This window comes from Pinus tabuliformis, chromosome 6 (assembly GCF_031772625.1).
Source record: "Pinus tabuliformis cultivar Carrire ecotype Pingquan chromosome 6, CPIR1, whole genome shotgun sequence".
Classification (NCBI taxonomy): domain Eukaryota; kingdom Viridiplantae; phylum Streptophyta; class Pinopsida; order Pinales; family Pinaceae; genus Pinus; species Pinus tabuliformis.
This window is the reverse complement of record NC_142292.1, coordinates 1261961565-1262033653: the sequence shown is the minus strand read 5'-3', so window position 1 is coordinate 1262033653 and position 72089 is coordinate 1261961565.

Below are 72089 nucleotides of genomic sequence, written 5' to 3'. Positions count from 1 at the left end.
GGAAGATACGGGAGAACCACCCAAGGGGATTTTGTGATGGGCCAGTCTTTGGCTTAGTACTCACCTTCCAATCTTATCCTAAAAGATTGTTTTTTTACTATTCATAGTAGTTGTTATTAGATATAGTAATTCATAAGGAAGAACCACTCAAGGAATTTTTGTAAATTTTTCTATGGTTTAGTATTTATACTAATATCAAACTAGAATGCATTACTCTTGATGGAATTGTACTGAGTCAAACTCTTCTCATTCAGATGCATATAGGGAATATACCTTCTTTCTTGATTGAATCTTTGTGATAGCCCCACCCACGGTGCTCTCATAAACTACATTGTAAATATTTTTCAATATGTGAAATAAAAAAAAGGCGGCTGAGTCAAAGGGACAGATTCCAAAGTTGGGGAGGAGGAATTTCTTGCTTGGGAGGTTGTGGTTTCTTATGCAGGAAACCTGAATTGTTTAGACAACCATTAAAGGTTGGATGTTACATGAATTTAATGACCTGGTTCTTGAAATTAAATGGGCTACAAGAGAAAATACTCAGGGCCATGTTTCTTGAGAAACAATAACAAGAAAATAGGATAATAAGTCCAACAAAGAGGGATTGTGAATTGCAAGGCAACAAGGATGCAACAATAAATGTTGGTTGCGAAAGAGGCCAAGGAAGCAAGCACAAGGAGGAAAAGTCCCTGCAAAACAAGGAAAAAAGACAACAACATGAATTATTCATTAGAAGGTAAGGATAGAACCAAGGGAACTCATGCTAGATGCAAGCAGAGAGGCAGACAAAGAAGGCATGAGTTCGGGCATCCAACAAGAGAACCCAACATGTAGAACTGAAGAGAAGAGAAGAGAAGAGAAGGGTATTAGTTCTATGGTTCCCTAAGGGTTGTGGTTTGAGATAGTAGACTCTGGAGCCTTGTAACAACTTGGAAAGAGTCCATCCTGAAGTAGAATCAAAGGGAGACTTGATTGAAGACTTGTGGTTACTTCATTACGATTACAATGGATTCTGGACTCCCTAGAAGGAGGCGAATCACTGTGTGTGCACTTGGGGGTGAGGTAGAGTACCTTTGGACTCGCTATGTAACAAAAGAAGTAGTATTCAGCTAGTGTGATTGAGGAAGGAGGTCCTCTGTAGTCCCTATTTCAGTTGGAAGCTAGTGCTTTAATTTCTTAAGCAAGCTCCCCCCACAGAATCTGGAATCTGGCTCGGGGATGAAAGTTGCAAGTAAGTGTGGTTGTAGTTGTCTATGGTTGGGTGTAGAGTCCTTGTCCCAGACTTAGTTTCTCTGCAAGTTCAAAGATAAGTATGTGACCACCCCTCCCATATCTACCCACATTCAATGGCTTTCTCGGGGTAAACATGAGAAGAGGGACACTATTACACTACTGAACCTCCAAGATCACCTAAAGGAAATGGAGTTGACAAACCAAGACTTTACTAACTTCCCTCAGGTGCTACAGGACCCTCAAGATCTAAACCACCCTTCCAGGTGCCCAAACCCTGAGTTAACCTCCTTTTTCAATGCTCTGGACTCCAAGACACTCGCATAAAAATCCCTGAATTCGACGGTAACCCTCCATTCGCATGCATGAGTGTGCAAGGGAGTGGCTGTAGTCTTTTTTACTTAGTTTTCTTCCAGTGATTGTGAGATCTAAGCCACCTTTTAAGAGCTAGTCTCCAGACCATTTCCCAAAGCTTGATGAAACTTTCCAGAACAGTAGATGACACACAGACAAAGCCTCTAACACAAACTTAATCAAGGACTTAACCTGACCCATCCTAACCATGACATTCATTCCATCAAACACATGGTGAACATGAAATCTACAAGTCATGAATGCATATATGAACATAGAAGTCTCAGACTTACCTGAGAATCATTAAGAGGGTTTGATGCCCTCTCGCAATAGCTACAATATTATTTATTAGGTCATACATTCATTAACCATTCATTTACTAATCAAAACATGATGAGAGCCATAACTCAAGTCTGTCATAAAACCATGCTTATAGCCAACATATAAACATAATAATAACAATGATAGAACAACCATCAAAGCCACATAATAGAAAGTCTAAATACTCATGAAATACAAGAGGAAAATATCTCTTATTAACATATGAAAAATCCAACCAAGTCAGAGACTTCCATGTACCACCCGACCATAGATTGGGCTAAACAAAATCTTTCTTTCAAGCAATCACCCCTGTACCATATTCCAAGCATGAATGTGGGATCTCATGGAATAACCAGAACAAAAAAAAACCAAGGCTTCAAGAGGCAAAACCACCTCAACCCTCAACCAGTGATTCCAACTCATGGTTGGACATCACTAACCTTCACCAGATCGGTCTCTACCTAAGTTGTCTAGCGCTCCATATCATTTGATCCAACCTGGCTCCAGGACTAGTAACTCAACCCACAGCTCCCATAGGGCTCTAGAGTGTTTTTCCAACCAAGGGTCTCGGACTAGTAACTCAATCCACCAAGGGCTGTAGAGAATTTTTCCAACCAATGCTCCCATGATTAGTAACTCAACCCAAGTTGTTCTAGGGATTCTATAGTGTTTTTCCAACCAAAGCTCTAGGAACTAATAACTCAATGCAAATCCATAAGGAACATGAGCACTAATCAGAAAATAAAAGGGAAAACCCACAACACCATGGCTATCTAGGAAATGGAAATGCTAGGAAAAAGCATTGTCAATCGAGGTAGATCTCCATGCCAATGAAAACTCATAACCAAATAACCACATGCATGTATCATGCATGCCAAAAATAACAAGGAAACCATGCATGCAACATGATACCTGCAAAACAATCTAGGTGTAGTTGTTGATCCTGTTGTCCCGTTGTGCTATGCTACTTTCCTTTGCATTCTTTCTCCAAATTCAATGTATGCCAAAGTGCTCCAAGAATGCGATGAGATTTCTCTAAGTGTGCAAGAGCGTGAGAGAGAGAATGGAGAGAGAGATATATAAAACACCTCATTACTATATTTACAATAACAACCACATATACTCTCATGCACATTTGATTCAACCAAAAAATAACCATATTGTTCATGGATATTTATAAATCCATCTTGATACAATATTTATAAAAATAACCATGTATACACATATGCACAATTTCTCAACCAAAAAATAAAAGGATATGGCACCTATATCAACAACAAGAGAATCTAGAGGCTCACACCTCCACCCTCAAAATTAGTACTAGGATTCGCCTCCTTCCTAGGAATTCCAGAATCCACTTCCAAAGTCAAACCTACATCCAACGTCTAATGTTATGATACTTGTGCTACTTGTTCCCTCAATGAACAATTACCGACTCGTTGTTCCAGGGCACACTCCCAATGTGCTTATGATTCCATCTAGCAATGATAATGAACAAAAGAAAATGTATTCCCCAACCTTCCCTTCTCTCGAACACATTACCTTGGGAAATCCTGTCATCCCCTTCTATGTGGTCACACATGTTCCAAGTTCTGCGGGAATCCCCTTCTCTGCTACACAGTCTCTCAGGTGACCCCTCCCTCGGTAAGGTTTCCTTGAATTGGAAGGTCCAAAAGCCAAGGCATATCTCTACCTCAAAACTATCATACCAGTCATGGCATGCTCATGGAAATCAATGGACATTATTGGTACCAATGTCCCATAATGGCCGTGCTCTTGAAGTGCTTTACCAAATATTGCTACCTACTCCAATTCCTTTTGTTGTTGTTTTTAATCCTCACAGTCAGTTTCAACCTCCCAAACTGGGAATTTTCCATGTTTTCCTGTGCCAAGCACATAATTTCCATTAGATTAAAAAAAAATTGAAAAAAATTGAAATCATACTTCATTAGAGGTCTGTCAATAAGGTACACTTGCAATTCTGTTTACTTCCTATCACAACAAGTCAAACTAGTTGTTTGATCAAATCACCATGTATAAACATATCATATCCGATTAGCTCAAAACACAACCATCATAATCAAAATGACAGATCACATGTAACCATCATAAACCAAAATCATAGATCACATGTAATAATAATGAATTAGAATCACATATCACATGCATAATAAAAATTGAAATAAATGTTGATACTTATCCTTTAATCAGTCCTTTTATTCTACCTTTATCCTTTGTCCATTCTGTACACACATTGAATCGGTTTCCACACCAAAAAACACCCAATGCCTTTCCTTTTCTTCAATCATGTAAACATACATAATGTAGATCACAACACATACATCCAGACACAACGTACAACACCACACAATACATACACCTACAGTTGGTGTACAACACAATATATACACCTACACCCGTTGTACAACAAAATAAATATACATACACAAAGTACAACACAATGAATACACATCACGATACAATGACTACACAATACACATAAAATAGTACCACATGTATACGACACAATGTGTATGATATGTACACAATACCACATGTACACAAAACTTCTTGCACAAGGTGTATACAACACCACTTGTACACAACACCATTTGCACAACGTGTACAAAACAACACATGTACACAACACCATGTGCACAATGTGTACACAACACCACATGTACACAACACACCTACACAATGAGCACATAAAAACACATGTATACAACACCACCTGCACGACATGTACACAACACCACATGTACAACGTATACACAACACCACATGCACGCAACAACACATGTATTACATGTACATAAAACCATAGGCACACAACACCACATGTACAACATGCACACCACACCATATGTACACAACATCTCATATACAACATGCACACAACATTATATGTACATGGTACCGCATATGCAACATTGTTAGGTCCCTATACTATTAGTGTAACCCCTTATTGTTATTAGTACAACCCCCTTATTATATTTTTGTGCCCATGTAGTCCCCATATTGTTATTATTATGCCCCATAGAAGACCACTATTGTTATTATTGTGCCCTTACATTATTATTGGTATATTGTCTTTGATTATATTATGACCCCTTAGACTCCTATATATAGAAAGGAGGTCTTTTCATTTGTATCATCCAAGAATTTTTCATTTGTGTAATGTAAAGGAGGTTGCCCCCTCGAAAAGACTGAATTATAAGGCATTTATCTCTCTTTTCTATCTTTTTGTAAGCTGGTTTCATAACATTTGGTATCAGAGCTTTGGATTCTAGGGTTTCGCTGCTCCAAACAAGTCATCGTGGAATTTTAGCTATAATATTTTTGCTACAAAGTTTCAAAAGCTAAAAAAAAAACCCATTTGAGAATAAATCGGTCTGAACCTAGGGTCTAAATTTTCAATCTTGTCTCGCTATATTTTCAGAGATATGATCTGAGGAATTTAGGGTTTTTGCAAGCTCCAGAATTCCATCTCAAACATGTGATTGTGGAAGTTTCTCTATAATTTGTTTTCTATGAAGTTTTAGATTCTGAAATTAAAACCCATTTGATCTGAAATCATGGTGAAGCTCGGGCCAGAATTTCAGATTTTTCTTAGCTACATTTTTTGAGATATGGTCCAAGACATTTAAGGTTTTTGCAATATCCCGAATTACATCCCAAACAGGTGACCTTGGTAAAATTGTCATAATGTTCCTTCTGAGCATCAGATTTAAGTTTCATAAGAAGTTACAGAAAGAGGACAGACTGTAGATTTCTGTGTATCAGTTTCAGGTCTAAAGGTTGAAACAGTGACATGTGGCACTTTGTACAAGTTCGCTCTACTGAACCAGTCTAATCAAGTCATCGTGGGGGATTTGGAATAACTCTTCCTTGGAGAATTCGATCTTGATCAGACTTGCGGGGTTGGAAAGAGGATGCAGAGTGCTACCGCAGTTCACAATTCTAGACCTTGTAGGGCCGAACTTTTAGAAATACAACAAATTCAATATTGAGATCCTAAAAGAAAGAAGAAGAATGACTCGAATCAAGAAAACAGAAACACCTAGTAATCAAAATGGGATTGATGATTTGAAGAATGCAATTGAAGCTAAGATAAATAGTTTTATCTATGACATGGAAGCTGATATTAATGGTATGAAAGCATATTGGAAGAAAGGAATGGAAGATTTGAAGAAAGACATGGAAGGTTTGAAGTAAGGTGGGACAAAGTTGCTACAAGAAAGGCCTCCTAATGACGAAAAGGTAATAGAGGAAAATCATGATGAGAAAACAATAAATGTTAATCATGATTTCATAGAATCTAACATTGGATTAAAGACCCACCATATTCCAAAGATCGATATGAGGAAGTTTGATGGAAAGGATCAAGAAACATCTAAAGAAGAGGATATACACCAAGAACCAACCTCAGAGAAAGAAGAAATGAATCCGGCCGTATCTTGTAAAGCATTGGCAAGAATTACCACTCAAACTCTCAAGATAGAAGGACATATCAAGGAGAAAAAGGTTCAAGAAATGAAAATTCACATCGAGAAAGAAGAAATGAATTTGACCATATCTTGTAATTCATTGGCCAGAATTACCACTCCTCAAACTCTCAAGATAGAAGGACATATCAAGAAGAAAAATGTTCAAAAAGTGAAAGATCAGATCGAGCATCAACAACAAGTTCTCAAACTTTTAAAGGATAATGCCATTTTGGTGTAGAATTGAATGAAACAACATGCAGATCAACATCACAGTGAAATAAGTTTTGATGTATGCGATTGGGTATTTTTATGGCTACATCTCAAGCAAGCTATTTATGAGAAGGAAATGTTGGCAATACTACATGCACTTAAGAAATGGCAACCTTACCTAACGGGAAGACACTTCAAGGTCAAAATGGATCGTGATAGTCTTAAACACTTTTTAGAACAAATATTACAGTTAGAAGAACAAAAAAATTGGGTCAAAAATATGTTGGGTTATGACTTTGAAATCATCTATAAAAAGGGAAGCAAAATATTATTGTAGATGCACTCTCAAGAAAGGATGAGGATGTGGAAGCATTGTTTTATGCTATTTATATTATCCAACTAGATAGGATAAATGAACCAAGGGATGAATGAAAGAAGGACGAAGAAGTGTGGCCACTCATTCAAAAGTTGCAGAAGATCCCAGTTCAAACAATATTGCCAGAACTTGATGAGGAAGGAAAAATCGTATTGGAACCTTGAACAGTCACAGAAACAAGAACCTGAGAACTACGAAATCGATCAATTTCAGAGTATCTCATCAAGTGGAAGAACTTACCCACTGAAGATTCCACATGGGAGGACAAGAATTTTATACATAAGCATCAAGAACTACTCAAGCATTGAGGACACCACTTTTTGAAGGAGAGGGGAATGTTAGGTCCCTACACTACTAGTGTAACCCCTTATTGTTATTAGTACAACCCCCTTATTATATTTTTGTGCCCATGTAGTCCCCATATTGTTATTATTGTTCCCTTACATTATTATTGTTATGTCGGCTTTAATTATATTATAACCCCTTAGACTCCTATATATAGAAATGAGGTATTGTCATTTGTATCATCCAAGAATTGTTCATTTGTGTAATGTAAAGGAGGTTTCCCCCTTGAAGAGGTTGAATCCTAATGCGTTTATCTCTCTTTTCAATCTTTTTGTGAGCTGGTTTCATAGCAAACATGCACACAACACCATATGTAAACAGTACCACATATACGACATGTACATCATAAATACAATAATAGTACTTCACATCCAGAGACCACACTGACTCTACCAAGAAACCTTGCCTCTAGTGTCTTTCCACTATCCATGTTTTTCACAGCATGCCATAGATCACATTTCTTTCATTCTGTTGATGTATCCCTTAGAATTACCTACCATAGCATAAACATAGACATAGTATAGTCACACAATATCAATTCATATTCACATTATATTGACCTCATTGATCTGTCAAGCTACTTTTCCCACTTGATTCCTCATAATTAGGAACATCTTCATGCCATTCACCTACATAAGAAATCATTCCTCCACAAGCATGATCCTTAATGACCCTATTAGACAACGGCATACATACATATCTATATATGTAAACACTAGCATAAAATCATCATGATCCCTGATGACCCTATCATATAAAAAGATACATACACACATACATATATACATACAAACATTAGTATAAACAAATCATGATATCTAACTACTATGTCATACAATGACATACATACATACATGTATACATATATAAACATCAACATAATCATGATCGTAACCTAATTACCATATATCACACTACAAGAAAAAAGGTCATTGGTGAGGGTCATGCCTGTGACGAACCTTTAAGGTCCGTCACCAATGTCGCATATGGTGACGGTCTTTAAAAAAGCGTTGTTGTAAGTGTATATAGTGATGGTCCTTTAAGGTTTGTCACCAAAGCCATTTTCAATGACACTTTTGGTGAGGGTCGTTAAAGGCCCGTCACTAATTCTCTCTTTGGTGACACTTTTGGTGAGGGTCGTTAAAGGCCCATCACTAATTATCTCTTTGGTGACACTTTTAGTGACGATTTTTTATTGACCCTTACCAATGCTTTGTTTGGTTACTTTTGGTGATGGTCAAAGAATGTTCATCATCATTGATCATTCCAATGAGTTTCTGATGATGCTTCATGCCTGTGACAGACCTTTAAGTTCTGTCACCAATGTTGCATATGGTGACGGTCTTTAAAAAAACATTGTTGTAAGTGTATATAGTGATGGTCCTTTAAGGTTTGTCACCAAAGCCATTTTCAATGACACTTTTGATGAGGGTTGTTAAAGGCCTGTCACTAATTCTCTCTTTGGTGACACTTTTGGTGAGGGTGGTTAAAGGCCCATCGTTAATTCTCTCTTTAGTGACACTTCTAGTGAAAATCTTTTATTGACCCTCATGAATGCTCTTTTTGGTTACTTTTGGTGACAGTCAAAAAATGTTCATCATCATTGATCATTCTAATGAGTTTTTGATGACGATATGTACCTGTTACTATATTTTTTGTCAAAAGATAACGATTTAAGACCATTGTTGTGGAGTCTTTTTCATTATGTGTCCAATGTCATAGTGGTTATAGTTAGTGTCGTGGCGGAAAAAGTCGTTTGTGCGGACACAACTGACCTCCCTAGGAGTCTAAACTCTCTAGCGACAAACAAGACAAAATGGAGTGATCTTTCTCTAAATATACCTTTTAAAACATGAAAACTACAAGTGTTTAGGCTTACCTTATTCCAAAACGCTGTTGTTGTAGTCCGTCCTTGCCGATCCGGATGAGCTCCTCCTTCAAGTCAATTCCTGCAACCACAAACAATCAAACAATTACCAAGCACTTGCATTTCATATAATAAAACATATATTCAACATGCAGACCAAGGAACACATGAAATAACTCATTAACACAAGCTATTGAGAAAAATAAACCAGTTTGTATTAATAACGAAACAAAGAAACTCTTACAACCTGGCCTTGGTGTTGTGCAAGTTCCTCCCAGGGTCCATCAAGGGTTTTCCTCTACTTTGACAAAGCTCACCCACTTCCAAGTAGAATCAAGCAAAGACAATCTCTCCTCACAAGGTTCTAAATGGGAGTCCTAATTCCTGCAGCATTTACCCAAAGAAAATGTATAGCTCCAACCTCTCCTCCCTCTGGCTCAATGTCTTTATTTATAGTGCTGTAAAGAGGTTATTCAGGTCCACCATCAATGGGATAATCCCCCTCTTTGGGTGGGATAGCTCCCTTATTGATGGGATAAGTTCCTCCTTAATAGGGATACATGAACCAACTGGAGGCGCATCCATTTCATCAAACCGACCTCTAGAAAGTTCTAGAAGTAACCACAAGTAACTTTTTTAAGATGAAACTCGCGCATTTTGCCTTTTACAGAAGGATGCACCTGTCCCTTAACATACAGAGCGTCCAAGGACGCAACTTTTGTGAACATTGTGAGCGTCCCCGCAGGTAAGGCTAGAGAGAACCTGCACCCCAGAGATAAACACATTTTTTACAAGACTTTCTCTCTTCTTTGAGTTTGAGATGGATAGCAGAGGCATAAGACTTGCCTAAGAGGGTAGCATGACTGTTGATTTGAGCCATACTAACTGTAAGTAGTCATGGTGACATTTTTTAGTGTAACAGATTGCCCCCTAAAGTGCGAAGCCTGGAATAGATTAGGGTTTTGTAATTCTAGGAAGGGTGAAGCGCTTTATCATTTCAAGGATTGTCTTGTGGATGACCTGGTTGGAACCTGCAATTTTCAACACAAAATACATGTATAAGATTATATCATCACTGAGGTAGGCATTCCCATACTCAGATTCAAAACTTTAACTAATGGACTAACTATTCTGATACAGGAATGATCTTGCAGTACATCATTTTTTATAGACTTTTGTAGACACAGTATGGACGCAGCCATCTGTTTATGATTAGTCTACATAGATAATGAATACAAAACTCCTCGCAGCCTGGATGGTAGAAACTAGATCCAGGGTCTTCACTTCTACTTCCCGAATTGGTACGATTCTAGCCATGTGATTAAATGATTTGATGTCGAACATGTTAGAAACCACTTGATTACCAGTCGATGATGTAAACTGTTAACAAGCGTGAGAGAGACCACCAGTAATGTCAATGGTTCTCAAAGTACCAAGCACAACCCGTGAAATGTGAATAGATGTTTTGATGTCGAACACTTCACGGAATCCTTTGATCGAAAGTCAATGATGTAAACTGACGTCAAAGGCGAGAAACCTGCCATTGATGCATGCAGACTTCAAGGTACTGTCGATTCCTAAGTCATCTTTCTAGATAATGTGTCGATGTCGATAGAAAGCGACCCGTTGCAGGCAAGCCCACAACACGAAATCATTGTTCAAGTTGAAGAAATGTTGCTGTAAAGACTGACTCAGGGATGGTCAAATGGATGACAAGTATTTTGCAGATGAAAGTTTTGCTTGCAGACCTCTTGAACACATAACGACACGACAGATGGCTTGGTGACGAATAACTCAAAGTTAATCCCCGGAACCCGGTTAAAGACTTTCAAAGTGGTTTGGTCAACTGTGAGGTAAAAGATTTCCCAACCCAGGTGAATGAAAAGTGTCGTGTTCAAGAGTGGTAATAAAGTTTCTTTTGAGACAAAAGGTAACAAACAGGTTCATTCTTCTCTCTTTTCCCCCACCATTTCTGGCAAGTACCTCTTTATTTTTAACAAGCTTGAGGAGGATAACATATGCTTGATTATAAGCTCATCCTTCGGACGAGTCCAACCTAGTTTAAATTCGAACCCTAGGAAGGAGTGGTTCGTTCCTGTTTGTAATTGAACAGGTCCTTTACTGTAAAAGTTTAACGAGCCCAGTATAGGAGAAACTCGGCGTTTTTCATTTTTAGAGAGTCTGAAAAAACAAAAGGAGACTCCACGTTGAACTTTTTCGTATATTTGTGTCCCTCAAGCCCGAAAAAGTATAAAATAATACCTGGGGGAACCGCTTGATCTTGCGACCAAGGAGTACTTTCATAATAGTGTCGTTGACCTGAAAAGTAAAAAGCGATCAAGGACACGTCGTTTTATTTCCTTATCGAGTTTGAAACGACAAAAACCCGGCAATCTTTTCCTGATTTTGCGGTCAGAAAAGAGCTAAAAGGGGACCGTCTTTTAATTCCGTTTTAACGAGTGTAAAAGAAACGCTCGGCGATCTTTTCATGTTTTAGGAGTCAGAAAAGGGCTTAAAAGATGACTCTGATATTTTTGTTTGTGAAAAATTACAATTTCCCTCGAAATCCCTTTGTCCTGCACAAAAGCAACACATTACTCATACCTGTTTAAAATAGGCAAAAATACATCGAAAAACATCTTTTCATGGTAAAAAATGAACTAATTCATCCAAAAAACCTATAAAAAGACCTTTTACCATGTCATTTTTACCGTTTGACTGTTGAGGTTGAAAAAGGAGCTTTTGACAAGAAACTTCCCGTGGTCGCTGCGGAAAATCTGACCGTCGGAATCGAACGCCGTCTTATCCAGGTATTTTACACATCCTACTCTGCATTTCTATCCGTTTAGAATCAATTTTTAGGTCTTAGTTTCATTTTTTGGGGGGGTTTTGGTTTTGGAATGCGCTTCTCGGCGGACGCGGGTGCCCTTCGGGTGACCCGCGTCCCCCGACTTTTTCTCATACGGGAAAATGGTCGGAAGACGCGGCCCGCCTTCAGGCCAGCCGCGTCCGGGCGCCCTGTGCTACAAAGCCGGGGTGCGTCTTCCGAGAAGTGCGCATTTCAAAACCCCAACTCCCTCAAAAAACTACCAAAAATTCCCAAATCAATTTCTAATTGCTATTTCTGATGTGCAGGGTATTAACCATGTTAGATTGGAGAGAAAGAGAGCATGTAGAGGATGATGAAGCTGCAATAAATCATCAACCTTCCCTGGATGCCCTAAGAGCATGCGGATTATACAAATATTGGACCATACCGGGCATGAGGGGCCAGGTAAGATTCTTGGAATGGCTGGTTGAGCGATGGAACGTTCAAGAACAATGCTTTTACATAGGAGGGCACCAGCTCGAGATAGAGCCCTCGGATGTATACTTTCTCACTGGCTTGCCGAACAGAGGTGAGCAACTCAGTCTTGCGGGGACTAGGCCGGGTGGCCAATCCCTTGATAGTCTCCGCGACGAGTGGTGCACACCTGGGGCTCACCATTCAAAAGGCATAGAGATAAAACACATCACTCTGCCTGAACTCAAAGTCATAGCGTTCACGGTTACCAGAATTTGCGGCGCGGCCGCTTTACACATTGCTTCCGGATCCCAAATGCGGATGGCAATTGACTGTTACCAAGGCACCATTTTCAACTGGTGTGAAGCTGTGTCGGCTCATATGAAGAGCCAACTGACCAAGGCAAAGAACGGACGACTAAAGACTTTTGGATATGGGCCTCTAGTCGTGAGCTTTGCCTTGGAGAGAGTTCCAATGCTGATCCCTCAGCAACTCACTGTTGATATCTTGGGTCCTCGGGAGCCAAAGCTGATACGATGGGTTGCGGTGATGGCCCGGCATCCTGACGAGGGTGCGACAGTGGTTCGATTCTCAGATAGTTACTTTCACTGGTTAGAGGACCAGGTTTTTTCGATACAGGACTTTCCGTATGCCGGAGTGGATTTTAGAGGTGATCCGGACATGGTTCTTCCACCGGGAGAACAATGGGATGACAGAGGTACTTTTATTTTCACAAGTTCTCTAATTATGTATTTTTTTTTATTTTTCATATATATCGTCTCAAAACTAACAGTAAAATTTTCAAAATGCAGATGTTGGTCCACAGCGTCCAGCCAACCTCCGGCCTTTTGATAGACTACATCCAGCTGCACCGGTACCGGCCCCACAGGACGCGGCTGCAGAAGTACTAGCTGAGTTGGAGCATGATCTAGAGCGTCTCACGGCAGATATACCTGAGACTACTATGGATGACATTCCTACCCGGCTTCAGCGCTTTGTAGTCGCGGTCCCTGGACCGTTTAGGAGATTTTTGCGTAAGGTAGCCCGCGCAGTGGTGTCATACAGAGAGCACCACCAGTGATTGACTAGTCACTTTTGTAGTCACATGTGACATTTTGACTTTTTGTACTATCATTTTGCCGATCATAAGGTGTTTTCAACCTATGATCGAAGACGATGTATATATTTTTTGACACACTTCTATCTATATATATCACTATTACCGGCTTATCTTGTTTAACATATGTGATGAAATGTTTTTTAAATTTACTTGCATGATTATCGTAAATGTCTGTCCAACATTCGAGAAGCAATTGCATCTGCTAATGTATTCAAAGACCTTGGAATATGTTGATATTCAATGTAATCAAATTCACGTTCCAAGAGACGCACTCTCAAAAACAACCTTAATAACACAGGATTCCTAATGGCATAAACTCTATTAAGCTGTAATACAACAAGTTCAGAATCTAACCTCACTATCAAACGTCGAATTCCAAATGAAATAGATTCGGATAATAATTCAATCACTGCACTGTATTCTGCAATGTTGTTCGTTGTTTGACCGAGGCTTACCCCATGCATAGAAACTAACTCGTCAGAGGGCGAATAGATAACCCAAGCTGCGGAAGAGATGTTCCGTGTACTACGACAAGCACCATCAGCAAATCCAATGTATGTTTGGAGAGGCGTCGACATCTGCAATATCAAGAGTAAAACCAAGATAAGCCAGAATAATGACGAAAAACCACACTCTCTAAGCTAAGCACACTGACTAAACTAACACACTTGCTAGCTAGAAAGAAAATCTAACCTATCTAAAAATTTCTCCATACCCATCATTTAAGCATAATACCTCTTTAGGTAAAGTCCATTTCTGGGTTTACCCAAAGAGTCCCCATCAAAGTCAACTAGCTCATAAGCCCCTTTTGCTAGCTTTCGCTTTACAATGTAGGGCCCATGCCACATGGGAACGAATTTTCCGGCACCTAGCTTATCGTTAGCTTGATCATATAATAGTACTAGGTCTCCTTCCGAAAAACTTCGAGGGGTTACATTTCTATCATACTGAGCTTTCATTCGTTTCGCGTGAGTCTCGATTGCCAATGTAGCGTCACGTCGAGTCTCATCTAATTTAGCCAAGTACAATAAACGTTTCTCCTCTTCGGAAGTAGCTGGAAGTAATTCGACAGCCATTTGAAGTGATGGGATTTCGCATTCAATGGGTAACACAGCTTCTAAGCCATAAACTAGCTGGAAAGGAGTGAACCCTGTTGAATTTTTCACTGAGGTTCGGTATGCCCATAGCGCTGAAAATAACATGTTGTGCCAATTCGACCGATGAACACCAATGGTTCGTCGGATCATGATAACTAGAACTTTGTTGATAGACTCAACCAAACCGTTGGCTTGCGGATAATAAGGAGTAGAGCTATCGTGGCGCAAACCAAGCTGGCTTGTAAGCTCAGTCATCATGACGTTTCGAAAATGGCTCCCATGGTCAGTAATGATTGCTTGTGGGACACCAAACCTAGTTATGATATGATTGAATACGAAAACTGCAGCTGTTTTGCCGCTTGCGTCGAATGTAGGCATCGCCTCGGCCCACTTAGTAAAATAATCAACCGCAAGGATGATATACGCATGCCCCCCGGCCGAGTGAGGGTTACAAGTAATAAAGTCGATACCCCATTTGGCGAATGGACCAACGGCAATTATAGGGTGGAGAGGAGCAGGTGGAGCGCGCATCTTGCGATCAAACACTTGACAGTTGTGGCACTTCCTGACTGCAATGATACAATCTTTAAACATAGACGGCCAGAAATAGCCAGCGCGCAACACCTTCTGAGCTGTGGCATACCCAGACATATGACCGCCACATGCTCCAGAGTGACAATCATTCAAAACCCTCTCAGCCTCTTCGTGAGTTAAACAACGTCGAAAAACTAAGTCTGCCCCCCGGCGATAAAGTGTATCTCCAATAATTTTGTATGGCTGGGATTGAAACCGAATTTTTCGACGTTCCGCTTTGGAAGCTTCAGGCCGAAAGGTTTGGGTTTGGAGATAAATGATTATATCCCCGTACCACGGATCTACAGTACTGATAAGAAACAAAGATTCGTCCGCAATGGACTCCTCTGCCACAGTCTCTGTGTCAGCACTCGGGAAATCACACATCAATTCCGCAAAAACTAAGGATTTCTTAGACTTGGACTTCTCGAACTCCAAGTCGAACTCTTGCAGGATGACAATCCATTTAGAGTACTTGCCCCCTAGCAGTTGTTTTGTCAAAATATAAATCATAGGGTTGCAATCCGAAATAACTGTAGTTTTGCGGAGAAGAATGTAGTGACGGAAACGCTGGACAGCTTGAACGGCTGCCAGGGCCAATTTCTCCACATGCGAATATTTTAGCTCAGTGGGATTCAAGGTCCTACTAAGATAATATATCACATGCTCCGCTCCGAATTCATCTTCTTGAACTAACACCATTCCAATGGTGGAATGCGAAGCTGCGAGGTATAAGAAGTAGTCTTGGTTGTAGTTGGGAGGATGCAATAACGGTGCATGGGTCAACGCGTGTTTAAGTGCATCAAAAGATTGTTGGGCAATCTCGTCCCAAAAGAATTGTGCATTCTGTTTCAACAACCGTGTAAAACCTTTAGTGACCTCGGCGTAGTTTGGGATGAATCGGCGTAAAAAGTTCGCTTTCCCTTGCAAACTTTGGAGTTGGCGCAAACTCGAAGGAGGAGGCAATTTGATGATAGCCTCGACTTTCGAGGGATCGACGCGAATGCCGGCTTTTGAAACAACAAATCCCAGCAATCGACCTGTTTCTATACAGAAAACACACTTGTGGGGATTCAACCGAATTCGATAATGCCTACACCTCATAAAGATTGCTCGTAGGTGGACAAGGTGATCAGCTCGATGTAAAGAATGAGCAGGCAAATCATCGAGATAGGGTTGCACAATGTGCTTGATGTCATGAAATGCATAAGACATCGCCCGTTGAAAAGTGGCCCCGGCATTCTTAAGCCCAAAAGGTAACTTGCAATAAGCAAATGTCCCCCATGGACAAATGAATGCCGTTTTTGGTTGGTCGGCAGGTAGAATATTGATTTGATTATAGCCCGAGAAACCATCCATGAAGGAAAACATTTCACTTCCGGCACAATCATCAATAATTTGATCGATATAAGGCGTAGGATAGTTGTCTTTTGGACAAGCTCGATTTATATCCCTATAGTCGATACAGATTCTTATTGTTCCTTGTTTCTTATTGACCGGAACAAAAACACGTCGCGGAATTCTTGGAATAGGGCCTTGTAAGTTTGGATTTCTTCTTCAGTACATGCGGCACCTATATGAATGTTTTCCTCGATTCCGGGCTTCACTGAAATATCAATGGGAATAGTACGAGAAATATTCCCTAAATTCAACTCTGAATCAGAATGTTTCGTTGGATCCTGAGCGTCTTTGACATATTCAGCGGTAAAGATAGATGAAAAATCATTTTCAAATGCATCATCCTTAGGTAAAAACGAAGATCTGTGATGGAGATCCTCCCATGGTAGATCATCTACACTTAGGATTTCGCGAAGTTGTTCGTCAGATGACACGACTTCGGGAAACGTTATCCGTTCTAAGGGTGAGGTGAAAAGTGACTCTTCACTGACCACATTCATTTGGTCGACTTCGGTTGAATGAAAGTCAGTAAAAGACATGAGAGCTTCATAAGCAATTTCATATGGACTCAAAGGCATAGCATCACCGAGTGAGTCTATCTCAGAGTCAGATGGGACGAACCAAGGATCATCATAAATAATGTTTTCTGATGTAATCATATGAATGGTTGCAAACGAAGGATCTGCGCTGAGTGGAGGGAGAGGAAAAGTTCCCAGTAAACCGGAATCCTTAACTAAACCTACACCAACGTCCCTATAAGGGATTGTCGTCTTACCAACATGCTGGATACTCTCTGAAGAGGCTGGGTCGGATGAAAAGTATGTCAGCTGATCAATAGTCACGATCTTACCGTTATGTGGAAACTTAATTACTCTGAAGACCGATGAAACGACCGCTGTCATAGCATATGACCAACTTCGACCCAAAAGAAGGTTGTAGTCTAGAGGGGCATCAACCACTTCCACATCCAGACTAACGGTTTTACCTTCAACCCCTATAGGCAATTCTTGTAGAATACCAAACGGACGGAACCCACGGCCATCAAAGGCCTTAAGGATGGTGGGGGATTGGTTCAACGAAGGAGAACCAAGCGATCTCCAACATTGAATCGACATAATACACGTAGAAGCTCCCTCATCAATCACAGTCCGATGAATAGGCCTGTTTTTGACTATCACTGGAATTTGGAAAGCCATTTGATGGGGGAGACGTGGTGTACTATTTTCTAGATCAAAGATCATTAGGTTCGGGTCCTGAACATCGACAGCTCCGATAGCCGACAAAAGCAATTTCCGTTGTGCTGGGCATGATTGCAGCACTTCGAGTGCCGACATTGCTGAAGGTGAAACAGCTAAGTCCTCAACAATGTTGTAATTCTGGGCTGCTCTCGCATGTGGATTGAAAGCAGACCTTCGAAGTACACCCTTGGCGGGCGGCTTAATCACTAAGTCTGGGTTAGGTTTTTCGATCTGTAGTGGATCGGAACCAGGAGCTGAGGTTGATGGGTTAGAGTGAGAAGATTCTGCTTCCTTGCCATCAACAGGAGCCTTACTACCATAATCTTGCGATCGAGTCGCAATCCTCACATGAGACATCATCAAAATGGGTTCTTCACTGGCATTCGAAGAAGAACCTATCATCTTATTCTCCTGCTCTGGAAATGGATTCTTTAACACAGCAGGAGTGGGAGAACCTTTGACTATTTTTACAACCTCGGCCCGATGAGGGCAATCTCTCGTAAAATGATCCTCTTCACAAATAAGACAAGGATATCGAGGTTTGCGTTTTTCGTCATTGGTTTCCGACTTTTCAGTTTTCTCCTTTGGAGCCTTGTCTGCTTTAGCCTTCTTCTTTCCTTTCTTCTTTCCACCGTTTTTTGATTTGGCCGTAGATGACTCTACAGCGTGAATGTCGGCGGTGAGTTCAGGAGAAGACTCTCCTGTCGGAGAATCAGGCAAAGTGATAATTGGAGTAGTTGAAGCCTTGGAAGACTTCTTCTTGCTCTTCGTAGTCACGATACCAATCATACCATCAGCGGCATGAGATCCCGAAGGAGCAGCAGCGATTTGATTCGACTTTGGAAGATCCGGAATCTTCTCGTGTAACGTACCCGACTGAGTGTAAACTAAGTCAAGGTATTGTGCCTGAGCAATGACTTGCTCCTCAGTAACTACTCCGGCCTTAGCTACATCTTCAGTAATCTTCGGTAATAATGATTTGACAAACCATTCAGCTAAGATTTGGTCCGGGATAAAAACTTTCACTAATCTCCTTCGACGTCTCCACTCATGAATGTGATCAGAAATATACGTGGACGTCGATTGTTTTAGTGAAGTTAATAACTCCGTGCCGTTATCGTATCTGACCGGCAACTGAAAGTGAGTTAAGAACGAGGTAGCTAACTGGCTAAAGTTGTAAAAAGAGGCCCGTGGTAACTCAATGTACCACTTGGCCGCGAGACCAATGAGTGTACGCTGGAAAAGACGTAAGCGGATGGAATCATCTGAGATAGAATTCGAAGCACACCAGAGGTGGTAAGTCATCACATGATTGGACGGATCCTCTCCAGACTTACCTTCGAACTTGGGTATATCGCTGGGCAACTTATTTGGCATTGGCGGCCAGAACTGAAGATATTGAATTGGATCGTTCGTTAGGCGCGTCAAGTCGGGTAAATCCAAAGTTGCAATAAACGGTAACTGCCGGTTAGGATCTCTAAAACTCTGGGTCACAATACCAGCCCCAGGAGGAGGATATCCAGGATAACTAGGAACAGGAGTCGCATTTGGGATATTATATCCTCCTGGAAAACCAGGATTAACCGGACCGTACTGGGGTTGTTGAGGTTGTTGATAAGTGTACCCAGGATACGGTTGATACTGGTAAACCGGTTGTTGGACAGCTTGCCCAGGTTGGTACTGTCCCTGGTACGGAGGTTGAACAAATTGAGGTTGAGTAGTCACAACCGTACTTATACCAGGCTGACCTACAGGCATCTGGACCGTGGTTTGAATCGTAGATCCAGACAACGGTAAAGATGTCTGAGGTGTGGTAACAGGGACAGTAGAAACTGGAGCCGTCGATACTCCAGAAGTAAGTATGGTAGATGTAGCGGTAGTTGCAGCAGCCGTTTGAGATGGAGTACTAGGTGCAATTGACGGCTGAGTAACTACCGAAGCTACAGAAGTTTGAACATTTGGCTGGACAGGTTGCGGTTGCTGGGTTGGACCAGAAACTACGGGTTGTCCAGCTTGAGGAACCATCTGTACACTTGGCTGCAACACCTGTTGACCCTGTGATGGATCCCACACTAACATTCCAGGGTACTGACCCGTAACAGGTTGAGGATACTGAGATCCATAACCAGATTGAGGGTAGGATTGATAATTGTAAGGTGCAGTTCCCATACTTGGAACATATGACTGACCTTGAGGCGGTTGATAACCTTGACTTGAGTATTGACCTTGAGGTTGATAACCTTGAGGTAAATACTGATACTGGGGTTGACCTTGACCTTGAGGTTGGTACCCTTGAGGTTGATAACCTTGGGGTTGATACCCTTGAGGTTGCCATCCTTGGGGTTGCCATCCTTGAGGTTGATATTGATACTGAGGTTGACCTTGGGGTACATATTGAGGCTGAGGTTGACCTTGAGGCAAGTATTGCACCATAGGTACATACTGACTTTGAGGTTGCCCCCCAGACACGATTTGTGTACCTTGAGGTTGCCCCCCAGGCATTAACTGCGGTTGCCCCCCAGGCGGTAATTGGCCACCTTGAGGTTGGGAAACGGGAACTGAACCTGACATCATGTAAATGTCTCCTACACCCAATGGTATATTACCACTGTTTCCAGCAAATAACCCATGATCAACGGGTTGAGGAGATGCCCCCGCAAAGGTACCAGAAAGTGACTGATACCCAGTGGGAACAGAAGGACCGCCGTGTAAAAAAGATTCAGGACTTTGTGTAAACACGGACGACTGACCAGACATATTTACAGGAGTATGAATACCTCCAGGTGGAAAAGGAGTACGAGGTGTAGAAAAACCGACTGAGTTGTCTAAAAAATTGGTTAACGCAAGGTACCAAGAAGTACTTCTAGGAGGACTGTAAAAGATGGATTCACGCTCCCTTAGATCAATAGTAAGTTGACCTTCAAGGTGAGAGACACCTATATCTTCTTCTGGAGCAAGTTCTTCTATAGCAATCAAACCAGAAGGTAGATTTTCGGTGATAATTCTTTCTATTCTCGGTGAATCAGGGACACTAGAAGTTGGAGTAACAGGTTCGGAAATTTCAGGTTCTTCGCCTGTTTCACTGGCAGATGAAAAACTACCAGCAAGCTCGGAAACTGTAACAGTTTCGGGATTGTAACCTGTTTCTAAACTTTGGTAATCTGGATGGACTACCAAGGAAGATTCTCCTTCTTCAGGTGAACCTACTCTACTGTCACTAGGAGGAGTTACAAGGACCTTTAACCCTTCGTACTGACCCGGAATGTCTTCAGGAGATTCACCCCGCGATTTACGGAGTTTTCTTAACAAATCTATTCGGTAACAATCTCAGGAGACTTGCCCCGAAGTCGACGGGACTGTCTCGGTAATTCCGCCACAATTAAAGATTTTTAACTACAACACACGAAAACAAAGTAAAAATTTCAAATCAAACCACCTAAAGTCTTCTAAAGAAGCAAACAAATTTGAAGCACACGCCTAAAGAATCTAGAGCGTCAAACCAAACACAAACAGTAGTCTTCCGGACCAAAAGCGCTAGTTGGTGATTAGGCCCAACCTCGCAGGATTCAGTACAGAAATGGCGGGTGGAACAGTTACCCCGGCAACCTGCTTAATGAATAGACCGGCACAAGTTCCTCCACTTTAACCGTCTCGAAGTGAAGTGAACCCCCCGGAAAATCCAAGTGAGTATAACCGACGTCTGCTCCAGGTACAGTGGGACCTTCCCTCCACCGTCACCTCGGTAGAACCCTAAAGATTATGGTCACTAAAGTTACCAATCACAACAATTACACCTGGGGGAACAGTCTAAACTCCGACAGCACGCAAGGGCAGAGTAACAAGCTCAATCCCCTTACCGGCTCCTTGACAATAATCCAAGGTTTACCGATAAGTGACCCCTGGCTCCTCGACAATGGTTAATCCGAGGTTTACCGTTTGTAATACGTACTGTCTGGCGTCGTTCCCAACGAGGGGGGAATGATCCCCTCACTGGTTCGGACACGAGCTCGTGCTTCTCCTTTAAGAGGAGCTTTCCCAGAGTATAACTGAAACAATTGGATTTAATCTACTCAAGATAAACTATCTGTTTGGTTTTGTAGTCTTGGAGAGTTAAGTACTCACCTACTCCAAGACCCTAGCCTAAGCTATGTTGGTGTTTCAGAGCCCTAGAAAAATAAAAATTACTAGATTGATTTTAATTTAAGCGTTACTTTTAAGGTTGTTTCTTAAGTCAAAAGGTGATGGAAGTGAAACCAGTGGTGTGTTGACTCGACTCGAAACCACTACAAAATGCACCTAGGATGATTTACCCACTACTTTACTTTTTCGATGAATTGCTTAACTAAAAAGTTGAGAGAATGCAATCTTTATAAAAGCAACTTCTTAATTGAAGACAATCAAAGAAACAATTCGTTTGTCTTTTCCAAGCATAAAAACATGACCGCTCTTTACATGCACGAAAAAACTCTTTTCCTCTTTAAAAAACAAAAAGCTACTTGAAACAAGACTTTTAAAGAAGATGTTTTTGTATTTTTCTTTTAATAAAGCAAATAAATCTAATATAACCAAAAATCAATCTTAACAACTATTAAAATCTACGAAAATTCACTCATAAGCAAACTAAAAGGTAAATTTACTCTAAGCAATCTTAACGAGGCCAAAACCAACAATGATTATTCTAAGGTGTTTTACTTGATCACAATCAAATCAAGGACTAGCTTATTGCAGAACCAAAAACTAGTCAAAACAAAACTCTAATCTTTTTGTTCTTTTGTAAAATGGAAATCAACACTTTATAAACAAGTAATTCGAAATTTGACCCAAAACAACTTAAATGGCAAGCTGCTCACACAAGGAGACTTTACGACAGGCCCGACTTCTAAGAAGGCTGACTAACCAGAGAGATCTAAGGCTGGACAACTTTCTACTGTCAAAGTCACTACAGGACCTATTGAAAAATCAAACCCTAGGCCTAAACTTCGTTGAAATCCACTAAAACACTCAAAGCTCACAAAACAAGTTCAGGTGAAAATTTTTGACAGGGTACTAAAGGATCTGGGCAGAAAACACTAAGAAAAATCAAAATCTAAAAGCAATTAAAGCAAAAAATGGAATTTTCCTAAATTTTACAGGAAGACGCAGGCAACCCGTTATAACAGGTGCGGGCCCGCTCTGTGCAAACGGCAACAGCGCGTCCAAAGACGCACTGTGCAGTACTCAGAGGGTGCGTCCTTCTGGAAAAGTTAAGAAAAACCAAATCTAACTAAATCTAAAGCTAAGCCACCCAAATACTAATTCTCACAGTCAAAAACCAGAAAATAAAAATGATTTTCTCAGAGCAAAGTTCACACAAAGGAAAAGACTTTCTCATTAATGGATTCCCCAGCGGAGTCGCCAATTTGTCGTGGCGGAAAAAGTCGTTTGTGCGGACACAACTGACCTCCCTAGGAGTCTAAACTCTCTAGCGACAAACAAGACAAAATGGAGTGATCTTTCTCTAAATATACCTTTTAAAACATGAAAACTACAAGTGTTTAGGCTTACCTTATTCCAAAACGCTGTTGTTGTAGTCCGTCCTTGCCGATCCGGATGAGCTCCTCCTTCAAGTCAATTCCTGCAACCACAAACAATCAAACAATTACCAAGCACTTGCATTTCATATAATAAAACATATATTCAACATGCAGACCAAGGAACACATGAAATAACTCATTAACACAAGCTATTGAGAAAAATAAACCAGTTTGTATTAATAACGAAACAAAGAAACTCTTACAACCTGGCCTTGGTGTTGTGCAAGTTCCTCCCAGGGTCCATCAAGGGTTTTCCTCTACTTTGACAAAGCTCACCCACTTCCAAGTAGAATCAAGCAAAGACAATCTCTCCTCACAAGGTTCTAAATGGGAGTCCTAATTCCTGCAGCATTTACCCAAAGAAAATGTATAGCTCCAACCTCTCCTCCCTCTGGCTCAATGTCTTTATTTATAGTGCTGTAAAGAGGTTATTCAGGTCCACCATCAATGGGATAATCCCCCTCTTTGGGTGGGATAGCTCCCTTATTGATGGGATAAGTTCCTCCTTAATAGGGATACATGAACCAACTGGAGGCGCATCCATTTCATCAAACCGACCTCTAGAAAGTTCTAGAAGTAACCACAAGTAACTTTTTTAAGATGAAACTCGCGCATTTTGCCTTTTACAGAAGGACGCACCTGTCCCTTAACATACAGAGCGTCCAAGGACGCAACTTTTGTGAACATTGTGAGCGTCCCCGCAGGTAAGGCTAGAGAGAACCTGCGACCCCAGAGATAAACACATTTTTTACAAGACTTTCTCTCTTCTTTGAGTTTGAGATGGATAGCAGAGGCATAAGACTTGCCTAAGAGGGTAGCATGACTGTTGATTTGAGCCATACTAACTGTAAGTAGTCATGGTGACATTTTTTAGTGTAACAGTCAGCCAATTTGTTAAAAAGTAATTAGTGTATATCATTTCCCTCAAGTCATAAGAATATAGTTTTCCTAGAGTCAACACATGAACTAGGAAAAATAGTGTTATGCAAAGTGGACAATAAAAATAACACCATAAAATGAAATCAAACCATCAGACCACAAAACTATTTGGCATGTGTTAGCATGCCTTTTCATTTCTTAGTATGCCCTGTCACTCCTTAGCTATCATGCCCTCACAACTGCCCTTACATTTTTTGCAACATGGGAACCCAACAAAATCCTGCCTCAACTATAACAACAACTCAACTATCACAACAGCTTGACCAAGTTACAATTACTACAACTAGACTATGCCTTGTTTACCTAAGAACTTCCTATAACTCATCTTAGGCTACTAATGTATAATTTCATCTTATCCAACTTAACAAGTTACGAAGACAAGGCTCACATCCAACCGTGGTCGTAAAATTAAACAAATAAGCAACAAATTTTACATCTTGACATGCCATAACATCTGGCATGCCTAATAATCCCTTGGCACTATGTAGCACGTTCTAGCATCCCTTGCATTTCTTGGCATGCTTTGGCACTCCCTAGCACTCCCTGACACTTATCACACCTCGTAATCACTATCTATCACTCTTTGTCACACTCTTATTCATTCATTTCCATGTATTTGAAACTATTGCTCCCTTGTGTTTCCCTGGAACTTGGCCCTAACACTCCCTAGCATGTGTTGGCGCCACACCTTGGTGCTTGGAACTTCTTGGCATGTATTAGCACTTGGCATGTCTTGGAATGCCTAAAATGCCTTGGAACTGTCTAGCATGTGTTAGTACTTCCTATGATTCCCTGGAACACCTTGGCACTCCGTAGATATCATTCCCTCATAGATAGCCTTACTTTTTTTGTGACTTGGGAACCCAACCAGGTCATTGACAAAACAATGTTGTTCCCAACCCAAATTCTCCCTTTTCCTGAAACTAATTTGTACACACCTTATCACAACCATAGGATTTCCTCCTTCAATTACTATTCTGAACTTATCCTAACACACTTCATCCTTGGGACACCTGGAATTCGCTAACACTCCTTGGCACACTACACTCTTATTTGTTCATTTCTAAGCATTTTGACCTAGTTCTCCCTTGTGATGCCTTGGCACTAGCTAGTATACCTTTTCACTCCCTCCTTAATACACCTGGAACTCACTGAAAATTTATTTCCATGCATTTGAAATGATTTCTCCCTTGTGTTTCCCTGGCACTTGGTCCTCACACTCCCTAGCATGCATGGATAAAATATTTGCAAAATTTTCCCATATCGTACTATCTAGGGTTTGGTTTATGACTAACCAAAAATGTGATAACTAAAGATCTAATCATGGGATATGATAGAAAAATCCTCAAACTTCATTAGATAAATAGATTTGAGGTCAACCATGCCAAGTTGGAGGTACACCAAGTCGAATTCAAAAAAGTTCTAGAACCCTGGCAACAATTCTGGCCTGGAAAAATTGTGAAAAATGGGTCTCAAAGTGCCACCTGTAACTCCAAGACAGTAACTGCTATGTAAACAATGAGAGAGGATTTTTTTTGGGTATGTTATGAACAAAAACCTCCTCCTGTTTCCAAAAATACTTTCCCAATTGTTTAGAATCCAAGCTTGAAGTTGGTCACACAAAAACGCAACAAATCCTAGCAGAAGCACAACAAATAGTTGACTTGAAATTTTGATGACTTGAATGAGGTTTTGAGTGTTTTTGAAGACCTGTGAAGAAACTTGGAGATTTCCACTACACCCTTGAGCCTTTAAACCATGCAAACACATCATTTTAACCTCTTCAAACTTTATTCCAAAACTGACCGTCCAGAAGCGCGACGAAAAGAGAAGTAAGGAAGACAAACTCATATCTCTTTAACCATAACACCTGTGAAAAAACTGAAGGAGGTTATTGTTCTTTGTTCCATGTGTAAATAAAAACTCATTTTTGTTTCCAAAATTCATCTCCATTTGGTCATAAATATCTTTTGAAAATGATGATAAAAATAGAGTCAAAAGCGCAACAACTCTCCTGTAGCAATTGTATCTTGGGAATATCTCCCAAACGGTAAATCCCAATGGGCAGAAATTTTTATAGAAATTTAATATTATCATAAGGAATCTCCAAAAACAATTTCATCCCAATTAGAGTCACAAATATCTAGAAAATCCCAAAATGGCTGTAGATGATGATGCCTCATTTCTCGTAAACCATGCATCATTTTGAGCTGAAATTGAATGGGTGTTTTCATTTCATCCCCATGCATCTCATGTAACAATTTCATGTAAAACGGGTGTAAGGCTTAACTGATATGAAGAGAACATCGTGACTAGGTAAAAGAACAATGCAAAAGAGCAGCAACTTAGGGGAAAGGAATGAGAGGAAAGGGAGGTAGAAAAATTATGGGAAAAATATGGGGGATAGGTATGGGTGTTAGGAAAATACTAGAAGTGGAATTTTTCAAAAATAGTGAGAAAAAGGGGGGGAAAGGTCAAAACACAAACTTAGGGTAAAAGTGCAACGTATTTCTAGGGTTAAATAAAGAAATGAAAATATTTTGATGAGGGGAATGATGGAGAATGGTTAGTGAAGGATGATGAAGGAAGTATAAGCTTAAAATGAAGGCCTTTGACTACTGAATGAAGCTATGAACCATGGAAAAGGGAAAGTGCAGCAAAAACCCTAGTAGCAAAATTTTGATTGAATCTCTGAGGAAAGAAGGTGCAAGTATGATTGATAGGATTTGACTGACCATGATTTATCAAAAGACTTATGAAATATGGAGATGAACTACCATGATGAAATGATATTGATTTTTGGAGTGGGAGTAGCAATGACACCTATATAGTGACTCATACTCTTTGCTTTATAACTTGACAAATTTTGCTAGTATAGTCCAAAATTTGACTTTTGACCTTGATTGCCTTGAAAGATTAACTAATCCTGATTACTATGGAAAATAGGACCCTAACAGAGACCATTTCAGATGTTCATCAATATCACCAGGTTTTATGTACAATCGTCATTCTCCTATACATCAAGTACCCATATGGAAGAGTCCTTATTTCATCTAGTATTTAACCAAGACATACCATGCACATGATTCCAAATATATTTTTGCATCTAACTCTTCCTACTATATCTCTGAATACATGAATTCTACTTTCTAAAGAAGAGCTCTTATCTAAAGATGTGAATACCTCTTTCCTTCTTTTTGTTATCTAGTTAACTTCTCTCATGAACTGCCTCTTTCTTTGAAGAAAATGTCTATGATGAGGCTCCTTTCTCAAGATGATAAAATACTTCAATTATGCCTTCATGTTGCAACTAAACTAGTAAACTTCTTTGATGCTTGCTTCCATAATATGCCAGACTTCATCCACAAACTTCTAGTGGAATATACTCTTTCCAAGATTCTTCCATATATTGAAGAACCTTCTCATCAAGGATCCTTGTGATCCTTTCCTGCTAGAAGATTATTCCTATAACATGCCATGTCTGCAAGAGGACATCTCTGAGGTAAAAAATCTTTGTCAATGTATCATCAGTGAGAAATTTGGCTTGTTGCAAACAAGGCAACGTCCTTGTCACTACTACAGTGATATGAAATATAAATAAGGATCCTTTAAAATGGAAAAATGGTGGTTGTTACCATCTCCCATGGATATGCATGGATTTGCTTGTCAAGGAACTTGGATCATTGCTTTATAACTTAACATCAATGGGACTATTTACTCCTAACTCCTTAAGCTTCAAAAAGAAGAGACATGCCCGGTCAGGACTTAGGAGTTAGGACCTCAAAATGTTGACCATTCATCACATGTTTTGGGCATTAAGTGCACTCGTTCCTATAAGCAAATACATTCTATGCATATTCTATCTCAAAGTCCTATACCATATAAGGACCTTACACTCTTGAAGAACAAGAGAACCAATATCCTTGTGACATCAGTAATTCTAGAAATCTGTCCCAAAACTTGATTTGAATGAAGTCAATGTGTACATCAAATAAGCCATGATTGAATCATAATCACTAAACTAGCTGACTCATACCCACTTAGTTATACGCTCAGGTCAACCAAACTTGTGTTATAGGTCTCTATATAAGGGATTCGACCTGTTGTATTAATTCAGGAATACACCACAGATTTGTACACAATACATAGACTGGACCAAACTGTTTCTTGCATTTGATGCCACAGAGCTAAGCTTGTGTCTAGATCCTCAAGGTCTATTTTCAACATAACACTTTTCAACACTTTGTCAAGTATGCGAATTCCAAAAAAATTCCTCAGATAATGTTGGCCTCAAAAATTTATCTCAGAAGTTAAGCATCAAAACACTTGAGTGAAACATTGTCATGATAGAGGACTTCACAAGAATGGAACTAGTGTGCCTGAGATCGTTCAGAAGTATATGAGTTCTAGAACAGAGATTGAATACAAATGTTAGCACTAAGGTCTGCAAATTAGTGTGTATGCCAAAAAATTTCAGAGTTAACAGTATTAGCATACATGTATGTAAATTAGTGATGCATTATATATAGGCCAACTTCTAGAAATTAAGCTATCTTTGCACAGTAGAATTCCCTGGATAAGGGGTCGAGACATACCACAAAGAATGTAGAAGTGTGTGTCTAGAAGTTTGAAATAGCCCATCAAGTAAACCAAATCGACCCAAAGAAAAAAAAAACCCAAAACAATCATTAGCACTTCGGCCTATCCACTTCAGAATTGCATTGAAATTTCAGAACAAGTGAATATCTATGTCAACAAGGCCATAAATATTGAATACTTGATAGAGCTACTTCACGTGTAGTGTAGTATTTCAGGTGGGCCAGCAACTCTATCTCCAGGAAAATTACTTGGCCATAGAGACTTGTCATAATTACATTCATTGTTGCTTGGGATTGTCCCCAACTTGGCTCTGATACCATGTTAAATTTAGGATCACATGTTCTTTGCTCAAGAGAGAAGCTTCAATATATCATTAGCCCAATTATTAACTCATTCGCTAAGAGATCCATGTAACTTCTTTATAGAAGATAACCTTTGAAAGGATGACAATCAAGCTTTCTAGAGTTCATATTTGTCTTGTTCACAACTTCGATTGTAAACAAAATTGTAACATTGTCATAAATTTATATGTATTGTAACATATCACCATTGATACTAAGAAATACCAATGTCATACTTAATTTTGGTTAATAAATAGTGGTGATATTGAGGTGACATATATAGAACATTACCACGTACATATAACTGTGAGGGAACCAAGAAAGATCATTGCTCAGGATTCTATTTCTTTTTACTTTTATGATAGATTCAGGTCTTGCAAACTTCCAGGAGGACTAATTCTTCTTGAGAGATGACTTCAACAGAATTCCTATTCTGCTACTTGATGCTAGGTATAGAAGATTTCAGGGAGACTAATTATCCTCAAACTGAGAGAGGATTGTCTTTTCAAAAATCAAATGCTTCCACTGCTTCTAACCAAAAATTTATTGAGGTCTATTTATGGGATCACAATGAAACTACTGTAAATCAACATCTCCACAAGTTGACTCACCTGATATAAGCAGTTTGAATTGTGAATAAATATATGTGTGTTGATCATGTCACTGTAGGAGGTGCAAGATTAATACTATCAACACATATTCTTATCACTGGATTAGTCTCCATATATCTTATTGCTCTCATCTAGGAAAGTCACTGACATTAGAATTTATGAGCTTAAAATATATTATTGTCCATAATTTAAGTCACTATTATGAGTTTTGTTGAGTGTTACTATCCATATGACATATACATCACTAATACCTTATTCACTGTGTCATGGCTAATATAGGATGACTGAGAATTGCCATTAATAGAGTCTAGAGTGCAGGTATGGAGGATACATACAAGACTTAGATAAGCCATACCTTAGAAAAATATGAGCCTTAAAGAATCACATCTAGGTTTGAACAAACATCTTGAGAAGGTGCATATAGAGGCAATATGTAGTCATAGTGAGTTACTACCACACCATTATAGATCCATTTTGATGAGCCATAGACCATAGAAGAATGAATATGTTGAAGAAATTGTGGACAGAGGTATAACGAGGCATTGCTAATACAGTGATGCCAAATATAGCGAGGCATGTAGCTTGATTTTGAGGAAATAAAATACTGCCTAAAGTGAACCCATAATTTCAAAGGTTAAGTGTGAATGCCAATTCCTCTCTCAGGTCCATTACCACAATTCAATAATGCCTTTTTAATGTTCACCTTCAATCAAATTCTTACATACTTTTCCCTCAAGACCACACATTCGGGGAGCTATCCATTCACTTTTATAGGCAAATCTGTGCAAAATCAGTTTCAATAGAGAGTCTTGACAAGTTGGAAAATGATATTGTGGAGACATTGTGCTTTCTTGAAAAGTACTTTACTCCTTCATTCTTCAATATAATGTTGCATTTGAATGTACATTTGGTACGTGAGCTTCAATTTTGTGGCCCGGTTGATGGGCCTCTAAATTAGAAATAAATTAAGGCCCATGCCTCTAAATTAAACATAAATTAAGGCCTATGACCATCCTTCAACACATTAAACCTCTCTTTCTACATTAGATAATGCATTTTTAACTTTAATATATTCATTAAGAAGGTTTATTTGTGCCTAATATTATTTATTTTTGTGGAATATTATGAGAATATTGGGCAGATTATGAAGATTTGGAGGAGGAGATAATTTAGGGACTTGTTCCCTACTACAGGAGGATCAATAATAAATAATAAATCAAAAAGATATTATGGAATTACGGCACAGATTGTGGAACTCCAATGATTGAGAAAATCTAGGAATGTGTTCCACTAATCAAGGGACCAGATCCACTACTCAAGGGATTTTGGTGGGGAAAGCTTCCTCCATTCATGGGGAATGATTCCTAATCATTGTGTATAAGTACCAATTCGAATTTGCCTCTAGACATAGATTTTTCATTAGTGTTCTTGTGGAGAGAACTTGTAATTTTGCAGCTTCATTGTATTTTCTTGCAGGGATGTAATTCTATTTGATGGAAATAATGAATATTGGTGTCATGTTCAGCTTCTAAATCTTGTTCTCCTCCATAGGTCTCTGAGTTTCCTTGGGCTTGGCCATCCCAGGAGCCTCAGAGCCCTTTTGTATCATTTTATTTCCTTCTTTTCACTTCTTATTCACATGCATCTCTTGTTTTTATTTCTTTCTATTTCTGCATTTAGTATTAATGATTTCTTGTTGTAGGATTTAGTTAAATGGTTGATGTAAGTTATTTTGTAGGATCACAAGAATTATTTCATCCTTGGAAAAGCTTTGGAAGTTCATAGTAATCATTGAGCTGCTTGTATTAGTCTTCTTATTCCCAAATCTAGATTTCTAGAACTCCTTTGTGGCAAAGAACAATAAATTTCTGCTATTTTTTAGAGCATGCTAACGAGGTTCAATCGAGTTGGTTCCACTTTCATTAGATAAAAAAACATTCTAGTTCATAACAAAAATTATCCCACTGCATTTTCACTTGATTAGGTTAGGAATTTTTTAGATTTACTAGCTCACTAGTTCTCGAATTTCTAGATTTTCAGCTAGTAATGTTTTTTCTATTTTTTAACATGGGTTAACAGAGGTATTTTTGAGTGATTCCACTTGGAATCGGGACCTAAGACATCCTAGTTAATAAAAAAAATTGTCCCATCCAATTTGGATTTGATTTTCTTGGTCATTTGATGAATTATAGTAAATTTGTACATCCTGTAGGAAATCACTGTAGCATCCTGTAGGAAATCCTGTTTTGAGCCCGAATTGAGAAAAATCATCATTGAAGTTGGGATTAGGCCTCTACTTGACCTCCATGCCATCAAGACCATTTTAACCCTCTTTCTCCACACTTAGGTCAGCATTTTTCTAGTTTTCAAGAGTAGGATTTGATTTCCATTTCTTCTATCTTCAGTCTTACATTAGATCTCATCAATTTTTTATATCATTTTGCAAGTTTTTCCCATGCATGAAGTAGACAACTAGCTCATGAAATTATGTTTCCTTTAGATAATTGAAATTCTTCTTGTTTGCATGATTTTTGGGTAAATGTCAATGTTTGATGCAGTGTAGGTGTTTCAGGAGTACAAAGAGATTTCATAGTCAGCAACCTCATCCCAACTTCATCCACCCATGGTCATCACTTTCTTTCACTAAACCCTCACCAATTTCATCATTTCACAAGGAAACTTCTCCAAGCTTTTTGAGCAAATCTAGCCATCTCCCAACTTTGGTTTTGAGTTCTGAAGTGGTCCTAGGCACTCCCTTGCCTCATTCCATCCACCAACCACCTTCCCTAAGCTTTCCATCACCTTCAACATCCATCCTTTTTCTCTCGGCTGTATCATGTAGGTTTTCAAGGGATCCTGTAGGTTTTCAGGACATCCTGTAGGAAATCCTGTAGGAAACCCTGTTATGAGGCCGAATTGAGGAAAACACCTCTAGGAAGCTAGCAAAGGGTACCTAATTGTCTCCCAAGTCTGAACATTCACCATCATCTCCAAGCCACCTGCCACATCACCAAAAGAGATTAGCTTTCATACTCTCACATGAAAAAAGACAAAAAGAAAACCAGATTTATTTTATTCTTTTACATGCACAACAGTAGAAGGTTTGATGGTTTGAATCTTCATGCTTAGGATAGTAGGATTGCATACATGTTAACATAACATTATTTTGAAGCAAAGCATCTTAGCAGTTAGTTAGAAAATGGTGTGTTTTAGCATTTGATTTCAGTCTCTTTCTTTGTACTTTCTTTCTTGCAATAGGTTAAGGTTCCATTTTGAACATTTCATTTTCTGCAATTAATTTAGGATTTGACTTCAGTACATGCACTCCATTACATCATGACAGCGAAGGAAGGACACATTGTACGCTGCACATATAGTGTCGATACCTCTTAAGTTTGTACGAACCCCAGGTTGATAATTAAAGTCGGTAGCCTTGGGAGTTGCAACATTCTTGTTGCAATACCGAGGCTCATCACCGGTTGCTTATAGATGGATGTACCCCTTTGAGAGGTACATGAAACTTTACCTTTTATCAAGCACAACAACAAGATGATTTTTTTTGAAAGCTTTTGACATTACTTAATTCTCTTTTTTCGTTTTGTAGGAACATAAAAATATATAAGAGTTATGTTAAGAACAAAAATACACCTGAAGGATGCATTGCTAAAAGGTATACTGTGGAGGAATCAATAAAGTTTTGTGGAGGATACTTGAAAGATATGGAAGCTATTGGATCCACACATGGTCGAAATGAAGTGTGGGATGAGGAAGTTGAAGAATTTATCCTTGATGCAAAGCCATTATCTGCTCCAATTCCTTTAGAACTGGATGACATTAGTTGGGAACAATCACATAGGTGGATTCTATTTCACACAAATGAAGTTCATCCATGGATAGAGTAAGTAACATACTTGAACTGTAATTTTTTGTTTGTTTGTTTATGGTTTAACAAAACATAGATCCATGGATAGATTAACATATTTTACCTTTAAAAATATTTTATTCATATTTGATCAAAACACATTAACCACCATATCTATTGTCCATAATTGTTGAATTGGGATGCACAGAATGGAGATTGCCAACTCAATTACCCAAACAAAAAAAGATGAAGCTCTATTGTAGAAACTCCACACCCATAATTTTACTAGTTGGTTAAAACAACAGGTAACGATATTATTTTTATTATAAGTGTACTTAAAAATCATTATATGGGAATATTGTCATGTAGGAAATTAAATATTTTTTCAGAGGTTGAATGTATGAATTCTAACTACATTTAAAAATCTAAAACTATATAGGTGGAAGGAGATGGAAAGGTGTCTGATACACTTAAATGACTAGCACGTGGCCCTAGGAAATTCATGAATAAGTACAAGGGATTCCTAATCAATGGTTATAGATTCCATACAAAAAGAATAGATAATGAGAGACCACCCAAAAAAGTGGCATGTTTATGGAAGCTCAAACAATGATGAGGTCAAGTTCCAAATATGCAAACCCTGTACTTCAAAACACAAAATTTCATGGAGTGGAGAGCTAAGTATCATTTTCCAACTGAGATACATGCATCTATATGTAACTCATGGAAATATCATTTGCTTTATGACACCTTTCCTTGACCATATAGGACCCTAGGTGTAGGAAGTGGTTGCTTTAGCTACCACATTTAGCTTGATATATATGATCTGTGTGTATATGACATCTTGAATGTGTATTATTTTTATTGGATTACTTAAGCACTCTATTCTAACTCTTGATGCTTTGGTTATACGTTCTAAGATAGATTGTTCCATGTTGTTTCATAATTTTACTCAAAGAAGTGTGACATCTTGATTGTTTCGGAATATACTTGGTGAATTGAGTAAGTGCTAGACATCAATCTTATTGTACCCCTAATTTCCTTTAGTCAAATTTTATCCCATGTTATTCCAAAGGATGTTCATTCATTTTTGTGAGATGACAACTTCGCGATTAAGCATTCATAGATTTTTGAAAAATTATTTCCCTTTTTGTCATTTGTGATGAAAGAAAAGAAAATATTAAAAGCCAAAATCATTAAAGATACACTAGAATGATGTATCTAAGTCTAAACCCTAAGGTTTGAAGTGGAAACTCATGTAAGTGTTATATATATGAGTTTTTCCAGACTAATAAAAACCTCATTCCCTAAGTCCTAGATATAAGAAAAAGGAGAAAGGAAAATAAGGCCCAGTGAATGGTAATCCACGATAATGAAACCCAAGATCTCAAAATGACAACTGCAAATATTGCTAATTGTTTCCTTTGAACACTAAATGGGTGGCGTGATGAAGGAATTATCTCAAGTAGAAATCAACTAGCCTCAAATGAATTCCAAATTCTTGAAATATAATAATAAGAAAGGGTGGTTGTTGGGTAATATCTTGGTTGATAATTCACATTCTCTAGTTCAACAAAACATCCTTGAATCCCATTTATTTCTATTGCCACCAACATCAATCTAATAGAACTAGGGTCAAAACATAGCGTTGATGATATAAAATAAGTTTGGGTTGGAGAGCCATGTTGAATGCATGGAGGGTTGAAATTCCAAATGGAATAGAAGTGGGCATATGTTGCATTTATCTTCAATGTTTATGTAATAAAAAAAATTGTGACGGATATAACACAAAGTAAAGGTGAGAGGACTGGAGTGGGGTTGAACAACAAATGAAGCACATAGACATTGAGAAGAATACATTGGAGTGAGGAACTTCCCCTTTGTTGATAATGATTATGTTTACAAAGTTCATCAAATACATGGATGAGGGTTGCATGCTAAGTGTTGTTGTGGAGGGAAAGTAATTAGCACCCTTGGGTGGCTCTAATGCAAAGGGTTAGACATAATCCACATTAGATGTGAGTGTGGATCTAACAAAATATCACTAATTTATGATTTCATTGATTATTCTCCAAAGATGGGCTAGGTGTCTAATTGTCTTGAGGGTTAGTTTAAGTAGCCATGAGTAAGGTGTGAGATGTCTCTCCCCATTTTGGTGAGGTAACAAGTTCAATTCTCTTGGTCCTTTAAGTGCAAGATGCTTGGAACTCGGGCATTGATGGTCTACCTAAGTTACCATCCATCAAAGGTGGTGAAATCTATGGAAGTTTCTCATGCATATATGTATGTAAAATAAGGTCAGACATAAGGTGGGTGCTCTCCTTGTGCTTTGACCCCATTGACACATGAATTTATGTCACACAAGGCCTACCCTGCTTTGTTGGAAGACTATTGTTGAAGGAGAAAAATAGAAACTTGGTGGAGAAGAAGCAAAGCTCCTTGTCATTGGAGGGTCGTATTTTGATCACATGAAGGACAATCAATGCTTGTGGGAGTAATTGGCATTAGGATGCAATGTTAGAGGTATCATTTGTATTAGAGTTCGATGGCTTTTTGTTGAGAGAAGGGATTTATGCAATAAAGTAGGCATGACATAAACACAACCAAATCACTTAATTGTGAAAACTCTAAGATATTATGTAATACACACCCTTTATAAAAAAAAATATTAATTATTATCCTCAACATAAATATATTATTATTCTAATTAGATTTTAATTAAATCCTTAAATTTTTCCACACATATTACTAATTACACCTGACACATTTTTTTTTTGTTGCTAGGTGGAGCCTAGGTCAAGGCCAACATGCTTATTGGTTGGAAGGAGACCGATATACCTACAATGGGATGCTTATCACCAAAATTTTGTGAGGCTTTGGTCAAACTTGGATGCCCCTTGAGAAGTTTAATTCCCCCAGAGTGATTTCCACTCCTCAGCCTCTCCCCATGAGGTTTGACACTGTGACGGGGATTAAACCCCACATAAACAAGATTGTATGAGGCTTTGGTCAAGCTTAGATGCCCCTTGGGAAGTTTAATTCCCCCAAAGTGATTTCCACTCATTAGCCCCTCCCCATGAGGTTTGACCCTATGACGGGGATTAAACCCCACATAAACTAATTGGTCAACGTCTTATGGATAAACTACTTCTTTTAAAAATAAAATAAATTATCATCTATGACTTAGCATATAGAAAAAATTATTCCTCCAAAAAAATTTAAAAGATAAAAATAAAAATTGTTTACTGCTTAACACATAATTAGAAAAAATCTAGTTAGACTCTTCCCCTATTTACAACATTTCACAAGCATTACTTAACTGTGTGTTACCTCCACACACAAAGTCTGATGGTGGGAAACAAAACATTTGAAAACCACTACCTAACCACCCATTACCTCTATGCACAATAGTCTAAGTAATATTCTAAGGGTGAGAATCAAAATGGTTTCATGTTTAAAACCTGACTTTTCTATCAGACCATTGCTTTAGATTACATCTGTGCACAATAGTCTCGGGAATATTCTAAGGGCGGGAAATAAAGTGGTTTCATTAAAACTTGACTTTTCTATCGGACCATAGATTTAGATTACCTCTGTGCACAATAATCTAAGGAATAGTCTAAGGGTGGGAAACAAAGCGGTTTCATGTTTAAAACCTAACTTTTCTATCAGATCATTGATTTAGAGTCCATGATGAAAAAAAGACACAGGTTGCAGTCTACTCATTGAGTGTTGTGCAAGATGGCTTCTTACTCATTTCCTATCCTCACTGTAAAAAAACATTTTTAGTAGTCTAACCGAGTTTTGGGTTCGACCCGTTACCCACAACTGGCTTCTAAAATCAAACCCTGATACCATCTCCCATATCTACCGCTACTTCACTCAATACATGACCCAAGCATAAAAACATTTTTAGTAGTCTAACAAAGTTTTGGGTTCGACCCGTTACCCACAACTAGCTTCTGGAATCAAACCCTGATACCATCTCCCATATCTACTGTTGCTTCACTCAATACATGACCCAAGCATATGGCTTCTATGTATGTCTGCATCTACATATTTGGACTTGTATTCATGAGAATGAGAGCGTGCTTTAGGAGCCAGGGTTTAATTTTTCTTATCTACATGTAGGAACAAGACAAAATTACCAATCTTCTATGATCTGGAAGTGTTGGAAAATGAGGAGCCACATAGAGAATCTATGGGAAATGTTAATTCTATTTCAAAAATTCAAAAGATAATTCCAAATTTTTGGGATTTCGAGATCCCCCTCCCTCTTTCAGCAGAATATCATGGGTGTCTGAAGAATCAAACCATGGACCTTCCCATTTCTACGCTAGCTCAGAGCCACTAGATCTTCTTATTTTGAGCTTTTTAACGGAAAATTATTGAATGCGTTTTTATTTCTGGCATGTGGCAAACCCTACACTGCTTCCAAGGATCCAAGCCACTGTTTGAAGAGGGGAAGGAAGGGTTTTGGAATTTTTCAATAGAAGAATGAATTCAAGGTCGAAGCACCATTTTGAAGAGGGGAAGGAAAGGTTCTAGCACTTGTCAATTAGAATACGTGTGGGGAGAATGGGCCTCTTTGCCCTTGAAAATGTTGATGATGTAAAATGAAATGATATCGCTGGCCTGTGTTTATTCCTAGAAAATGAGAATACATGTAGGGGAGAATGAGGCTTTCGGAACTTAAAAATGGTGATGGCGGAAGTGAAATAAAATAGCCAGCATGTGCTCACTCCTGGAAGTTGCAAGGGTCATATTCTTAGATAGGTTTTATTAATAAAGATTGAAGTTCCATTAGTCAACTTACAGATTTTGTTTCTGAATGTGACAAAGGTTGTTTTTCTTCCATGAGCACGATGCACTTTGATTTGTGCCATATAGGTCATAATGCCATGTCAAAGGATCTTTTTACTATGAATCAAATTAAAAAACTACTGACCCATTTTGTTCACAAAAATCGTTACCAACGGTGGTTCCATTATCCACAAAATTTTAATATAATTCCCTTCTCATTGAGCCCCTATTTTCACCGGATTTTTAAAGATCTGAACCCACTGGCCATGAAGCTTTTTTTGCGTTTCTTCCACTGGTATAAGATGACCTACAGGCCATTGAAGTTGCATCTAGGATTTGTTTCAATGGATGTAACCAACCATGTTAGAGAACATTCATAGCCTCAGATGAATGCATTTTTCTTCGGTTGACCTTCACTTCAAAATCTAAGATACCTATTATTGATGACAATCTAAGTGTATTGGAAACATACAAAACCTCGGCAGGTTTTCTACCAAAAGAGGCTCCTCACCAACAATCGCCATTACTGGTCTCGTTTTGATAAGAATGGAGAGATTCTATAGTACAATTGGTGAACAAGATTGCTTTATAAGTATACAGGTTTATGCAGCCTATTAAAAAGTAGGTCAATCTAATCCCAATATAAGTTGCAGTGCTCCAAAGCTTCAACAAGCATGTCCAAGTACAAAGCAACTGATCTTGTCGGTTCCACAATTTCTCTTCGAAGGATATTTCCAGGCCCAATCACTAGCCGTACCATCAAGTTCTTCAGCGTTCTCATCAATTTTTGCCACTACAGGTGAGATGGACATCTTATGTTGTGAGATCCTTGTGCTATCTTTTATATTGGTTTGAATGCATTTTGACATTTTTTCTTCATACTCAAGGAAAAAATTAGCTGAGTTAGAATGAGAATTAGCTGAGATTTAGGTAGAGAGACAATCAAAGCAGCCTCTAACTTAGGTATTAGAGAGTGAAATGAAGTAGTTGTAGCAAAACATTCTGGTCCTAAATAAACAACAATCAGATTTGCAGGCTGAAGTGCAAAATCTCTAAGAGAAGATTAGCGAGTATAATAAGAAGGTATGATCTTGGAATTTATGGGCTCTTTTCTTTTTGGAATATTACTTGTGTAGAACTTGGAAAACCTAACTTGGATTCAATGTGAGGCTCATTTTATTTTTGAAACCTTTAAATCTATCGTCTTTTGGTTAAATTTTGTCACCCAGTACTTATGATGTTTTGAGGTTTTGGATCGTTCCCTTGACTGTTCTGTATCATTTTTTCTGCTAGACTTGCCATTGCTTGAAATACCTCTCACTTATACTAGGAAGAAATCAAGTAGATATTGCTTCTTGCCTTGCAGTGCTTGGTGTTTGAAAAACAAGATATGTTCGCACAAGTTGAATACCTTAAGGCAAATGTATCACTATCTATCTAGAAATTTCTCACAATTTTTCTTCAAAATCTTGTATTTTCTTTAAGCAAGCATTGGAAGACCTTCATTGGTATACCTACACACAGTTACCACTACAATGACCCTAAAAGAGTCAATGAAACATTTTTAAAGTAACTACTAATCTTAATGATTTTCCTTGGTTTTTGCTAACATCCCATCTTCATTCTTCTCAATTAAAACACTATGGACATCACATTTTATCAAACTTTAAGAGGTTTGGGCTTTGGATATATATGAAATGATTTTCAATGCCACAAGTTTAACTACCTAACTTTTAAGCTATAGATTTTCCTTCCATATTACTCATGGATTTTGTTAAACAATCACCTTGTACCCAACAATACATCATTGAAGAGAGCAACTAACTAGATTTAGAGTAAAGGGGATCAACATCCATATTTGGAGTGCAACCATTTCTATGAATTCCCTCATTTCCAACTAGCTTACTATCATTTGTTCTAGTTCAATGAGTTTATTAGGGAAATCTAGTTTAGTGAATTTATTAATGCAAGAAGTCTATTTTATTTGCAACCATGATTCACAGTTTTGTACCTTGAACATACAACCTAGCATAAATTAGACTACATGCAAGTTTTTGCAAGTTTACATGTTGAATATCTACTTAAGATTCATAAGAGTGAATCTTATGAAAGATTTCTCAATATAATCTACATTACTAGCATGAATGGAGCACATAAAATATATTGGAAAAACAACTTGGTGAAGATGATTCAAGGACTTTGGACTTGGAAAAGTGAATCAAGACTTTTCAATTTCGTGATGCATTGACTGTTGAAATGTCATTAATCCTACACTTTCCTCTCAAAAGAGGCCCCAAAAACATTACATACATATTAGATTTAGAAACAATTCACTAAACTAAATCCAAAGCTTAAAGACTAAAGTAAAAAGTTGGTTTCTGTAGAAACGTGGGACAAGGTTCGAGCAATGTAACTACTTATGAATTGTTTAATCCCCAATAATTGTTGAACAAAATCCTAAGAAAAATAATTAAGCGTGGGTTGGTTCTCATTGGCTTAGAGGGCATAATTCTCTGAGAAATCTCTACGATTCATTACAGAGATTTTACAAGTGTAAAATCTCATCAAGCATGGCACACAAGTTCATTAAAAGAAGCACATTCTCTTAGATGTATTGAGTGTTTTTGCTAAGAATAAATTGTGGGCTGAGTTGACCCTCTAAGAAAGGTGTATTAATCAAGTTTTAGAGGGTGAATCTCTGTGTGTTGTTTATTGAGTGTTAACAAGGTGTATACCTCCTATAGGGGCCGAGTTGCTATGGAAGAAGGGAACTCTTACAGGCTGTATTTGTCCCTAATTAATAATAGCTAGTTAGAAGGCATTCATTAGCATAAAAAGGGGATCACTTTGAAGAAAACATATGGTTGCACCAAATAGTATCATTAATATTTCATGAGATAAGGGCCAAAGAAAATTTTTTAGGGTCATCGAAGTCTGAATATAGTGGAAATCAGCCCATACTTCTCATTATTTGCAAATAGGACTAAGGTACCTATTATGGTAGGTACATACTTGTGTTTTAGAGCTGGAGAGTGGAAGAGAATAGAGGAACACAACTTTAGTTTAAGTTTGGGTGTGATTTGGACCAATAACATTCATCTAAAATAACCATATTTCCAGATCCATACAAACAAAAAGAGGACAACTTGTAATGCATTGGTTTATAACAAAGACTTGGCCATTATCTCTGCGCAAGTTGTTGTTGTGTTGTTGTATTATTATTGGATTTTATTTATCTTGTATTTTCAATGCCATACCAAAATATAAGTTGAAACCCACAATAAAAAAAGAAAGCAAATAGTCAAATTGTTTGATGAAATGCGAAAACCAACAATTTTGTGAAAATAGTGAGAAATTTCCAAACCTTGGAGGGATAAGGGGTTTGTGCACTACAACAATCTAAGTTCCTTAGGTATTTTAGAGTGTTGAATCCATTTATGCATTGAAAAATGCATTTCAAACAATGAAAAATCACAATCTTGATCAAAATTCTATAGTTGAATTCCAACGAAAAAGTCAAAATGTAGAACAATTAGACTTCACCATTATTAAGCCATCCACCAGTGTCCATACATCTGGTCCAGGCCACCAGAATGGCATGTCAAAAAGTGATGTGTGAAGTGAAATGATTGGGTGACATTCGCAAAGTACTTACATCTCAAACTTGCCATATAAACTGCAGGAACTCTATTATGTGGTGCAGATTGCCACCAAAATAATTTATAAAATGGAAACATTGGGTTCTAGAAATTATCGACACTTATGTATCATAAGAGATAGAACTTTGTTACAAATTCTATGAAAGTCTTAATATGAAGGGAGAGAAAATATTTCAAAGTGATAGGTTCAAATTGAGGGATGATATGGAAGGTCAGTTGTTGGTTGTTAAGGTCACGTGTTTATTGCAAGAGACAAAGTAAAGGGATTGATTTCAATGTTTTTCTAGTGGATGCATTAGATCTTGGTGCTAGTTGAATGGTTGGTTTCCCCTTGTTTTGGCCTTTGTGAAGCCAACTTTATTGTTTAAGGTTCTTAAGATAGTTGAAATTCCCAACCATTTTTATTATGTTCCCTAATGAATCTATATTAATGATGTGATCTATGAATTTGAATGTTCTCTGTTGGCCCTCTTAATCTAGATATCAAGAGGGGGTGTGGAATACAGTAAGGGTAGGGCCTTTTATAGATATTTCATCATTATTTTTTAGTGTAAGCCTCAGTGGCTGTTCTACTGAATTGACTGACAGATTTGGCATTTGATTATTAGGGTGGAGATCCTGGACCAATATTTGATATGATGGCCACAACATTGGAGAAGGTTTCAGTTGTGCCAGTTTCAGCAAGGGCTATAATTGGAGTAATGTTGATTCTTGCTCAGATAATATCTTTTGTATCAGATCTGTCATATGTATAGTGGGTAGGATATTTTTCTAATGGTTTGGGTCTTGCGTTGATTAATAATACTTTATGGAATAGTGTCTCTTATGCATTCTCTGTCTGTTGTGAATATCTTAGTCTACTTTATTGATCCTATTAAGCTTGGAGTTGACTTTCTCCCATGCTTGGTTTTCCTTTGTTTTAGATATTGTATCTGTTGAGCTTATTACTATCCATTTCCAAACTACAAAATATGTATGTGATTATGAAATGCACAAGCACCAATTACTTTGAAAATCTACTTGGTTTTGCTGCAAAACAAGTCTAGTCTGATCCTTTGGGACAAACTCGGTTAAATGTGGTTAAAATTTCAAAGATTTGGTGAGTTTGACCAAACTACTGGCCCACTTTGACCAGCTTTGACTATGTTTGATCATTATGATAGATTTTGGCATACATTTATGTAATGAAAAGTAAATTTGAGTTTGTTATTTGTAGAGTTTTATGCTGAGTTTTTGAAGCTTGTACCTAGTCTGAGTTATACTCTAGTTGTGCACTTTTGGCAATTTTTATGTGAGTCTGTGTCATGTTCTTAATCTTTGGCTTTGCTAAGTTGTTCTAGAGTCTGAGTCATCACTTTTTTTTTCAATTTAAATGAGTGCAAACTAGCCACCATAAATTTTAGACATGGGGTTACCTGTATTATGGGTTTGGATCTATCGCCATTATGATTCCTTTTCAGCAACTGCCTACTATTGTCAGCTCTTGATTAAGCCATTTTCTATTGGTTTAATGTAGTTATATAGTGTTGGGAATGTTATTTTTCTTAGATCTATTCAGTTTCATCATATTATAGTATCAGTTCATCTGTTGCTGGATGATTGCTCTCTGAAAATTTTGTTGTTGTTCGTCCAGTTGTGGTTGACCTAATCTATAGATATAGACCAAACTTGTGTAGTTTGTTTGCTAGGAATCAGGATGATCTACTATAATATTACGTTCTATGATTTATCAAATTAATGGCTCTTGATGAACCCATTGTCTAGTGAGGATGGATTTAGATGGCTAGCCTATAGTGACCATATTTGTAAAAGCTCTTGAGGGTAGCTATTATAGAAGTTCTATTCACTTTATGAGTGAACATTTTTGTAATTTCCAGTGAAAATTTTTCAAATTATAGGTTTTTTTTAGAGAAAAGCATGGGAATTCTTTTCTTAGCTTACATGTTAAAAAGTTACACTCTGAAATTTTGAATGACAGGTTCTGTTTAGAGAAAAACACAGGGAGTATTTTTTGAGTTTACATGTTGAAAAGTTATAAAAATGTTCTTATTTCAATGATGTTCAATCAAGCCTCATAAAGTTCAATAAGTCTCCTTCTAGCTAGCTAGATAGTCCTATTTGAAGAAGATTGAATGGTCTTCTAATTTTTCACAATGCGTCTTTCTTGGTAATATTATGAGAAAATTGATGAAAACTTTAAAGTCATGCTAAAGAACCATTGGGAAAATCTTAGTGATCTCTACAATTTTTTTGGTTTAATCAATGCATGGAGTTCCACAAGCTCTTAGCTCTTTTTATGTTGCTGATATCATGGCTATAGGAGTTGCTTAGGCAATTCCATTATGTAGTTACATTGTATGTATTGTTTTAGTCCCATTGATCTACTTTTGTTGTATTTTGCTCGACATTAATAAAGTTATCTTATCTTAGATTCGATATTTTAAGTGTGAAATTAGAATCTACATCATTCTTCCTTTTCAGGCTTCAAAAATAAGTCTTTAAAACTGTCATACAGCTAGCGGCTAGCCCTGATTCTATTCCATGACAATTTATAAACAGTCTCCCTAGTCTACATGAAGGAAACCTTCACAAAAAGAGATTTCAATACCTGTAGTTTTGGAGTAAATATGCGTTATACCTTTTAACTCCCTTAGTGATTCTTGCCCAGATGTGATGATATCATCAACAAATAATAGATGAGAATATTCAGAGTCAGAAATTTTTACTCCTTTTACTATCCCTCTTCTCCTTGCATCTGTGATCAGCATACACCTTCAACCACTAATAGGAAAAGAAATGGTGATAGAGAGCACCCTTGACAGAAACCTCAATATGCATTAAAGAAAATTTTGGGGGACCCGTTGATTAGAACTGTAAAGGGAACTGAAGTAAGGCATCCCATTAACCATTCTACAATCTACAAGTTTGTTCCCAGCTGAATCAGCAACAGTCTAAGAAAGAGCCAGTCTATTTTGTCTTACACCTTTGCATGTTCTAGCATCATTGCTATAACACGAAGCTTGTGAGTTTTAATTGTATGTATTCTTTCATATATTGTTCCCACAACAACATATATTTTCCTATTATAAAGGAGCATAAACTATTCTTCAGAAATTCAATTGTTTATCCATTAGGTTTGCGATTTTTAGTTTTTTGGAGTTTAAAACTTCTTTTATCTCCTCTTTGGACACATCTGCCTCTAAGTCTATGTTCATTTCATCACTGATAATGTTGGGAAATAGCCTGATAATTTTCATGATCTCACAAATATTTGCTGCAATTAGACTTTTAAAATGTTGCTTTCTCACTTCAGCTATCTCCTTAAAAGACTTATTAACCCTAGAGCTATCTGGCTTATTGTTTTCCCAAATAATGTTAATGTTTCTTGTATGACTTGTGAAAAATTTTAGTATTCCTGTCACTTTCATAGAACAAGACGATTCTCCTTTTTAGCTTAGTTTCTTTTCCCTCTTTGGCAAGGTGGTTTGTTCTCCCTTCCAGCTCTTTGAGAGGATTGATTTCATATTTAAAAAAAACCCATTCTTTATTATTATCAGAGGTTTTTAATTCATTTTTTGACATCCTTTAAATCTTTTTGAACAAAGCTTTGAGCTCAATCTGCAACTTCACCTTTTACCCTTTTCAGATTGTCTATGAACTGCTTCGTGTCTCTGTCCTCACTGTTACTATCATAATGTCTTCAATTCTTGATGGCCACAACCTTGGAATCCTTTTTATTTAGCCAGTAAGTGATTAAACTTAAAGGGGGTTGGAGGCTTCTTACTCTCTAATTCAATTTGCAGCAATATAGGGCGAGCTTCCCTAAACAATTTATGATCTCACTCTCTGAATCTAACATCAACTGAGTAGCAACAAAGGATTTATCTAGCCTTTTTGAAATTAAAATTCTGCCTTTTTAGTTATTTCTCTAGGTAGGTTCTTATTTAATTGGTTCTACATCAATCAACTTTTGAACTTCAAAGAAATGACTGAAAAATCATTTAGAAATGGGGTTTTGCTTGTTGCAACGGCCCCACTGATTGTCAATTGTGCCCTTTCCCTCCTCTTTTTTTGAAACAATGACTTTGCTTTAGAGTTATTAGAGTTTATTCCAATGGAGACTTGGTGGTGATTCTGGTCAAGTGCTAAACCCCCTTCCAGACCCCAAAATCACCCACAACATTCTTTCTTTGATCTTGGATGGTATGATGACTTGAACATCTCATCACATTTATTTTGTGAGGCCTCTTTAACTGGCTAACCACCGAAACATGACAAAGAATGAATCCTTACATCATTTGATCAAGCTTCTGAATACTGGATTACATGGTCTAAAGAATGGATAACTGGCGTGAAGAGAATGCCACAATTTCTTGAAGCAAAAGATGGACCCAAATTCTAGTGGGGGGCCTTAAAGTCCCCTAAACCTTCCTTAACATTACAACCAATTTTGGAACACCAAATAATGGAAGGGGATTCTTTTAGTAATGTTTGATAGCATGAGGTATTGATAAAAGGGGACCTTGTTTTGGGAAAATTTAGTGTTTCTACAAATGCCTAACCCTCTAGACCTAGTAGCTAGTCTAGAAACAACAGTCAAAGTAATTCGCTACTTTTCCTATAATCAACAGATAAGAGAAGGAGGAAAAGAAACCAACCTGTAACTTTCACTTGCTCCCTCTCTCCTTTGACTAATTTCGCCACTCCTTTCCGTACTTAACTCGCTTGGAAAGTACCTGCACACAAGCCGAGATAGAAACCCATCAAAGCATACAATAAAGATCTACTAATTAAACATATCATAGAATCCAGAATATGATATAAATCATATAAACACACGAATGGAAAAATATTTGAATTCTTTATTGACAAAAGGAAAGATTACAACCCATGAATGTTCATGCTTGATTCAGTGTCTTCCTTCCAGTTTCAATCCCTTCTCTCCTCATGAAGCAACAATTCAACATCATTACAATAATCTTACTAATCTCATTCAAACATCATTTCCTTAGCTCAAGAAATTTCAACCTAGACCAGCCTTTGAATGCTTGGTAAATTTATAGCTAAATGGAGGAAGTTAAGCCATTAATGGCCCTCATGAATGCTTTTCCAAAATTGGGAGATGATTCCATGGAGGAAGGGATAATGGATTGAGGTTCATTCATCCTCTTCCTCATCCAAATGTGAGCTCATCCAACCTAGAAACTTCCAGAAGTATCCATTGGATGAGGAATCCAATGGATTCATTTAAAAAATTCGATGAATCTCGCTCAACGCAAGTGAAACAAAGGCTAACTGTGCTGCAGTGCACCCTGCCAGTGCAGTTTCTGCATTGCAATGCAACCTGATAGAAGGCTACCTGCGTTGATCTCCTTAGGGGAATTTTTTGGATGAATAGTGTCATGGAAACTCTTGGAAGGCAAGCATGATGTAGGTTGACCTCATTAGGGAATGAAAACAATTGAATTAGGGTTTGATGGACCCTAATAATACGGATTTGAAAGTTGGGATTGATGTGCCCAAATTGACCTGTAACAGTTGCCCCCTAAAGCATGAAGTCGAAAATAACATCGAGTGAGGTGCTTTACCATTTAGAGAGAAGGTTTCGAAGTGGAAGGTGACCTGCATCAGTTAAAATACAAATATCATGATAATTTGTTTTTTTGTCACGAAATAGCTGAGGGAAGGCATACCCATGCTCAACTTATAAACTTTCATTACATGTACAAATATAGTCATCTACAGATATAGACCCATGAATGTAAGGCCATTTGTACATTTGATATAGTACTCCTGAAAATATATCGTAGCCCGGATGGATGAAACTAGATCCGAGGTCTTCAATCTTGTCCAATCTTTCACTCAAGTACAAGTCTAACCATGTGAATAGATGATTTGAGGTCGAACATGGAGAGACATCATCTGATTACTAGCCAATGATGTAAGTTGTTAACAGACGCAAGAGGAATAACCGATAATGATAATGACCCTCAAGGTACTGCAGTACATTTCGCAAGGTGTGAATAAATGATTTGATGTCGAACACCATACAAAGTCTTCCGATCGAAGGCCAGTGATGTCAACCTATCGCTAGAAGCGAGAAACTTGCCATTGATGTATGCAAGCCTCAAGGTACTTAGGGGGTGTTTCTAAGTCAACTTCTTGGATGATGTGCTGATGTCGACAAGAAGTGACTCGTCGCAGGAGGGCCTTGATGTATCCCACTTCAATGACACGAAACAAGGTAAATGATTTTGGAGATTTAATATCGATTGACGACATAAGGTTCAGGAATGGCGGGCATGAAAATGAAGGTTTATTGTATTATAAATGATGAATTTTTGAACTGAATGACTTCTCTTCAACATATCGGCGACATTGAAGTGAATTGGTAGCATTGACCCAAAACAAAGTGATGGATGTTATGATAGACCAATGGTGTGATAACCATCAAGCTGAATGACCCAACCCACATAGTCACGGTGATGAGGTGAAAGTGTCATGTTCAAGAGTGACCTACTATCATAAAGTGTTCTCAGCTTTTACCCATTTTCCCTAGTCATTTCTAACCAGTACCTCTTTATTTTTATCAAGCTTAAGGAGGATAACATATGCTTGTTGTATAATTCCACCCTTCGGGTGAATCCATAATTATTTTATGTTTTAACGAGTCTAGCGAATGTGATACTTGGTCTTGTCTAGATGGACAAGTTTGTCGCTATTTAATATTTTTAACAAGTTTAATGACAAAGATAAATCGGTCCTTTTCACATTTAGAGAGTCTGAAAAGGGACTAAAAGGAAACTCCACAAGTTCTTTTTCATAAAATAATCTCTCAAGTCCGAAAAAGCGTAAAATAATACAAGAGAGATATCGTTTCCAATTCGTTTAATGAGCTAGAAAGGACAAGCGCTCGACAATATTTTCATGCTTAGAGAGTCTAAAAAGAGCTTAAAGAGGACTCCATTTTGAGGAATGAGTGGTGTCTACGGTAGCAACTAGTTCTGATGATGTTGGAACTTCCAAAACATGTTGATTTATGTGAAGAGGCTGGCTAATAAGACCACTCATTGCAACTGTTCCTCAAAGAGGGTAAACAACCAAGTGAAAGCGTATGATCGGCCAAAGAGATGGTGGCGATGGGATGAAAGCAGCCAAGGCTCATCTGATAGAAAAGGTTGATAGAATGGCAATCACAAGGGTTAAAAGTGGAAATGTGTTCATTTTTACACAATATTGAACCATAAGTAACTATGCTTGGATTCAGTTTCATGTTTACACAAGCTCGAAACGAAAAACTATGCTTGGATTCAGTTTTATTTTTACACAAGCTTGAAATGAAGAACTATGCTTGAGATTGGTTTATGTGCCCCCAACATGATGAAAGGGAGAGTCTCTTGTAACTAGATGGAAGTCATTGTGGTAGGGCAGGATGGTTATCCAACACCTTTTTGGCTTCGTCCAGATAGACAAAGGTGAATGGGGTGATTCCCTTCACATAACCTATAGGAAAACTTAACTTTACCATTAGGTGCATGCCCCCTAAGCTTCATTACATTCACCTAAGTAGACTATTCATGGCTATCAGGTGGATGGAATGAAGGTTCTTTTATGAGATCAAGTGAAAGACTTGACTGAGATTTTACGATATCTACTCAAAGACTCGACTTGGAACTTTGCTCTAGGGGACCTTGTTTCATTTTTTTTAATGAGCTTGACACAAGACAAGGAACTATGCTCATAATTAATTGTTTCATTTTTTAACGAGGATGACACAAGAAAATGAACTATCCTCATGAGACCCTTGTTTCATTTTTTAACGAGGTTGACACAAAACAACGAACTATGCTTGGTCCCTTGTTTCATTTTTTAACGAGGTTGACACAAGACCAAGAACTATCCTCGAGACCCTTGTTTCATTTTTTAATGAGGTTGACACATGACAACAAACTATCCTTGGACTCCTTGTTTCATTTTTTAACGAGGTTGACACAAGAAAACGAACTATCCTCGGACCCTTGTTTCATTTTTTTAACGAGGTTGACACAAGACAACGAACTATCCTTGGAATTGTTTCATTTTTTAACGAGGTTGACACAGTAAAAGACCTATCCTCATATTCTTAGTTTCATTTTTTAAGGAGGTTGACACAAGACAACGAACTATCCTTGGATACAATCACAACTCATAAGAGGTCATGAAGGATAGATCTAGTTCCAATGCCCCCAGTACATGATGTACAACATCACTGAATTGATCGTCAGTTGATGTAGGTATGGAACAGGTTTCCACATAATTAACCTATGGCAGGGATGATACCATTGGTATAAATGGACCATTTAGGAATGATGGTTGACTAGGAGCTATATTTGGACTGAGAAATGAAAGCTGGTCAACAATGACAATTCTGCCTTCATGCGAGAAACACATCACTCGAAAGAGTGTGGAAATAATAGCTCCCATGCCATAAACATAGTCACACCCAAGAAGTAAATTGTAATCTAAAGGTCCTAGGACTACCATCACGTTCAAATAAATGATTTTTCCTCCCAAAGTAATAGGTAACTATGGGAGGATACCTAATGGTTGACTGGTTCCTTTGTTAAAACCCAACAAATTCTGGGTAACAGGCACAAGCGGCGGTGAACCGAGCGCTTGCCAAGCAGTTGAGGAAAGGATACTCACAAATGCACCTTCATTTATAATAGTGCTAGATACAATCATATTACAAACTTGTACTATGATCTGGAAAGGCACATAGGAAGGAAGGCGGAATCCTGCTAGTCGATTCCAATCAAAGGAAGTGACTAGATTACTTGGAGGGGGTAGTAGAAACAGGAGGATTAACCCCTTGAGTTATGAGAGTGGGAGGATTTTCCTCTTGTCTTGATGGAACAGGAGGACTACCCCAAGCTCATTAGAATCTGAAGAAACAAAAAGAACCTGAGTGGTATCATGTTCACTCTCTTCGAGAAACGTACGATTTACTGAAGGTGAAATCGGGTCAACTGTTACCTCAACCTATTGATTTGGGTCGAGTATAGACTCATAGGATTCACTTTCAAAGAGAGTGGGTTTGACCGACAGTTGATTTGAGTCAGTTTATTCATCAACTAGTGAAGGATTTAGGGATATTTTCCTGCAACCAGATGGAAGTCACTGCGGTGAAGTAGGACGATTATCCAACACCTTTTTGGCTTCATCCAGATAGGGACAAAGGTGAATGGGGTGATTCCCTTCACATAACCTATAGGGAAACTTAACTTTGCCCTTCTTTCCATGATCTTTACTACAACTAGTTGATGGTTTGTCACTAACATGATCTTCAGAAGTTGATGACACAGGATGGTGTGAACGGGAAGACCATTCTTCTAAGATCTGAGGAATATCAGGACAATTTCGAAGAAGATGGTCTGCCCCACAAATTTTGCATGGATATCGAACTTTGTGAGGCTTGACAGATGGTTTCTCATTAATTGTTGCATTCAAAAGAACGATTTCTTGGTTGCCCCTCTACTAAATTTGCTTCTTCTTCTTCTTCTTAGTCTTAGCCACTTGGTTACTAGTACCAATACTTTCACCAGGCGAAGAGGAAGAAGGGGAGGAAGAAAAAAACAAGGAAGAAGGAAAAGGGTCAACTTTAGGATCAATTGGAGGTTGATTTTGCCCAGTTGGAGGTGTACTTGATTGCGGAGAAATCATGACATTTTGAACCAACGAGGTTGAAAACAACCATACTTGCAAGGTAATGGTAAATCCTGGAAGGGACAATGTAGCCATAAATGGAGCACCAATATTTCCAAATGGAGGAAAAGGACTAGGATTCCCATCAAAAGGAATTCCTTGATTGGTGGACTCTGGATTTGTCGCCATATGTTTCAACCTAAAATAAACTAAGGAGAGAGTGTGGAGGATGTTATCTGCGGTCAATTAATTTTTACGAAATTGGAACACAACTTCGCTTTTTCATTTTTAAAGAGTCGAGAAAAAACAAAATATGACTCTAGTCGCTTTCAATGTTTAATGAGCCTAAAAGGACAAGTGCTCAGATGATCCTTTCACTTTGAAAGAGTCGAAAAGGAATGAAAGTGACTGCTCTGGAGATTCTAGACAAGAGGGTTTACCAGACTAATCGAAAAACTGCAATATACACCTTGGTGATAAATGAAAGAGAAATAACCAAGGATTTTATGTACGGAAGTCAATCTTCCTGAATGCTGTGTTCGGTGCGTTGCGATCGGTAAGGCGACAGACTCAGCTTCCTAGGGATAAAGGATTTCAACCTATTGGGGTCTCCCACCATATACTCGATGGTATAGGGAGCACAAGTCCATACTAGCACTTACCGAATCAGAGAGGAGAAATCACCCAACCTCAATGAAAACGACAACCACTAGGTTTAAAGACACCGGAACACGTCTCTAGCCTAGAACTCTAGATGTTTGTGTTATGTTCCAATGCATTATTAGGTTAATTTATGTAAATTTTAGGTTGATCTTGCTTAAAATTTTCCTTTGAGGGTTCACGACGAGATGTTTTTCAAAATTCCTAAGAATGCAACTAGAATGAGAAGCACTCTTTCCATTTGTTTTCAGCAATGAAAATCCTAGCTATGAGGGATAAAGCATACAAGTACTTTTTGAACAAACAACAAAGAGCACAAACTAATGAAATTCCCTAAACCATTCCTTTTGAACACACAAACTCAAACTATAAAATGCAAATTGCATGTATTTATTTTCCATTTTAGTTCCTCTTAATGTGAATGATGCAATAAGAAAAACTAATGCGCAAACGATTCAAAATTCTTTTCATAAAAATGTCGATTTACGACAATTTATTTTAAAGGGAAAGGAAGATTGTACGACACTTTCGACTTTAAAGAAATGAATATTTTCGACACTCTAAATGAAAATACAAATCAAATGCACAAATAGATCAATCGATTATTTATGAAGGAAGATTTTACGACACTTCATTTTCAACAAAACAATCGATCAAAACTATCTTTCGACAATGGATTGAAAATGATAAAACAAATACATTAAAAACATCCAACAATCCTGTCTAAATCAGGTTGAAATGAGGAAACAAAAATTCTTCTCAGAGACAAGACTCCATTTACATTCAACAAGCAATTCAAACTGCTGAAAATTGACAAAAGGTTTTAGTTCCTAGATGGGAAAACTGACCCTAAAAGGATCAATGCAGGAAATAGTTAGAGATAGTGTGCTGAATCGCGCTGTATATAAAAAAGAAGTGCACTGCAGCGCACTATGTCAGTCACAAAAGTGTGCTGATTACTGAAGGAAACTTTAGGCTTAATTTTGACTCAATTTTAAGTGAATTTGGACTTGAATTCAATAAATGACAGAAGGTACAGTATGTCAAAGTTCTTTAAGATATTGATAAGCTACTACAAGGGATAGGATCACTCCCTAGTGGAGTCGCCAATTTATTTTGGGAAAATTTAGTGTTTCTACAAATGCCTAACCCTCTAGACCTAGTAGCTAGTCTAGAAACAACAGTCAAAGTAATTCATTTCTTTTCCTATAATCAACAGATAAGAGGAGGAAAAGAAACCAACCTGTAACTTTCGGTTTCTCCCTCTCTCTTTTGACCAATTCCGCTGCTACTTTCCGTACTTAACTCGCTTGGAAAGTACATGTACACAAGCCAAGACAGAAACCCATCAAAGCATACAATAAAGATATGCTAATTAAACATATCATAGAATCCAGAATACGATATACATCATATAAACACATGAATGGAAAAAGATTTGAATTCTTTATTGATAAAAGGAAATATTACAACCCATGAATGTTCATGCTTGATTTAGTGTCTTCCTTCCAGTTTCAATCCCTTCTCTCCTCATGAAGCAACAATTCAACATCATTACAATAATATTACTAATCTCATTCAAACATCATTTCCTTAGCTCAAGAAATTCCAACCTAGACCAGCCTTTGAATGCTTGGTCAATTTATAGTTGAATGGAGGAGGTTAAGCCATTAATGGCCCTCATGAATGCTTTTCCAAAATTGGGAGGTGATTCCATGGAGGAAGGGATAATGGATTGAGGTTCATTCACCCTCTTCCTCATCCAAATGCAAGCTCATCCAACCTGGAAACTTCAAGAAGTATCCATTGGATGAGGAATCCAATGGATTCATTTAAAAAATTCGATGAATCTTGCTCAGCGCAGGTGAAACAAAGGCTAACTGCGCTGTAGTGCACCTAGTTAGTGCAGTTTCTGCATTGTAATGTAGCCTGATAGAAGGCTACTAGCGTTGATCTCCTTAGGGGAATTTTTTGGATGAATAGTGTCATGGAAACTCTTGGAAGGCAAGCATGATGTAGGTTGACCTCATTATGGAATGAAAAAAACTGAATTAGGGTTTGATGGACCCTAATAATATGGATCTGGAAGTCGGGATTGATGTGCCCAAATTGACCTGTAACAGACCTACCTTGAAAAGTCACAAGACAATCATGTGTTCCTTCAACCACTTTAGGACCACATACCTCAGACTAGCACTTATCACCTTCCAAAGCTGGAAGTTGGAACAACATATGAATCAACAGTCTTGAGATTTGTCTGCCCTTTTTCTTCTACCTTGTCTAGACTTCAAAATGGCCTCCAAATTAGAATCTGTAGACACCACCATTCATACTTTTTTCTCTCTCTACAATCTTCCCAGAGAATTGTATGAGATCCAACCCAATGAAATGGGACTTTTCACTGTTCAGAAGTCCAACTTCTAGTTTAAAATCAATTTTCCTTGGGAAATCTCTGTATCTGTAGGGAATCTCAGTATTTTCATGAATATCAGTTTCTGCCAGCATTTTAACCACTCTCCTATCTTTGAAACTGAAAATTTTCTCCAAGGAGATAAAATTGACCTATAACATTACTGACCCTTCCAAAATTTCTGAATTCTTCCACATCTCTAAAGGGAGCTTGAATCTATTGCAAAGATGTTTGTTCCTCCTTTGGGTGAAAACCTAGTTTCCACCTTTTAGGCACAGTCTGGAGGCCCCCCCACATCAAATCTTTCTTGAGAAGCAGGTTCTCATCCTCCTAGCTTTTCACCATAAAAAAAATCCAGCCCTGGACTAAAATATGTAATGCATGTTGAGTTTTGTAGCTCGGAAGGTAATTCTAGTCTTGTGTCTTGACTAGAAAGACCTTGATTTGCCTTGTTATGAGATTGAAAAATTATGAGCCATGCATGTTATAATGTGTTCTCAAAAATTTCTCAAAACAACCCCTGCAACGTTTTCCATCTGCCATGTTGCAAAAATGCAACTGAGAAGAATTCAACTTAAAGCAAATTTCGAAACCTGAAATCTACACAAGAATCTTCACACTACTTTTCCATGTATGCCAAGCCAAAATGCAAATCAAGAAAACCCTCCAGAGCTGCACTCACCATTAATAATGTCCAATTACATGTAGCAGGGAAACTGCCAACGACAGTGGGCATTAACTCTCATGAAGGGGATCAAATAGTTCTCTGTTCCCATAAACTCAACACCTTTCACTCGATCAACAAATGAGTCACATATGGAGGTGAGAGGTATCTAAGAGTTCATCCCTACATATTTATTTCTTATCGTGTCTCTATTTTTTTTAATTATATTCCCCTTCTTATAGTTAGAGATTTACTTATAAATAGTTAGTTGTTCATGTTTCAGTCTTTCAGTTTACCACATGATATTTGATGGTGAAGGCACTACGATATAACATTTGAAAAACAAATCTACAAAAATGCAAATGAAACCAGATGATATGAAAGGGAAAAAATTACGAAAATAGGTGCCAAACTATGTACAAACCATGTGGTTAAATTATAACAATAATAACTAAATTACTCAATCCAAAATGAATTCCCTGTCTCCATGTGACTTCAAAATGTATGTACAATAGCTTCAAATCCTCAGTGTGTCACTTTGGAACAAACCAACTGAGATACTTACAGTCAAATAAATTGCTATGGCACATGGTACTTTTATAAATAGATTTAACAGAGTGGGAATTGTCAATGTAACAGAGTGTGTAACAAAGTGTCAAAAGAAGAATATCTCAAGTAAAAAATGAAGTGAAGATATTTGAAATCTGAAAGGATAAGTCACAAAATTTTGAGATTATTAATGTTAAGAAACATATTGATAGAGGTTGTTGAAGTTGCAGTCTTTATAGATGGATTAAAGGACACTATTAAAGGTATGTCAATGACTCAAGGCTAGTTGTTCAAATCCGCATAAATTGTTTTTCAAACTATGCATCTAAATCCCGAGAACAAATGAATGTTAATCTACTTCTTATCAAGCGTGAGTCTGAGTTTACTTGCAAAGGTTTCTGTCCTTATTCAATTGTTTACAATTTGATGTGTATTTTTATGTAGAAATACTCCTTGTCTGATGATTTCATCCTTCAGACAGATGATTATTATGGTTAGTATGCCTTCAGCAAAAAGGTTTGTTTACTAGTTGGATGATGATTTAATTCTTCAGACATAGATGATTATTATGCTTAATATGCCTTCAGCAAAAAGGTTTGTTTACTAGTTGGCTAATGATTTAATTATTCAGACATAGATGATTATTATGCTTAATATGCCTTCATCAGAAAGATTTCTTGAACTTGCTAATTCTTGTGCTCTAAATTATTTTGGAATTGCTTACAAAGTTGTGGTTTGTACAAGTTGTTTCAAGAATTTATGAGCTTCTAATTGGTTGATTGTGGTCCTGCATGACATGTTTGGTCTTGTTTCTTGTGGATGTTGTTATCACTTAGAACTATAGTTCATGTATATAAGGTTGTCCATAAGTTTCATATAAAGGTTTTCAGTTTTGTGAATAGGTTTATTGGTGTATGTCAATTTGAAATTTGAATCTCAAAAGGTATTGATGTGAATTCGTGTAAGGAAAAAATCATTAGATACCCTCCATCATTGTTAGTTAAAGCATGTCATGTCATTAGTACTTTGCGCAGTTTCGCAGCGCATGTTTGTTTGGTCCATTTAGCTGTGCAATGATGATTCTGTCTTTTTGCAGCGTACTGTTTAGCAGCCATTTCGTAGCGCGTTTTGTTAAATTTGAACTGTCCGCGCTACGAAATCGGGGTTTCGGGGTTTTTGTAGCATTTTCTCTTGCAATGTCAAATCCGGGACGGGTGAGTCATAGGTCCGGTCATGTTTGTCAGTTGATGTCCTCTCCAGGTCATGATAAATCATCATTCCGCCATAAGGTCCAGAGTCATGCATATGAATGTCAGCTTAAGGGATTTTAATGAGGTATGGTTATGTCATAATGTGTTTTCATAATGTGAAAACATGTTTGCTGTATGAGAAGCCCAAGTTCTCATTTAAAGGGATCATTGCAAGCGAGCCTGCACTCCAAAGTCGAGATTGTTTTCGCGCTGAAGCTGCCATTAGTTTCCTGTGCGAAAATATCCGAAGCAAGATGGAAAAGAGGGAACACCGATCCGGTAAGTGTTTGAGGACAGAGCCGGAGGGGTTAGATGTTACTCTCGGGGATGAAGGTGTAGCAAGAGCCTTTCGAAATGCCGGTTGCTGGAGGTTCTGCGAGAAATTGAAGGGGGGACATGCAGAGGTAACGAAGGCTTTCGCATTGAATTTTACTGGACTGAGTTCAAAGGTGTCAATGTTAGAGTTTCCTGTGTCTCCTGAAGCTATTTCCACTGTCACTGAAATTCCGAGGGGTGGTCATGAATGGTTCAAAAACTTTAAGTTCGACATGAGTCCCTGTAAAGAGTTTTTGAAGGAACCTTACGTAAATGAGGACCTCACCAAAGCGGTGCCAAGGAGTTACATAAAGGAACATTATGCTACGCTACTCACATGCATCCAGAAATACCTGACATGCGAGGGTAGGTACAATAAAGTTTACTCCTACCACTTCAAACTTTTGTTACATTTCACAGGTAAGGTTTCAATAGACATACCTTTCTATTTGTTCAGAAGCATTAGCAAAATGTGTGATAAAATTCAGTTAAAGAAAGATGGTTGTGAAACATCCCTGTTTCATCATGGTCTAGTAAAGTTGCTGGTGTTGGATAGTTTACAAAAGATTGGCAGAGATTGGGATTCATTTGTGTTTATGGCCGGCTTCCCAAGCAAAACAGGCCTCACTCCATTGCCTGTGAGAGAAAGGGAAGAAAGGAGTGAAGAACCTACTTTGGCTGAACTTAGGAGAGAAGTGACAGACCAAAAGAAGCCTAAAACTAAGTCAAGGAAATCAGAGAAGTCTGTGGCAGCTAAAGAGACACCTGAATCATCAGTGAAGAAAACTCCTAAGCCATTATCTAAGGAGACATCTAAAGTATCAGAAAAGGAAACTCCTAAGTCATCATCTAAGGAAACACCTCAGTCATCAAAGCAGAAGATTCAGAAAAAGAAGGATGAAGCTAAATCAAGTGAAGTTGAAAAAATTTCAAGGGTGAGAACCAGAGGTCAACTAAACAAAGAGAAAGGTAAGTCAATTACTGTGGAAGAAAGCCCTATTTCAAAAGGTAGTTTAAATGACTTACTTGAAGCCATTGAACTAGAGCAAGATCAGCCAATACAGATTGAACCAATAGAATTTGAGCAAGATCACCCGGTGCAGCCAATGCATATTGACCTCACTCAGTCTTCACCCGAAAGTTCTAAAAAATCAAGGGCTTCTAAAAGGTTGAAATTTGAAGAGCCTAGTAAAGAATATGCTTTTAAGCCACGTAGACCAGTCACAAGAAGGCAAATCAAAGAAGTGGAGAAAGCGCAGAAAGAGAAGGCACCTTTAGAAGTGCCTAGGACAGAGGTACTTGAGGTTTTGACTGGAATAGTTCAAGCAGCCAAAAGTAAGAACAAGGGTAATAGGGTTATCATCAGTCAAGGTGGAAATGTTATTGCTATCAAGAAACAAGCTGGAACAACAAAAGAAGAAATACCTCAGATTAAAAATGTTTCTAAGGAAAGGGCAGTAAGATATGCAAATTATAAAAAGGCTGTAATGAAAGGCAGAACAAGTTTGATGAGTCAAACTGACTCAGTCTCTGATGCATATGTGTGGACGGTGCCAGCTCTGAAGCAGGCAAAAATCATGAAACAGATGAATACAAGCTTAAGAGCAGAAAACAAGGTTTTAAAGGAAGAAGTTAGCAGTTTGAAGATGAAGCTAGGCAAACTAGCTAATTAATCCAAGGGAAAATATGCCTTCCAAGTTTTGGTAAATTTTGGTTATCATCGTTTTGAAACTTTTTGAAGTCCTTACACCTGTGTAAAATAGCTGAAGAAATCACAGAGTTAAGTCATTATTGCTTTAAGGTTCATATGCTTAGTTTTGATTACCTACAGCAGTTTCGTAGCGCGCTACGAAACTGCTGTAGATGACTGTTTATGTGAAAAATTTGAGATTGATGCTGAGGTCAGCGAATCTTAAAGGGATGACTCGAGGCTAGCATGGAGATTATATAAAGCCATTCAGATGTTTAAAAGGTGACAGGTGTGAGTATTTAAGGAAAAGGTGAAATTTTTGTCTTTTGTTAAAGTCTTCACTTTATATCCGAATTTTTAGGGTTCTGGTAGGGTTACCGAGATTTTGAGTGGTACACCTGTTCAGTTTACAAGGTGGCCAGATCATAAGGTTTTTTCTATCATGCGTGATTATTAAAGGATTAAATGGCTTGAAGCATAATCTTTAATGCATGAAGACTAATGGGAGGCAGAGACCGTGAACATAGGGCACAGATTCTTATCAGTTGATGAATCATCCACATATCAGGCATCCGAAACTGCTCATTCAGTGAATGTTCTTCCAGCATGGCTCGGCTATCATTGAAGTGATACAGGTGTCAAATTTCAAGAAAGCATCAATGCACACGAGGAGATAGACTTGAAGTTTCAATGGGAATGGAACCCTCTGTTTTCACAGCGCAATACCTTTGTAATTAATTAGTTTGTTTAGATATGGATAAGATAATTAATGATAGGATTCCGAGCTCCCTTCATGCTTGTTGAGGAGTCTCAGGTAGTAGTATTTTGGTTTTGCTATATATAGAAATGACTCTGATGTAAAAAAGGTTGGACATTTTATACAAAAACAGAGTTATTTGGGCCAATGTAAGACTTGTTACAGTAATAGTAAAACAGTGTTGATTTCTTCTCAAGATTCTCGATGGATTATGTTGTTCAAATATAATGGTGGTGTTTTATATTATATGTTCTTTTACAGCCTTGTTATAGCACAATCACTCAGAATTCATATCTTATGCTCTGACTTCCTGTGTGTTTGGCAAGCTGTGGTTTTTGTGGAGTATGTTTGAACATTTAATGCAAAGAGCCTTGACTTCCATGAAATGACTATGTTTTTCTTGTTTACTTAGTGTATGAGACTCCATAGCCCAATGAGGACCAGTTTGATATGTATCCAACCAGCTTTTGTTTTCATGAATGAGTGAAGAGTTAGCCATCTTTTGTTGTGATTGATTTCTATTATAAGTCTGTGAGAGAGCCCTCTCTGACTAGGAAGGCTAATTCCTAGTCTAAAGTCTGGTTGAAAGAGTTACATAAAATCTTACTTGGTTGCAGCCCTTAGTAGTGATTTTGTGATAATAGATGTTGTGGAAAAATTGCGCAATCAAAGAAAAATGGATGCTTTATGGTTTTTCTTTGCATTTGGACTTCTAGAAAAATTTCCACTTGTACCTTTGTTGAAGGAATATCTCGAGCATAAAAGGAAAGCATCATAAGAAATAACAAAAAAGGAAGAGATCATATTGGGTCACTGGTATGTTTATCCTTATTAGTGTGGTTCATGCTCCCTTGTCAGTATAAACTATCAAAATACTAACTTGTCATTAGACATATTCTCTAAACAGTTCCATGTATTATTGTAGAATTCAACAACCTCAAAAAAAAATTCATTGAATAATGTAATAAAGTGCATTGAAGTTCTTCACATCTATAAACTTTACCAGATTTTTTATTGAGTCTTTTGATATTTTTATCTTTTCAAAGCACACACGTACAATAAGACGAGAAATAATATGCCCGACTAATTTCAAGTTATCTTCCTGCGAATAGGGTGTTCCCTTCCATAAACCTAAAGACTCGCTTTGCTTCTTTCTAGTGAACAAATTTGGGACTTTTCATGAATTGTGAGACAATTTCAACCCCATAACTATCAGTTTCTTATTTAAAGTTATACCCACTAGATTAGAACCTGCACAAGGAGAATTCCATTCCTGTTTCAAAAGAACCTGCAATCGACTTATACCATGCTAGTTAATAATTTATGTATTCCTTCGCATCCTTGGCCCGTGACATAAAGACAAAATAGGCTACCTTGCATTTTCTCTCCTAACACTCCTAAACAATAATAAAGTATGCCCAAAACTGTCATTTCAAATGATCTATGCAGCTCACCTTTTGGTTTTTCAATTATCGAAGTTGTTACCTATATTGATGAGATCATCTACAACCAAGGCCACATTGACAATATATGTTAGAGTTTTATCCGTGTTGCACTAAAGGTGTTTTTTCTTCAGCAACACTACAATACATTGCAGTTTCCATTCAGCAGAGAAGTGTACCTAGTAGCAACCTTGGTCTGTGTGCAAATGGGTTGAATTCATAGTAGACTTTATCTGCTGTTTTGAAGGTGTTTCTCCTTTAATAGTACTTCATCTCAGCAGATCCTTTCAATCTAAACCTTCAATAGATGAATACAGCCTTGGGGTACATGCTACAGATTCCAGTTTTGCTGTGAGGGTATAGCAACAATGAAAGAAGTGCATCGATTTTAGGCATATTATGGTTGTTGTATGCAAGCATGCTTGTCTAGTGTTTCCCAAACTTATATAGAGCCATATTTAGTATACTTTTATAGTTTGACTTAGATTCTCACTTTTCTTAATTTAGGTGTTTTTCTTAGTACTATTTTATGCATAGATTTATCTTTAAGAAAAGTGCACAGTAGAGAAGGGTTCTATATTTTAAGCAGGGGACACTCTTCTAGGTAGGAGGCACTCTATTCTAGGGAGCTTCTGTCATGCATGTTAGGTGCTTTATCCTAGACAAAGTTCCAAGTCCCTGCCAGACAAGACACCAGGGGATAAAGTTCCAAGTCCCTAAATTTTCCAAAAACCCACCTAAGCCTAGCTATCTAGCCTAAAATCCTTTACATTCCAGTCACCTCTTGGCTGTGATTTAATAGAGAGAGCCCTCTCTGGTTTGGTATGGCTAGCTACCAAACTAAAAGCTTAGTCTTTGGTTACCTCCGTCGATCTCCTCATCAACCTGGGACATTGTGGAGGATAACAAAGGGCATGACAACTAGGGAGTGCCAAGGTGTTCTAGTGAATGTAAGGTTCCCAAGTCATGGAAAAATGTAATGCTAGTTGTGAGGACATGAATGCCAAGGTGTGTTAGGGAATGCTAGGGCATGCTAACATGTGCCAGATAGTATGAAGACATGTCAAACACGATAAGATGTGCTAAGTGCTAAGGCATGCCAATATGTACAAGGGTTCCAAGTCCCTGCCTTCTCTTCTTCCATATGCTATCCACTTATGACATTTCCTTTGCAATATTTGGTGCATTTTCTAGTTATAAATGTCTTCAAAGTTTCACTTGTAATTGAGTATTCAACTGAACATATTGATTCTCTTATACATAACTATTTTTCCCTCCACCCACATTTCATAACTTCAATAACCATTAGGTAGGGACCTGCAACTTCGATGCTTCTCTGCTTGTTTAGTAAAATATTTCTAAGACTTTAATTTATTGAAATTCGTATAATTTACAATTTATGAAGTTTGAAGGTCTAATTTTTATAAGTATAATTCTTTAAAGGGTGCTAGCTCAATGGAAGAGAACCTGGTTTACAAGCAGGAGGTTGATGGTTCGATTCCATCATGCCCTGACATCCATATGGAATGGAGACAATAAATTATTGGTGACGTAGGCTCTTTTGACCATAAAAAATGAGCTTTGGTGACATTTTTCGACCCTCACCAAAAATATGAAATGGTGATGGTCAACGAATGCCACCATATATACACATCAATAGTGATGACCCTCAAAGGTCCGTAACCATAAATCATTGTTGTTGATATGAAATGGTGATGGTCTTTGTTCGTCATTATAGTCATTATTCATGACGGACCTTGAATGTCACCACGACACCTATACTTCTAGAAATGCGGCTTTTGGTGATGGTCAATGAACGTCACCATATATATGCACCAATGGTGACGGTCATTAAAGATCCATCACAATAAATCATTGTTGTTCATATGAAATGGTGATGGTCACTATCCATCATTATAATCAATAGTCGTGACGGACCTTGAATGTCACCATAACAACTATACTTTTGGCGATGCCACCTTTGGTGATGTTCAGTTTTTGGTGACCAAGGCTATGCTCTGTCACCATTGCTCATATGCAATGGTGACGGTCACAATCTATCATTATAAATCATTATTGGTGACGAACTTTGAATGTCACTACAACACCTATACTTTTGGCGACACCACCTTTGGTGGCATTCAGTTTTTGGTGACAAAGGATATGGTTCGTCACCATTGCTCATATGAAATCGTGATGGTCGCTATCCGTCATTATAAATCATTATTGGTGACGAACTTTGTATTTCACTACAACATCTATACTTTTGGTGATGCCACCTTTGGTGACGAATGATCTTTTGACTATCACCAATGAGCTCATGGTGACATTTTTCGCCCCTCACCAATGTCTTTTTTTCTTGTAGTGTCATAAGTTCAAGGTTAAGAGAACTCCATTTATCCGTGCATCACATGCACAACATTGAGAACAAAAATTCCCAACATAGGCAAGGCATTTGACACCTCAAATCCATTTACTTTACCTTTCCTGTTGCTTTTCTCATGACTTTCCTACCATCGTCCATGTATCTCAGTGGACCCAACCAGTTTAACTGGCTATCGTATTCTTACCTTCAACTGCCCTTATACATGCAACAACCTCATCCAGGTCTTGTATTACCTATTTGATTTCATTCAGCTCTCCCAGAGCTCCATTAACTTCCTCTTTCCAAAAATGATTCCCAATACCCTCAAAACATAAAAGGCAAGACAAGAAACAAATAGGAATAACACCATGGAAAACCAATAGAAATACAACACCACAAATAAATGGGCATGGCCATGCATAAGACATAAAAAAAAAATTCATATCAAGTGCAAGAAAATCAAAAAACACTGAAAGCGCAAGAATAGTAAAAAACACCATGACTCAATCCCCATGGGTTCCCAATGCTTCCAAGGGAAATCTCAACCCGAGCCTTCTTCCAGATTTCATAGGAGTCTCTTTTACCATGAAACCCCCTGCATCATACTGTCATAAACACTTAACTATTAGTGCATAAATAAACATAACAATATATCAATTACCTTACCTTGTTGTACCCAACATGCTAACCTGTAACTAAACATGTACATATATCATATCTCAAGGGCTCCAATTCCTTGACAAATCTAGTCATAATTGGAAACCAATTGTTATATCTGTCAAATACATGTTCAGGAATATAACACATATCCACATAATGTCAGATGAAATCAAAGTTAAGAAAACTTCTTGTAAGCATGCAAAGCACTCCATTTGGAATTGTAGTTTCCAAACATAGCCAAAGGAATTATCACCCAATTCCTTTATTTTACCTATTACCTTGCTATAGTTGAGTTTTACTATGTATTGTCACATCGCTCAATTGCTAGTTATGTAAACAAATCAACTATTACTTTGTCATGATAATACCAAGCATGTTTCCTCCAACTACTCACACATGTTATTCACGTGTTCTAAATATCAAGACATCATATCTATTAATTTGAAATCAACATTTACCAATCTAACAACCATGTCATAACCAACAATCAACTCATAGTCATAAGTCAGAATACTACCACTAGCACCCAATTGCACTCAAGTACATATCATTTGTCTCAACACATAATGTGTTAGTACAACCATCTTAAAACAAGATCATCTCTTCATGCAATATTATATACAATTACTCATATCATGCAATTAATCAAACATGCAAACAACCTGTAAACATACCATATTAGATAAACCAAATAAATGACATAATCAACTCATACCTTAATATATCTCAGGGGAGGCTACCACATCTATACAAGGCATACCATATTAGTATGAAACAATATCACAAATATATCAACTCATACCTAAATATCATAAGCATAACCATCTACATAAGATGACCCGAATTAACACGATACGTATAACATAAATATATTAAATGCAATGACCATAATCATCTTGTGTATGACCGCAATACATATAACAACAATTATTACCATACATGAATAATCGACACACATGCATATGACCACACTGATCAACTAGTATCTATCATGCATGTAACCATAACAACAATAAAATGACAAGCATGGATATAACCATAATGCATATAACAACCATTAACCAACATACCTGCATTCCCAACAAACAAACCTATATGATGATTTTCTCTTACCTTGAGGTCCAGTGCTATAACATCGCTCTAATAATATGCATCTCATGTTCTATCTCAGCCAACATATCAACATCATAACATACCAACAACATCATGATGACAAAAACTGCAACAATGACTATCACAATGCATTGATAACAATCACATAGACAACTAACATGCATGCATGACAAGCACATTCCACTGATCTAGTCCAAGTGTTTGAACTTGAGAGCTTTGATACCACTTTGCGGTATCATATTACATCCAAAGAGAATGGAAATATGCTCTGATACCACCCTGTAACCACCCCTCCCATATCTACCCACTTTCACCGGCTTGACCGGGGTAAACATGATTTCAGGGCTACTATGACATGAATCAACCTCCTAGATCACCTAAAGGAACTGGAGTCAACAAACCAAGACTTTATTGAATTCCCTCAGGTGCTATAGGACCCCCAAGAGCTAAACCACCCTTCCAGGTGCCCAAACCCTAATTTAACCTACTTTTTCACTAATTTGGACTCCTAATCGCTCACATAACACTATCTGAATTCAACTGTAACCCTCCAATTGCATGCATGATCCTAAAAGGGAGTGACTGTAGCCTTTTTTACCCCATTTTTTGTTACTGACCATGAGATCTAAGCCATTTTTTCAAGTCTAGTCTCCAAACCACTGCCCAAAACTTGACAAAATTTTCCATAACAGTAGATGGCACACAAAAAATCCTCTAACAAAAAATTAATCAAGGACTTAACCTGACCCATCCTAGCCATGATAGTCATTCCATCAAACACATGGTGAACATGAAATATACAAGTCATGAATGCATATCTGAACATAGGAGTTTCATACTTATCTAAGAATCATCAAGAAAGTCTGATTCCCTCCTACAATAGCTACATTATCATATATTAGGTCATACATTCATTAACCATTCATTTACTAATCAAAACATGATGAGAGCCATAACTCAAGTCTGTTATAAAACCATGCTTATAACTAGCATATAACAAGAATAATAACAATGATAGAACAACCATCAAAACCACATAATAACATGTGTAAATACTCATGAAATACAAGAGGAAAATAGCTCTTATTAACATATGAAAATCCAACCAAGTTAGGGACTTCCACATACCACCTGACCATAGATTGGGCTGAACCAAATATTTCTTTCAGCCAATCACCCCCGTGCCATATTCAAGCATGAATGTGGGATCTCATGGAATAACAAAAAAAACCAAAGCAGGGCTTCCAGAGACCAAACCACCTTAACCCTCAACCAATTATTCTCCCTCATGGCTAGACATCACTAACCATCACCAGATTGATATCTATGCAAGTTTTCCAGGGCTCCAGAGCGATTGTTCCAACCTAGCTCCAGTACTAGTAACTAAACCCACAATTTCCATAGGGATCCAGAGTGTTTTTCCAATCAAGGCTCTAGGACTAGTAACTCAACCCACCGGAGGCTCTAGAGCATCCTTCCAACCAAGGATTCCAAGACTAGTAACTCAACCCAAGCTTTCCCAAGGCTTCCAGAGTGTTTTTCCAACCAAGGCTCTAGGAACTAATAACTCAACCCATACCCATAAGGAACACGAGCACCAATCAAAAAACAAAAGGGAAAACACACAACACCAAGGCTATCTAGGAAATGACAAGGCTAGGAAAAAGCACTGTCAATCTAGGCAAATCTCCATGCCAATGACAACTTATAACTAAATAACCACATGCATGTACCATGCAGGCCAAAACTAACAAGGAAACCATACACTCAACTCGATCCCTACAAAGAAATCCAACTGTAGTTGTTGATCCTATTGCTCCCTTGCGCTTTACTGCTTTTCTTTTCCTTCTTTCTCCAAATCCAATGTATGCCAAAGTGCTCCAAGAATGCTCTAAGAATTATCTAAGTGTGCAAGAGTGTGAGAGAGAGAATAGAGAGAGAGCTCCAAAACCGAACTGACAAAATATTAAACTACCAAAAGCCATGAATTGATCCTCATAATCCTTTTTATCATTGATGCGTCTATTTTCTTCATTTTCCTTAATTTTTCCTTCAATTTTCCTCACATTCAATTTTGTGACCTTTCACCTTCCTTTTCTCCTATTTTCCTTTATTTTCATAAATAAATACGAATTAATTCCTCTTTGCCTTTGCCAATTTCCTTAGCCATAATAAACCGAAATGAACACCCACTAGGATATTTTTCCCACCATTCAGCTTGGAATACAAGTCTCGTGACCTTGATCTTATACTTTTTTTTACATGGAAAATCAACCAGGGTTTGTTACAAAGTACCTTCTTATCCTTGTTTACCTATTGATGGATCATGATGCATTGTTGAATGTGATGGTTTTGTGTTTAGAGATTGTATTTGAGTTGTAAATGCTTGAGAATGTGGTTAAACCTTTATGTAGATAAGTAACTGACGGATATGTTGAATATGCATGTGTGTGTCTTATTTCTTGGAATGAATGACAATGATAAATAAATCAAGCAATGTGTGAAACACAAAAATAAAAATAAAATGTTGTGTGAATAAATTTCTTGTGTTAAACATAGAAAATCTTATGCATAAATGTGTAAATAAAACCACATGATAGTAAGGGATATGTTATATAGCTGAGCTAAATGTTATTATGAATGAATGCATAATTGTATTGAACACAACACATAAATAAATAGCAAAGAAACAACAAACCATGTTATAGGTCATAGAAAAATCCATAAGAATTTGGAATGAAACTTGAAAACAGTGGGCTTAGAGACCCTTTTATTAATATGAAACAATTACATGGAAGACCATCTGCTTAGGAAGGTCTACATTCGCTTACATCAATTTATATATCTGAGTACAAGATTCCTTTTTTCATAGCAGGCATTGTATTAACATTGAGAGTTGTTTTGCTTGGGGCTAGTTGAGCCCATCAGATTTACCTAAATGACCCTTCAACATTGCATCCTCAGTAGGCATTATATCCTTAGATAGCATCCTAGTGCTACTAGTTAGGCACTAGAAGGCTTTGTGTAGTACCATAGAGATGCTTACATCCTTGACATGGATTCTGGAACCATTAGTGTGTGGCAAGAAAGATGAAAACCTCTTAGTATCCTACCCCAAACCCGTAGTAGGTAATGGATGTAGGAGTTCCTACATTCACATTCATGGAATTACCTATGTGAGAGCAGGGAATGCATACAGGCCAGGAACACATTAGAGAATCTGTCCCCCAAGCTCAGGAGGAGTAGCTACATGGAATGATTTAATGAGCCATTAGTGTCAACATGAAGCCTTGGCGCTGATTTGGAGGCCTGTCGGACCTATGAGACAAATCCATGGCCTAAAAGACCACCTTGAAGAGGTTTGTGCAGTAGTGAAGCCTGTCTTTGGCGCAATCATAGAGATACCCATTTGCTACATCACAAAGGGATAGGTCAAGATCCCTTAGTCGAGCCATGGTAAATAAGGAAAGAAAAATTGTTGTGGCATAAAGGGATCAAGCCGTGAGACTATAAGAAAGGATTGGGAAACCTTATCCTTCGTCGATCTAAAACCTAGTCATGGAGGCATCACATTGGAATGACTTGATTTTACCCTTACATGATTGGTCTCGTGAGTATCGACATGCCCCAGAGGTGGAACCTGAAAGGAACATCTCTGAAGATTGTTACAGTAATCCAAGGGAGAAACTGAGATAACGACAACCAAGACACATTGGCGGCCATGTAGGCCTGAAAAATTATGTTATTAGCTGGAAGTGACACCCACAGGACAACTCATTCCTGGAGTTATATCCCAATGATTATCGTTGCAAAACAATGAAGTTTGACATGCATGATTAGGCATCAGGCCAATATGGCCTCCACAAAACCCCAATATTTATGTTATTGATTGCGAATGGACCCACCTAAAAGTTCATCCTATTAGGTTCACCCTATATTATTCGCATAAGGTGCAAGTGGAAGGGAGTGGGGTGAGTGGCACGTGATGATTTGGTAGTGCCACCACGTTTCCAAATCGGGAGAAAGAGTCGTGTAGGTGCGCGAATGACTAAATAACGTGGCCTAGAGATAGAAACTAGGAGTCTTACCCTAGAACATTTTTAAGGGCCCCAACAAAGGAGAGTTGAGTGAAGGGGGGCGTGATGATGTGGCACGATGACATGTGCCCAACAATATTTTTATTGGCTAGAAGGTTGGTGCATAGCCACATAGGCCCGGATGCCTAGACTAGAAGCATGAAAAGAAGGCGTAAAGGAAAACACTAAGTAAATTATCGCGGGATGACACAAGGAGGTTACGTGGCTAGGCCCACATTGTTTTTGTTATGCTATTGGTCAGGGAATGGCCCACTTGCCAAGTTAGCCTAACAAAGTTCACCCCCAAAACAAAAAGTGGGAGTCAATTGTGAAGCGCCAAGAGGTAAGATAGTGGGATGGCATACGTCATGCCACAAGGTGGTACGCACCCATCTGATTGGTGGAGAAGGGTCCTGCCAGCCAAGTCGGCCAAACGCCATCACACCGAAAGAGATTAAGGTGGTTAGTCAATTACAAGAATCGGGATGCAGGCAAGTGAGATGATGTGGGAGTGGTCACGTTGGCAGTAGAGAGTTGGTAGTGGTGGACCAATGGAGAAAGAGACCATACGACCCCACCATCCATGCAAGCTTGGTAGTAGAGTCCCGATGATTGGTAAAGGGTGCTCTCTAGAGTGCCTTGGGAGGGAACCAACAAGACGAAGTGGGTTGGTTACGCTAGCCATACACGCAAGCCTAGAAGAATTAGCATGGGTGGGGGGAGGACTGACACCAGGTCATCCTGACACTTTGAACCTGAAGAGATGCAGTGGCATTGTAACCTAAGGTGTCAGGTTAGTGTGACCAGGATGACGTGAGCTAGTAGTGGCGGTAGTTGGTTGTTAGGCTTTAAGCCAATGGGGAGACGATTGAATAGCCTGCTTCCCATGTAAGGTTGGAATAGGGAGCCTGATGTATAACCAAGCATGTAGTTTGTGAACTGTTGGGAGAAGATAAGCATGGTGACATATCTAGTGGAACCCACCCATAAGACATTTGGCTATTACGGAGAGTGGTGGCTGATTGGGTCTTTTGGTGGGCATAGAAAATCCACATATATATATATATATATATATATATATATATATATGTATGTATATATATATATATATATATATATATATATATATATATATATATATATATATATATATATATATATATATATATATATATATATATATATATATATATATATATATATCTATATCTATATATATATATATATAGATAGATAGATAGAAATATAACTTGAGGGGTCGAGTGATGTTACATAGTGGTATCAAAGCCTCCAGGTTCAACGCTTGAACTGGATGGGCTTCGTAGCAACAAGTGATGATTTTGAAAAAAAATACTAAGTAATTATTTAGGTGTTAAAAGTTACCTATTGATTGTTGCTTTGCTGGTAAAATTGTGCTAATGTGAACTGTTTGAATGAAAACATCTTAGTGAGAGCAAGATTATGGCCATAAATAAGCATTTATTATTAACTATGTAGTCATGATAAAGTTGTAGGATTGAATGATTGATGCATATGATTTGTAAATGTGTTGCACACTAACATGGTTGTTTTGTCACAACAAAAATATCCATGGAAGACCCATGAATACAAGTTCATTGTGATGATTATATGTTTATTTAATTATTATGAAATGTCAAACAATGTGTGTGGTTGAAAACATGTCACGAGCATCATAAGTCAACGTAATTATAGAAATGAGGACTGGAATGGTTGAGTACAGTTCTAATCAATCACAGCATGGAAGCGATGGGGTTAGATCTAGTGAAGAAGAGATATCGGTTGGCCAAGGAGGAGGGAATCAATCGCCAAATTGGATGGACATATTGAGAAACCTGAAGGATAAGGTGAGAAGCTTTAACACCAACAATGAGAGGCTTAAGAGCCCAATAAAGGATATCATAGGTCAATGTAGTCATCCTGTAATGTCTCTTGGATTTGCAGAGGAAAAGGCAATATGAAATGAGGGCTAGTCACAGAGATAGGAAGAGCCTTCATGAGTTAGAAGAGAACACCAACAAAGAAGATGGTGGTAGGTCTAGAAAGATGCACACGAAAGCAAGTGAGGACACTATGCTAGGAGGTGAGCCTTTGAGCAATCCAAGAGGAGGAAATAGTGCATAGGTGCAATATTCAAGCAAACCGTC